Source organism: Clinocottus analis, unplaced genomic scaffold (assembly GCF_023055335.1).
Source record: "Clinocottus analis isolate CAN_PGR_092001 unplaced genomic scaffold, fCliAna1.0.p SCAF_12, whole genome shotgun sequence".
Lineage (NCBI taxonomy): Eukaryota > Metazoa > Chordata > Actinopteri > Perciformes > Cottidae > Clinocottus > Clinocottus analis.
Window position 1 is genome coordinate 11,872,454 of NW_027175843.1, and position 57,274 is coordinate 11,929,727.

At 39.4% G+C, this 57,274-nt stretch overlaps 4 protein-coding genes across 6 annotated transcripts; all 4 read right to left on the reverse strand.

Annotated features, from left to right (window-relative positions):
* Nucleotides 1–3,565: 3,565 nt before the first annotated feature.
* Nucleotides 3,566–4,855, reverse strand: LOC137783238 (golgin subfamily A member 6-like protein 7). The gene has a single exon (XM_068573038.1). The coding sequence runs from the start codon at nt 4,853–4,855 to the stop codon at nt 3,566–3,568; it is 1,290 nt and encodes a 429-aa protein (XP_068429139.1).
* A 2,673-nt stretch (nt 4,856–7,528) lies between these two features.
* Nucleotides 7,529–28,902, reverse strand: slc4a10b (solute carrier family 4 member 10b). Of its 2 annotated transcripts, XM_068572177.1 has the most exons (26): nt 28,544–28,902; nt 27,514–27,555; nt 23,028–23,109; nt 21,201–21,353; nt 20,917–21,055; nt 20,343–20,503; nt 19,968–20,153; nt 18,810–18,898; nt 17,076–17,233; nt 16,898–16,985; nt 15,830–15,976; nt 15,595–15,701; nt 14,294–14,468; nt 13,990–14,123; nt 13,455–13,700; nt 13,203–13,308; nt 12,658–12,819; nt 12,316–12,429; nt 12,051–12,212; nt 11,643–11,894; nt 11,360–11,428; nt 10,286–10,459; nt 9,622–9,741; nt 9,454–9,518; nt 9,204–9,316; nt 7,529–8,500 (listed from the first exon to the last, which is right to left on the reverse strand). In XM_068572177.1, the coding sequence occupies exons 1-25, from the start codon at nt 28,589–28,591 to the stop codon at nt 9,241–9,243; spliced, it is 3,255 nt and encodes a 1,084-aa protein (XP_068428278.1). In that variant the 5' UTR covers nt 28,592–28,902; the 3' UTR covers nt 7,529–8,500; nt 9,204–9,240. The 2 variants fall into 2 exon arrangements, with proteins under 2 accessions (XP_068428278.1, XP_068428279.1); XM_068572178.1 differs by lacking the exon at nt 27,514–27,555.
* A 1,754-nt stretch (nt 28,903–30,656) lies between these two features.
* Nucleotides 30,657–34,923, reverse strand: tbr1b (T-box brain transcription factor 1b). Its single transcript, XM_068572179.1, has 6 exons — nt 34,200–34,923; nt 33,826–33,980; nt 33,497–33,618; nt 33,054–33,212; nt 32,773–32,834; nt 30,657–32,134 (listed from the first exon to the last, which is right to left on the reverse strand). Exons 1-6 carry the CDS (start codon nt 34,889–34,891, stop codon nt 31,291–31,293), a joined length of 2,034 nt encoding a protein of 677 aa, XP_068428280.1. The 5' UTR covers nt 34,892–34,923; the 3' UTR covers nt 30,657–31,290.
* Nucleotides 34,924–50,287: 15,364 nt separating this feature from the next.
* On the reverse strand, nt 50,288–55,017 carry tank (TRAF family member-associated NFKB activator). Of its 2 annotated transcripts, none has more exons than XM_068572839.1 (8): nt 54,871–55,017; nt 53,886–54,027; nt 53,513–53,621; nt 53,269–53,339; nt 52,514–52,566; nt 52,299–52,417; nt 51,361–51,746; nt 50,288–50,706 (listed from the first exon to the last, which is right to left on the reverse strand). In XM_068572839.1, exons 2-8 carry the CDS (start codon nt 53,982–53,984, stop codon nt 50,530–50,532), a joined length of 1,014 nt encoding a protein of 337 aa, XP_068428940.1. In that variant the 5' UTR covers nt 53,985–54,027; nt 54,871–55,017; the 3' UTR covers nt 50,288–50,529. The 2 variants fall into 2 exon arrangements, with proteins under 2 accessions (XP_068428940.1, XP_068428941.1); XM_068572840.1 differs by lacking the exon at nt 54,871–55,017 and adding an exon at nt 54,504–54,635.
* Between the last annotated feature and the right edge of the window lie 2,257 nt (nt 55,018–57,274).

A 57,274-nucleotide genomic window follows, 5' to 3' on the forward strand; every position in this document is an offset into this window, starting at 1 on the left:
TGCATGTCACCTGTCAGCTGTTCACTGGAGGAGGATCACTCAGTGAAGCTCTGACAGCACACCAAGGAGGGCTAAATGCTGAACGAAAGAACATGAAATCACGTCAATCAGCTCAGACTCGTTGGGAACGATGACTGGGTCGACGCTCTTGAGTTCCTCCTGGCGCTGAGACAAAACAGGAAGTCACATGAGCCAGCAGCTTGACATGCTTTGGGATGTGCCACCTCTCTGAGCTGTCATCCACCGCACATCAAAACCAGCTGTTGATTGCAGGAACCTCTGCCCACTTCAGTCTATTTGTAGGCCAAATCTCTAAGGGTTGGACATTAATGCTTAGAAGCAATGATATGAGATGTTTCTATCAGTGTATCCCCTGCAGGAATTACGTCAACGCAGTGCGTGATCAAGCATGTGCTGCTACCTCATTATTTGACAGTCTGATCAGTGATTTAAGCAAATAAAAATTATTTCTGAGTCTAAAAGGAATTGTGGTTGCTTTTCAAGCAGTTTTAATATTTCTGAAACACTTCGTAAGAGAAAAAACATGCTTAACGTATGCCTAACTATTAAATAACTACAGATGATTTAATGTATCATGTTGTACCGTGAATTCCCATTGCTTAGCTTTAAGCGATGTTACTGTCACAATGAGTTTATGTATTACTATACTATTTTGTATAATGGATTATCATTTCCAGAATTTGATCTCTCACTTTGTCGAAGGATTTAATGCCAATTGTTACTTTCCCACTGCAGACAAAAGCCAGGTGTTAGTTGGGTTTTTTTGTCCAGTGGCATGAGCTTCAGTTACATCATGCATTAAGCTTTGTGCCACCAAATTAGCAAGATTCCAGTTAACATTTGATACCAATGCATGTGATCTGTATCTCTTAACCCTTGTGTAGTGTTCATATTATTATTGCATCATATTGTTATTCAGCAAGTGTTCGCGGGTCTGGTGGACCCGCTGCATTTTTGGGTTCTTAATTCAACACATCCGACAACTTAATGTCCAGATCTTTAGTCAATTTTTCTTGACTTGCTAGCTGCTGATGGGCTGGTCTTCATTTTGGAGCTAGCTGAGGTCAGAGCATAGTACATTGAGATCAGAGCACCTTGAGGTCACAGCATAGAACCCTAAGGCCTGAGCATACAACCCTGAGTTCAGAGCATAGAACCCTGAAGTCGGAGAGATTAGAAAATAGAAGCCTGAGATCAGAGCAGAAAACCCTGAGATCAGAGCATAGAACTCTGATGTCATAAGTTTATTTTGTGATTCTTTGTTGCTCGAATCTTGAATTTAATAACCGAGAAAAGCTCCTCAATGTGTTTGCCTGCCTAACACCACGATCTTAAGAGAATTTAAATGCAAGTAGAATATTGTTTTGAGGCATCATTGAAAAGATTAATAGGTAACACTATTACTGAACCAGTGTTTCTGCTTATTCTACTTTGTGTCACACACAGTGCAAGAGAAAGAGATGGAGAACACAACTGAGATTGTGTCTTTTGTACTGCCTGCATATGGTAATATTGGAAACTTAAAATATCTGTATTTTATCATAATGCTGTTATGGTACCTCTCTATTTGTGCGCCAAACACAATTCTTATTGTGGTCGTATATATTGACAGGAGATTGCATGAACTGATGTGCATATTATTATGTAATTTATTTGTGAATGAAATGGGTGGCAGCACATCACTGTATCCTCTTACGCTCTCACAGATGTTTTCAGATACACATGAGGTGACACTGCCATGGTGTTTTCTGCAGATGTCTTGTATCTATGCAGGCAGTTCTATTGAGTTTTGCAGTTTAGCAGCTATGGCCTATGACAGATATGTCTGTATCTGTTATCCGACCCGCAGGCGTCCCCGACGTGCCGGAAAGAGCGAGGACCCGCTCACAGCTGCTTGCACCTTTAATTTTTGTTTTATCATTCCATCACATCCTCAAATTGTGTCACAATCTTACAGGGAGAAGTAATGGTGAGAAAAAGTCAGGACATAACGTCCGTCAAAACACAAATCAGTTTAAAAGCTTACACATGTGCCCGTACCTTTTGGGCGTCAGTGAAATCATTTTTAAAACGTGGAATTAGAGTTGAAATTATAAATTGGTTTTATTTTGGACCTGCATATCTTTAAGTTTGGGGGAAAACCGGATTGCCCGGAATAAAAACCCTACAAACAGGTGGAGAACATGCAAACAGAAATTGTGTAAAAATGTTAGAGGGAGAATGTATTGGTGAGAAAAAAGTAAGGACATCACGTCCATCAAGACACAAATCAATGTAATGGCTTATACATGGGCCCTTAAGTACTTTTTAGTATGAGCTTCAGTGAAATAATTTTTAAATCATGGAAGTAAAGTTGAAATTATAAATTGGTTTATTTTGGAGCTGCATGTCTTTGAGTTTGGGGGAAAACCGGAGTGCCCGGAGTAAAAACCCTACAAACAGGTGGAGGACATGCAAACGGAATTTGTGTAAAAATTTAGTGGGAGAAGGCATTAGGGAGAAAAAACTCAGGACATAACGTCCGTCATTTTTGTTTGATCATTCCATCGCGTCCTCAAATTGTGTCACAATCTTAGAGGGAGAAGGTAATGGTGACAACAAAGTCAGGACATAATGTCCGTCCTTTTTGTTTCACCATTCCAACGCATCCTCAAATTGCGTCACAATCTTAGAGGGAGAAGGTAATGGTGACAACAAAGTCAGGACATAATGTCCGTCCTTTTTGTTTCACCATTCCAACGCATCCTCAAATTGTGTCACAATCTTAGAGGGAGAAGGTAATGGTGACAACAAAGTCAGGACATAATGTCCGTCCTTTTTGTTTCACCATTCCATCGCGTCCTCAAATTGTGTCACAATCTTAGAGGGAGAAGGTAATGGTGACAACAAAGTCAGGACATAATGTCCGTCCTTTTTGTTTCACCATTCCAACGCATCCTCAAATTGCGTCACAATCTTAGAGGGAGAAGGTAATGGTGACAACAAAGTCAGGACATAATGTCCGTCCTTTTTGTTTCACCATTCCAACGCATCCTCAAATTGCGTCACAATCTTAGAGGGAGAAGGTAATGGTGACAACAAAGTCAGGACATAATGTCCGTCCTTTTTGTTTCACCATTCCAACGCATCCTCAAATTGCGTCACAATCTTAGAGGGAGAAGGTAATGGTGACAACAAAGTCAGGACATAATGTCCGTCCTTTTTGTTTCACCATTCCAACGCATCCTCAAATTGCGTCACAATCTTAGAGGGAGAAGGTAATGGTGACAACAAAGTCAGGACATAATGTCCGTCCTTTTTGTTTCACCATTCCAACGCATCCTCAAATTGTGTCACAATATTAGAGGGAGAAGGTAATGATTTGAGTTTGGGAGGAAACCGAATTAGAAAAATAAACAGGTGGAGAGCATGCAAACAGAAATTGTGCCATAATGTGGATTTCTTGCTGATTGGAGGAGGAAGGAGTCTGGGGGTGGAGGATGAGGATGTTGGTTAGGAAGGATGATGGGGCAGGGCAGAGAGGGGAGAGGGAAGAGAAACACTATTAGTGTTTTCTCTTCTCATCCGCCGTACCCGTCTCACCTCTCTTCTCCCTCAACTTCCTTTCTTTTGCTTGTTTTTTCAGTTCCTTGATGTCGTTCTTCAACTTCTCAGCCCTCTCCTTCTTCTGTGCTTTCTGTAACTCCTTTTGTTTCTCTTCCTCCTCCTCCTTCTCCTTTTTAAGCTTCTGCTCTGCCTCCTTCTTTATCTTTGCCTTCTCTTTATCCGTTTTTTGGGAGAGCTCCTGGAGGTGCAGGTTGGCGACTTGGAGGTCAGCATGTTCTTGTATGAGGAGCTTGAACTTCTCTTCCAGTTGGCTGACTTGGTCATCTTTTGCAGAGAGCTGGCCAGTCATCTCTTCTTGCAGGTTGACAGTTTGTTGGGTGAGGAGCTTGATCTCTACCTCCTTTTCTTGGACTTTGTCATCCTTTGCAGAGAGCTGGTGTGTCATCTCTTCTTGCAGGTTGACAGTTTGTTGGGTGAGGAGCTTGATCTCTACCTCCTTTTCTTGGACTTTGTCATCCTTTGCAGAGAGCTGGCGTGTCATCTCTTCTTGCAGGTCGACAGTTTGTTGGGTGAGGAGCTTGATCTCTACCTCCTTTTCTTGGACTTTGTCATCCTTTGCAGAGAGCTGGCGTGTCATCTCTTCTTGCAGGTCGACAGTTTGTTGGGTGAGGAGCTTGATCTCGACCTCCATTTCTTGGACTTTGTCATCTTTTGCAGAGAGCTGACGTGTCATGTCTTCTTGCAGGTCGACAGTTCGTTGTGTGTGGAGCTTGATCTCTACCTCCATTTCTTGGACTTTGTCATCCTTCGCAGAGCTGACCTGCGCTGTCATCATTTTGAATAGGTCTAATTCATGTTTGAGAGCCTTGTAATCATCCACCAACTTCCTCTTCTCCACCTTTTCTTCCTTTCTGAATAGTCTCTCTTTCCGCAGAGCTCCAATTATTTTTCCTTTTTCCTCCTCCCATTTGAGCTCATTGGTGTTAATCAGATTCTTCAGGGCGGTATTATTTATGGCCAGCTCCACAATTTGTTTGATCAGATCCTGTTGTTCTGTGCTGGGTGTTGGAAGGTTTTCTTGCTTCTGCACCTCGTCAGTAGGGCTGGTATGTTGAATATTGTCGATCGATTTCAGCTCTATTTTCATGGCGTTAAATTTGGCCTCTACTTCTTTTCTATAAGCTCTCTCGGCCTTTAGAGCTTTGAGTATTTTCTCCTTCTCCTGCTGATGTTGGAGTTCCTTGTTGGCCATCTGCTCTTCAAGGGCAGCAATTCTCTGGTCCTGCATTTTTAGAGTTAAATTGCTGTTATTGTTGATTGAATACTGTATTGTTGGTTGAGTACGGTATTGCTGGTTGAGTACGGTATCGCTGGTTGAGTACGGTATCGCTGGTTGAGTACGGTATCGCTGGTTGAGTACGGTATCGCTGGTTGAGTACGGTATCGCTGGTTGAGTACGGTATTGCTGGTTGAGTACTGGTGCAAGTTGTGTCTTGATAGTAGAAGTTCGCTCAGTTTACATGAAATGTAAATGTAGCATGAAGAACTTTTTCCAGAGGACTCTTACATATAGAAACTTGATCAACGTGCCTTTGAAATCTTCAAAGGCTTGACTCCTCCCTCTTCTGGTTGAGTCACATGACTCAGATCACCTGATATGGATTGGTTGCTTAGTTACAGAAAATAGAATGTATTTTCTGTAACTAAGCAACCAATCAACATCCTGTTTACAAGGATAATAGTGTGATCTGAGTCATGTTCAATATTATTGTATTAATAATAGTCTTTATTATTAAAAGGTCTGGCTTGATAGTTAATAAATAACCCACAACTGCATAGATTTGAACGTTTGTCGGTCATGATCGTTTGTTCTCGTAAACGGTCGAATGAAACGTCACTTTAAATGTTGCCGCCGTAAGGGATTGTGGGTCGGCATTATCTCCTTTCCTTTCATAGAGAAATGTCCAGTGGTTCCTAAGCTGAAGGAGCTAAGTTAGGAGACATGAATCTCCTTTCCTTTGCATTTACAGAATTCGACCGGCACTTATCATGGCGGCCACTGAGGTACTTCCGGGTTTTCTGCATCATAATGTATGAGCCACATCAGTAATGTTGTTTTCCTCTATGACTAGAATCTATTTGTCAATGTTATAATGAGCAGTGTGGTGAACACACTGTGGTGCTGTTACACACAGAAATCAGAGTTGCTGTTAATATTGATCTCAGTTGATGGGGAAAATAACTTTGGAAAAAATTGAAACCGATAATGCATCTAACTTACTTCGGTTTCACTCGCGTATGAGCGTTAGGACTCTTCTCATGCGTTTCGGTTAATCCATCGGATTGTTAGCACGTTTCCATTGACACTGTCGTCAATAATCTCTTTTGCTTTTCCGCTGAGCGAAAATCAATGTCTTACACTTGCGCAAAAGGAACTGTGGATGGAAACTTGGGAGAAAGCCATTAACATGGCAACTCCATTGGGCGATGTCTGCCTTTACTGTGATTCATTTTAAGGTAAAAATAAAACACTGGCTACATGGGAACAGCGCTCAGCAAACAGTCACAGCTGGTCCTGAATGAGCGTTGGAAGCGGCTTCATCCAGACAGTCCTGGAGCCGGAGACAGCTGTGTGCAACTACAGATTGTAGGATGAACCCAGACACGGGGCGCTTGATGTTGCGATATTTGTGGTATTTCCAGAACTAGCATAACGCAGAAATAGTTGTTAATGTCTTATGACCGATAGCGGAAATGAAAACTGTTTTACAGGACCGTGACCGGGCTAAGTGCTGATGGTAACTAGGGGTAACAGGACTCAAGCCGCGCCGCCTTTCCACTGCAACTGGTTGAGTGAAAAAGCGAAAAGCGAGTTAACCACATAAAGTGTCAAGCGAGTGAAATCAGGCGAAAAAGCGTAGCGCTTTTGGTGTGAATATGGCTTAAGCCTGCAGACTTTTGTACGTCCTGAAACTTTCCTGTGTGTAGAAACTTGTCTCCAGTAAAACAAACTCCATTGCAGAATCCATTGCCTCCACTAGCAGCAGGCTAATTAAGTGGACCCCAAGATGGCGCGATTGAGATGCTGACGTCACGTGAATACGCTCTATAAATGATAAACAGAGATTAAAAAGGCTAAAACCACGCTGCAATGTACTTACAACAAGTATGTAAACCCCCCCCCCCCCACCAGGAACAGGAACATTTATTCGTTGCAAGGAAGGAGCAGAGTCAGAAGTACAACGTGATAGACACATTGCATATTCAAGACTGCTCAAAGAATGAGCGAAGCACGACATTCTTGAATAGCTTATAGTTATCAATACACTGAAGCCACCATGACGTCTTCATGGCTTCATTCCACCGTTACGTCTTTAGATTGGCCTCTGCATGGTATGATAACAATGGTATTGCACGTTCTTTCAGACAGAGACACACAGATTCCCCAGTCTCATGGCTATAGAACCCTGAGGTCAGAACATAGAACCCTGAGGTCAGAGCATAGAACCTTGAGGTCAGAGCAGAGAACCCTGAGATTGGAGCGTCCATATTTCTTCACTTGCTAGCTGCTGATGGGCTGTTCCTGGTGCTCGTCTTCATCTTGGAATTAGCTGATGCTCAATATCATCCTCTTCTTCAAAAACATTGTCAGACTCAGAATTTTTTTAATGTGATCCTCACATTCTGAAACCTTGTCCACATCTCTTTGTTCCCAAATAAATTGCAAGGCCCTTTTGAGCAAAAAATCTTTTGGTCACCTTGATCAGCTGTGATAAGAAAAAGCTATATTTATTGTGTCCTGTAACCAATCTGCAGCTGGGATGGAGTATGAGCAAATATAGATCGGTTCCTGCAAGGCAGAGGCTAAAAGGTGTGGGAATGTGAGAGTAGGCAGGATGTCACTGCTTGAATTTATCAGCAATGTTAAAAAAAATTGGAACAAAATTGCATTTGTGATGATGGCGCTTTTTAATTCATGATTCACTGAACTTCATACAAACATTCAAAAGAAATAATGAGATTATTTAAATTTTACATTTACAATATAAGCATTACACTGACACCTGGAGGAAAAATACTGAAAGTATCTGTAATACAAAGTATTCTCTGGCAAACATTTAATTCCACAAAATAAATATGGATAAATAATTTATCATGTAAATACAAAATGGACATTCTGGCAGAAAGTGCTATTGCGTTTGGTTCTTAAGAGTATATTGCCGTTTTATAATCACAGTAAAGCACTCATTCCTGTTAATCATAACCATTACTGGGGATTCTAAATGGCCCCATCCCATAAACAGACATCAGAAATGTATATTTTAATACATGTCTCTATGGCTTTTCAGAATGTTTTAATGGTTATGGCCAAGCATGACCTGAGAATTTAAAATATTTATTAGATCTCAATAATTTCCACATCATATCCAATGTCTCAAGAGAACATTAAGAATTGCAGGGACTCTGTATACAAATAGACAAAGGATGCAAGGATATGTCATGCTATATATTATGTTAATACATTGATTTCAAAATTTATAGAAAAAATGTATACAAATGTATCCAACAACAAAAACTTGAAAACAGTCTCTTATGCAAAAGCTTTACATTTCCGTAGTTAACAAATAGTGCTGCAAAACAGTTTCTGGATGTAAAAGAACAATCCGACAGCATGAGAAAATACAAGGTTTCATTGGACCATAAAGTGGCAGAATATTTGCGACATATCAGATAACACAGTTATTCACTGAACAAACACACAGCGATTCACAAGACGAGACGTGAAGGATTGACTAACTGCAGTATACAATACAGATTTGCTAATGAGCACACACATGGGAGAGTGACAAAGACTCACAACACTGTCCTCCATTTTCTTCATCTTACGTTTGTCACCATGCACACCAGTTTTGTGAAACACTTTTGTAGTGAACTAGAATCAAGAAAGAAAAGACAGATGTATAATAAGTAGATATTTATTAAGCATTTATTGGCATTACAGAAAGTACTCTATTGTTAGTACTTTTTCTTAAGTAAAGTGTAAAAATATTCCATTACAAGTAAAATTCCTGCATTTAAAAGTAGTACAAGTACAGTTGTAAAATCAGTAAAACATGCAGAATGGCCCCTTTCAGAGGTTTGTCATTGTATTAACATAATGAACATGCTCTACTAATTTATTTGATATTATGAATACAAACTTTGGATCTAAAAGGTTGTGTTACCTTCCGACGGAGTAATGCTAACTGTTCCCTCCGTTTGCAGTCTCTGTGCTAAGCTAATCAGCTGCTGGTCATAGCCTTATATTTCCAGTACAGTGGTATCAATCTTCTCGTCTCACTCTCAACAAGGAAGTGAACATGTGTTGTTCCCAAAATCCCTAAGTGTGACCTAAATATAAAATTCTAAAACATAAGAAAGTGGATGTGTCTGACTTTTGTAAATACTGAGCTCATTTAATGAGCTGATGGCAGACAAGATTGCAGATAAACACTACTGTGGAGCACCTTGTCCTTACAGACATTTTAATCTAAGCGTATTAGTGCTCCCACAGTGTAGAGCCAATTAGTATTGATCTGCAAACACCAAACAAACTGTAAGCTATGAGTGAGTATACTGTATGCAAAAAGTCTTACCATAATGTTTTGCAGTCTTGATTCTTTCTAAAGTGTCTTAGCTGTTGGCCGTCCAAGTATTTCCAAAAGAACCTTTTGACATTTCATCTGTGATATTGATGATGGGTATTCCCCTGTGAAAAGAGATGTTTATTTACGCTCTCACCTTTACTCAACAAGTCAATGCACTGTACATGAAATGAGATTTAAAATAAAACTATGGTGTAAATGTTACTTGTAAAACTCATACTGCAAGTAGAATATAACTCACTTGTGTTCTGCTAATTCCACTTGCACAACTCCTTCATCTTCTGCCAGTATACTCTGTTCCTCCTCCTGAGGGTCAAATAGGATAAATGCATGTAATTATTAATGAAATTAAATGAAATTGGCATGCCTGTCGTGAGACATGGTTTTTTGTTGATGATAGCAACAGCACCTCTTCTGCATCCTCAATCTTCTTCTTCTTGCTCTCTGGCATGAGGTCATCCAGCCAGCTCATCTCTCTCTTGGTGAAGAAACAGTCCATTAGCTTCCGGATAAACACCAGAGCCAACACCTGCAGAATTGACACAAGGAAAGCCTCTGATTCCACAAAAATGACACGTCCTAATGAAGCAGTATACGCTGTGCTGTGTAGTGTAGGCAGAAAGTATGGAGGGCAAATCAGTTGAAATGTAGGTAAGGTCATATATGTAGATAAATAAAGACTTTAAACAATGCACAGTAGCAAACCTCTCTACATTTTGATAACAAAAGATTTGATCGATAAAGTATGATATTATCCGTATGTTCCATGAGTTATTTTGGATAGTTAAAATGTGCAATGTGTAAGATGTAAGTGCCAAAAAAAAGACTTGTAATGTCAAGTTTTGTCCTTGGCTTAACAATACTGCATATCTTTAACATAAGACCAATACTATTAAAAAAAAATATTTTGCCTCCCTCCAATAACTCCTGCATTAATCAATGTGTAGGTGAGCGGTACCCAACTCACCCTGGTAGCACATCTGGACTCTCACACTGAGCCCTTATGTGAGGTGTGGTGAAAGGTATGCTGCTGTAATAGTCCTGAAGATGCAAAAATGTGATTGTTTACGCACCATCATGGGAAAGACAATAGCAGCCTTGGAGGTCTTGATGACCCAGAGCAGAACCAAACAGCTGAGCTGGATGACGGTAAAGAGGTGCACCTTCCTCAGAGGTACATGGCGTAGGTAGATGAAGTCTGGCTGGTGTTTAGCTGGCATGGCAAACAGTCTCAGACGATCAAAGAACTGGAGAGGATAAATGATAAAAACAAACATGTATCTTCATAATGCACCATTTCAGACAGATGACAACCTATATGCACATACTATATAACGTAATGTAAAAGGGTTCCTTAAATGAATGTGACAACCCCAAAGATACTTATATGATCCAGCTGTCTTTTTAAACAAAACACTTTTTAGAAGGGACAATATTTCATCTCCCCAGCAGCAAATCAAGCTAAACGTTTCTCCGTCTGCTGGATGTGTAACTACAACAAGCTGGATTCTCTTAGAAAGCATGGAAATATCATGTTTTCCCAAAAAGTGTTTGTCTTAATATAAATATAGTTTTTACAACCAATAATAGAGTTCTTCAAAGAGAAGAAAATAGGAATTAAAAAGGGCAATTAAATAACAACCAGGTGTTCTGTAATTGCTGGGAACACACAAGAGGCCAATTAACACTTTTTATCTGGGCAGCCAGACAATATGGAGGCGCTCCCTATCATGGCTCAGTGAGAATAGACTATCTTCAAAGATTATCCGGTAGAAGCGTCTACAAATTTAAATGTACCCACACTGACCAACTATCCGTCTAATTTCATCCATGTAGATTATTTTAAAAAAAGATAATCACACCAGAAATTCCAGGTGATGATGACATTGTAACTCTGGGAGTGCAGACTATTGATTCTGGCTTGGTGTGAGCATTAAGACTAAAAAGCAAAACAAAATCAGCTTGTTTAAAACTTTGCTGTTATGTCTGTGATGCATTTAGCTTTCAACATTGCTTATATTTAGTCTCGTCAGAGTAGGTCCTCAAATGTCTATGAGGCGAGGGTCGTATCGTGTTTCCTCATTTGTTGATACATTACGTGAGCAAAAAATGATGCATTAAATACATTGCGATTCAAATAATTTTACCTGAATGCCTCTGAGAGAAGATGCCCCCATGTAAAGGAATACTCCGTACAACACAGGCATAGGAATGAACTGAAGAACAACAAAAGCATCGCGTCAGTAACACAAAAACATAGGCCGGTAAACCTTCTGCAATCATTAAACAAAAAAAATATGAAATGTCTCGCGGATGATGCATTCAGAAATATGTAGAACAACCACAGAGAGATACTTAAAGTCACACTGAATAATACTGGAATAATATTTGCACAAACATGGATATACACAAATGATAAAAGACAGTGACCTTTAGCACAGAGGTCATGAAGACGGAGCAGCCCATGAGGGCGAAGATCATGAGGCCAGTAAAGCGTTGCTCTCTGATGCCGAGGAACTTGGGCTGCTCTCCAGGAGCCGAGCACTCTGATTCGAGCTTCAGGCTGTTGACGTGGCTGATGGAGAGGACGGTGGCCGCTACGAACCAGGGCAAGCCCATCAAAGAGCACACGCCGAGCATCACCCCCACCATGAACAGATCGAGGTGGTACCCACAGCCTTTCTGAACGGGGGAAAGCACCAGTAAATTAAGTTGAAGTTGAGAAGCACGTTCGGACATGTTGAATTCAAGCCCCCATGTTGGCAAGATGCTGGAGAGTAAAAGCAATCCTACCAACGTGGTCTACAACCAGGGTGCAAAGCCGGGACAGGAAAGTACCTTGAGTTTGTGTTCCTTCCTGTTGATGATGACAGCGGTGATCTGCTGGTCCATGAAGATGAGTATGGTGCACAGCAGAGCTGGGAACACTGTAATGATTGTGGTCCACCAGGGGTTGCGCCCCAGAGGGTTGATGAACCAACCTCGATCATCTCTGGTTGGCTGATGAAAAAAAAAGAGATTGTTATTGGTTTGATATCACCAATAGTTTGGTGATATTTCTTAACAATTTGCTGATGAACTCGTAATGTGTGGACTAGCCCACCTTAAACACACTGGGAACCTTTAGTTTTGGAGAGGGAATCCCTAAGGCATAGTCAACAAAGACCATGGTTAGGATGGTGAAGAAAACCGCAAAGTCACTGATGATGGATCTCACCTAATGGAGAGGAAAATCTGTTTAATTTAATGTACTCAATATATAGGAAAACAAAAGGGTTACATTAAATGAAACTCCTTAATTTCCAAATGTCCTATTTTGCAGTGTCTACATTCGACCACTAGAGTGCACCACTGCACCGTGTCGCTATGCAGCTGGAGCAGCTTCACCCTCATGCTTTGGCTCATATTGCACTTTAATGTAGTGATCATGTGTAAGAAATAGTACCTTTGTGGGAAAGTAATTGCTGAACTTGAACTCCTTGAGAAAAGCGGACATAAGGACGGTGGAAAAGAAGAGTAGGACACACCAGAAGAGGACATCAGGAACATAGGGTCCATTCGGGCCGCAGGCGCTGCCCACAAACTCCCCACGCTTTTCAATACAATCCTGCAACGACAGATAGGGGGTCAGAGATTTTCATACTCATCATTTGATTAACAACACAGAGGAATCAGCAGGCTCTGGGTTTCCACAAATGTGGTTTATCAGCAACCATGTCTACAAAAAACTTAAGTGAGTACAAAAATGTGCTTTTATAGTGATTTGCAATGAGTAATCCAATATAATCCAGACAACATGGCCTTAATCTCCTCTGTTCAGTTTCCTACATCTGGGCATGCCACTTTAAGGTAGACAACTTAAATAAACTGTATTATGTTCAGTTTGTCTTTGTGTTACAAAATATTTTCGTGTGCAAATAAAACCTATTTTATTTTAATTTTTCTCAACTTTTTTAAACCAAATTAGCATGGGCTGATGTACTCAAACACCTTGGTCTCCAGTGCTTCCCAATATATTTCTGAGGCAGTGACGTTGGTGAGCTCCCAATACTTCTGGGTGGCATTGGTGGGGTCAGAAGGCTCAACGCATGAACATCTGTGGAGGCAAATGAACATCTGGGTGACCGAATAATCCCTCATCTGTCAAGGATTTATAGTACCTCCAAGACATGTAGCTGGTAATTACTTTGTTCCACTACATTGCACAGAATACATAGTATGTGAGAATAAGTGTCCACATACGAGTACATGGTGAGTTTGTCCAGGTTGTTGTTCTTGTTGAAGGGATAGTGGTCTCCCAAGTGGACAAGCTTCTCCAAGGCCTCGTAGATGAAGATGATGCAGATGAGTGAGGCGAAGGCTTCCTCTGTAAAGCGTGTGATGTAACAAACGAGGGAACTGGCATCTGTAGCCACCAGGATGATACAGAGGGTCGCTGTCCAGAGACCAATGCAGGTTCTCAGAGACAGGTAGGACAAGTCAAACTCCCTGTAGAGAGTAAAGGGGGGGGGAAATCATTGTGGGACAGATTTGAGATCAAACCCCATCATATATTGATTGTTTACAGTCTGTAATGTGGTGGATTGAAGAAGTCGGTATCACAATCAATTAAATTTGAACATTTAATGCTCTATATGGAGGCAAAATGTGTGTGAAATGGTTTATTCATGACCACATAAATGACCCAACAGCAATGTAATGTAATCACAATGTACAGGTGAAATTAATAGTACAGTTTTTTGGAGATAATTTATGTATGCATGAAAATAAAACATACTTGCAGAATTTGAACAATATCTTTTCAAACACAAGCACCGGCCCAGTGCTGCCCAGAATGGTGAGGGGCTGCCCGGCAAACAGGGAATAGGCTATTCCAGTCAGTGAGGCGCCAAACAGGGACTCAATTGCACTCTGGGGAATGGGAAAGAACAGAGAAATTATTGGTGAACAGTTAACTCAAACATATTTATCATATTGAACTACAACTGTCGTCAAGTTAAATGTACTGCAAGGCTGGTGCAGTGCACAGCTCGTCTTGGCAGGACACTGTGAACATTTAGAGGGAAGGGTGTGTGGTTTACTATGCGTCCTTCTGTTGCCTCGCCCAGTAGTCCTCCAAAGGTGATGACAGGAGACATGCAGGCACAGTAGAGGAATAGGAAAGAGGCCACACACTGTAAACTAAAAGCATCAGTGTAGTCGGACAGGTAGCTGGGTGCCTTGCGCTTGATGTCTAGAAAAAGACCACCGAACCACCTGGAAATATAAAAAGGAAATCTATCACTTGAATTATATGTTTATGTGAAAACTTGCTTTGCAAAAGTATAACAGCTACACTATTTTATGAACAATGATCTAAATGAGTTTACATTACATTACAGGTTTATTCTTGAAAGATTTGTCCAAATTATTATTTTTTTCTTTTTCATTTACTTGCTTTCCCTTTTTTCCCTTCTTCCCGCTGATCCACAGTCTAGCTGTAAATATACAGGAGGATGTTTCCTTGGAAACCACATCATGACGACAACTAAGTTTACCCAGAAATAGATGATCAGCATTACAGTGTAGATTTCTCAGTTTACTGGGTTTATTTTGTAAAGGCCTGTGTACATTTTAGATAATGTATCATAAGGAGTTATTGTTGGCAAACCAATGCAAGAGCAATGTAGTGTCTCACATAATTGTTTTTTATTTTAATAAATGTATGGATCATTTTTCTAATGTCAGCGTCAGTACACTGTCTCTTTGATTTTACATACAAGCACTGAAAGCATTTGTGTTTTTGTAATAACCCAATTCAAGAAGCACACTTAAAAAAAATCCAACCAAGTACCAACAAGCACAAAGCATTTTTGTTTGAAAAAACACTTTAATACACAGCGCTGTGGCATCAGTGTACAATTTAACATGGAATATATACAATTCAGTTTAAGAACTTACACATATATTCTTAAATATTTATTAAATAACTATCTTAAAAAGGATTTTTTTTAAATTAAAATGCTAATTTTAAATATATATTATTAAAATCTCAAATATCCCCAGGGGTGCTACTACCCCCCATTTAAGAACCACTGCATATAATAAAATGTACATGATAACCAGCCATTTCAATGTATTATACCTTCACAACCCTATATGTTACAAAACAAAGCACAATAAAGGGAGATATGTGTGAAGCTCTTGAAGCTGAGTGGTTCAACTGCAAATAGATTCTCTGCAACAAAGTAGTGAGCGTTGTGAGTGGGCTGCATGCCGTAGTGCCACAGCACTGCATATCCACATTTTAGTATGAGGCACTTTGGGATTTCTAAACATGTATTTCTTCATGCTTTTCTACTAGTGATTAGAATTAACTTTTTTTTACTCAAACACTTCGTACCTTCCAGTACGCTGCAGTTCTGGACCCCCGTGGCCACCTTCCTCATCACCTTCCTCATCGCCCTCTATCAATCCGTTTGGTAAAATATTACTTTTCTTCCTCTTCTCCTGTTGAACAAATAACCAACAGCAAGTCAAGTCTTTTTTCTTTTTTTTTCAAGCACAACATCTTATGAGTCACAAACAATCTGAAAGAGAGCAAAGGAAGGCAAGCAGCTAACACAATCCTTGTTCACCTGGGAAGGTACATTCTTTGGTGGTTCTATCCGTATGGATGGGTCCCACTCTCCTGGAGGCAGGACTGTGACTTGATCGAGGAATTCATCAATGCCAGCGATCAGATCATTTCGGTCTTTAGCTTTATAAGCAACATCATGGAACACCTGGAGACAGACAAATAAGGAGGGTTGAGTAGGGCTGCATTCACACCTTGGCTGACGGCAGTGCAGTGCACAAGCCACTCCACTCCCCCTGAATTTGGCACCCCTCATGAGACATACTTCATAGACTTATGGATATACAAATGCAGCAATGTCTGTCAATCTTAACTGTAATGGAACAGACAGGCACATTCACAGCCACATCTGAACATGTGTAGAATAAACTGTACAAACAGAGTGACACAAGTTAGTGTTAATGACTATTATTGACTATACAGCCTCAGGGTACCCCGTTATCTCGCCTGGAAGAAAGGAGCACCCTAAGAACTGAGGCTGAGTCCTTAGCAGAGGCCCAATTCCCCTTTGCTGTCTATCTTCGTCTGTCCTGTCTAATAAAGGCACAAAAAGCCCCAAAATAATCATAAAAAAATAAAAAGATAGAAACTATATCTAGCCTCATCGGATCTACCCATTGTGATCAATGAATCTACCGATTATAATAAATGAATCTACACATTGTGATCAATGAATCTACACATTGTAAGAAATGAATCTACCCATTGTGATCAATAAATCTACCCATCGTAACAAAGTTTGGACTTTGTCAAAGCCCATCTTTTCCACATCAGTGACGATGGAGAGCAGCCTGAATCCCAAACAAAAAGAAGGACATGAGGGCTGACTAATCGGCAAAATCATGTCATAAAAGCTCTGAGCTGTGTTTCATGCTGAGAAATGTTCCATCACTTCAGGAATTTGTTGAGTTCTGCTGGACTGTGAATTTATGCATAGTGCCTGCAGAAAATCTGAGTATGACATCTGGTTGACATTCAAAACAAACCACACTCTTCAAAACATGAATAAATGAATAACCCTCTGCAGAATGCAAACATGATAATAAGGTGTTCATCAGTGAATTCTTACCTCATCTGTCATAAGTGTTGCAATGGATCTTCCGATCTCATGATACTGAGGTGATCTACCCAAGGGCCCTAAAAGAATAAACAGAAACCTAAAGGCAAAAACAGACTTGTTTTTAATACATTGTCAAATTAAATCTCTATCACAACTAACTAACAGGATGAAATCTGTCTGCAGTAACCTTGTGGCGATGGGGACTTCAGCCAGCCCAGTGAGCAGGACCGCCGGTGAAAGCCGGACGAATGCCACCACCGGCTTGTTCAGAGATTCCATCTCTCCCACCAACACGTTACACGCCTCGGCCCCTGCTGGGATCTTCTTCATGAAATGAAGGTCTATCTGAAAGAGGACACATTGTGCAGTGTTTACAATATCATATACAAAGCCTTGGCACCCTTTCTAATTAAGTTATCGTCTGTTTTGAGTCTGCGCATGCTAAGCATATACAAATAAAATTACAATATGAAATAGTCAATATTTGTGCTGCCCTCATTTAAAGTCCCAAACTAAGTGGTTTGACTGCAGCCTAAATACAGTCCAGCTGTCCAGACTGTGTGTGCCATAGGTCTAAGCTAATTCACATAAGTCACAGATTATAGAATATTATATATAGAATATGACAAAAGATTATTAGAACATGGATGCTATAGTTTGACTTGTTGCATAATAATACACACTAATTCATTTCATTTCCCAAGTACGATTCATAAAAGCATATAAAAGCTGACCCCGACTATGAAGCTGATCCTCTTATAGTATAAATCTGCTCTACACTCTTTAATGCAGTGAAACTGCATTGTACAGAAGATTCTGCAATATTAAAGGTGTTGATTTTTCAGCGATAATTATGAGGAGACAAGTGTTGACTGGAGTGTTGTTTGTTCCTTCAAAGAGTTCATGTGGCACTTGGGAAGCTGTCCAGAACCCTCCAACAGAATATCTGTGATGTATTGATGGGCCATGACTTCCAAAAACACTGTTATAGTGCTGACTACTAAAGTATGACAGTTAATTATGTTACTGTGTGCATTGAGTAAATAACAACATGTGAGATGATATGCAGCTGCTGCAAGGTGGGAAGGGAGAGGGGAGAGGGGACTTTGTGGGCTGCATGCTGCCTTGTTCATAAATATATATGGTGGATGATTAAATGAAAATGTTCTAAAAAAAACTCTCCATATAAGCAGAGCGCATAGCACTATTGTGTAATTGAACAGGAGAGAGGAAATGAAACAGTTGTTAATGTTATGTGGTATAATACTTAATATGGGTATAATCCTAATCCTGAACTAGATGGCCTTTCCATTAAAAATACCAACAATAACCTCCGTTGTTAGAGGCACACAATTAAATAACAGCCAGCGCATATTCGTTGAATATAATGTACTTTGAGTAAGAATTACATTTCAACTTAAAGTATCAAAAGTCCCTCATTTTGCAGAAAAAGGTCCATGTGACTTTTATATATATATATATATATATATATATATATATATATATATGTATATATATATATATATATATATATATATATATATATATATATATTATAATATTGTATTATTATTGCTGATGTATTACTGTAATGTGTAGGCAGTATGTTATTGTTGTAGTTGGTAAAGGTGGACATAATTCTTATTCATTTCACTGTTTGGTATTTTATCAACAACAATGTATTAATGTTTTGCATATAAAAGTCCTATTGAAGAAATTAAATAGTGTATATAGCTGACAAATGTGTGCTCTGACATGTGAAGTAGAAGTATGAAATGAAACTATGACTCTGACGTTATGCACACAACTTAGAGAAACACAGTATACCGCGATTCAAAGGGGATGCCAGCGTGAAATTATTGAAAAAAATGCCACAGCACTGTATGTATGACAGTGCATCTGCACAGTGTGTGGACAATACCTTGCTGAAGTCCACAGAACTGTTCTCTCTACTTATGTCCCCTTTCCCGTCTGGAGCCGCTAAATGAGACTGGGAGGCCATCATCTGACCTGGGTAATCCAGAAAGAAAAATTTAGAAAAAGGATGTTTAAAAATGTCTGAACATTTCGGCATTTGATGATTTCACCTAATATCATGAGACTGACCAAGTATACAGACATGTCCTAGCAATGGAACAGAAGTGAGGATCACAAGCAGATCACAGGAACACGTTTACCTGCCCTACGGAGGATAAAACCACAAAATATGTTTGGCTCATGATAACATGATTACTGTCGAGCCGCCTGACAGGTCTGGCCCAATGTTTGGATTCATGAAACAGCAGGGTAAAAAATGAACACTAATTATAGCGTTTAATGTGCTTACAAAGCATAGCGTGAAGCTTATCAGAGATTGTTGCTTTGAAACACGCTTGATGCCACAGCGGTGAAATTAAATTACTGTGTGCCACGAAGACATCAAGTAACAAATGACTTCACAAACATTTTGCTGTGTTCTGCTAATTTTGTCATGTGTAATTCAGGCAAACCTGAAGCTTATTAAACATATTGGGTAATGATATTAGAACTCTGTCCTGGACCAAATTTAGCCTAATGTGTTTTTGTGCTGCAAACTGCTTTTGCACATCAGTTTTTAATCTCCTTTTTAATTCAACCATTTCAACCAAACAAAAAACAACCTATTTTGAGTAGCCAGCATCAACACAAATCATGAGAATATGTTCTGTTTTTTGGTATGAGCTGGTAAAGGTGCAGGGGCATACTGCATATCCAGCCCCTGTTGACTTCAGTGGGGCTGTGGCAGGTGGGTGGGCAGATGGTGGGTGGTGGATAGAATCAAAATGAAGAGGAGACGGAGCATACGCAAGTTAAGAACATATGCGTAGAAGAGACATATACACACATTGCACATTTACAGAGTATCTAAACTTAAACACCGCTAACAACATTTATTACAGAACCCCGCGAAGCAGAGTGCCACCCTGTTTGACTCCTTAATGAACATTTAGGACTCCTTCTCACAGTTTGCATAGTATGTTGACGTGATATGACCAGTTCCTCTGAATATTTTATTGGATATATATGTATATGTAGCTGTATATAATTCTGTTTTTCCTACCATTCTTGTCCAGGTTGTGCTCCGAAGTCCGTCGACCGATATCTGCAATGGAGCGCACGATCGGCAGGCGATTGGCCAGCTTCTTGTGGTGCTGGTGGTGGTGTCGCTTCAGCAGTGTGTCACGCACTTTATTTCTGAGATCGTCTCCCAGTGGTGAGTATAACTCTTGGTGATCCAACACCATGTCTTAGGTAGACACAGACAAGCGGTTTAGTGTTTAGCTGAGAGCGACTTGATTTGTGTTAAAGTTGAAGATGCATCAACATCTTCCTCGAGTTCAAACGGTGCATAAAGAAAATATAAGGAGCACGACACAGCAATAGGAAATTGCCTATATTGTCACTTGCTCCAATTGTGTGTCATTACGTTAGTTACCTGCAATCTCTTCAATGGTATTAGCCCTCATGTCAAGCAGCACTGTGCTGTTGATAATGCAGCTCCGCAGCTCGAACAGGCTGTGTAGAGACAGAGTGGCTACGTAGGGTTTACTCCATCGCTCTCCTCCGTCCTCCACGTCCTCCTCAAACTTCAGCCACCTGTAACAGCAGTTTGAGTACCAGTAAGGAGAGGAAGCAGCAGAAGGCAAGCAGTCCGACCATCTGTTCTGGCTGCAATAACAACTACTCTTCGTTCGTATTGAATCTCATCAGGGTATCGCTATATAAAATATGCCTGATGACCTTTTTTAATATGAGAACATAATTCATATGATAAATAAATGCTGCATCTTGATTAACATTGACAATGATCAAAGAAAGAAAGGAACAATGAGTTAATTCCTCGAGCTGGTGCAATAATAAATTGTAATTTCTTAATGTGACGGAGACACAAACATTAGACACACAGCTGTATGTCTCATATAAGTGGGATCGTGTTCATTCAATCAGAGCTCTCAGTAATGACATTACAGGTGATGTGATACGGTAATGACACAACAGTCTAGCGGTACCTGGCACTTTCCCTCCACTCTGAATCTTCTCCATCCCGCACACAGATTTCATCCATCTCTGTGAAAAGGTCATGAGGAATATGCTCCTCATCATCATCCTCAGTGCCCAGCAGGAACTGCACTCTCTGGGAGGGAGTGTCTGGGAACACAAGTGATTGTCCTGAGTGGTTCACATTGAAACGGTCACACCAAGAATCTTAAGTTTGGAAAAAGATCCTGTGCAACGACATTGTTTTTTTTTTCTCTGCTATAATGCGTGCAAAGGCCATGATTGTCCACAGTACCATAAACAGGAGACTCTCGACCCTCCACCAAGGTGGCGGCCCGGTCCCTGCTCCTTTTCCTGTGTTTGCTTCCGTGGTGCTGAGACCTGCGATGGCTGCGGCGCCTGGTACTGCCCAAAGGGACGTGGACCCCAATGTAGAGCGTCCTGTGGCCTAGGGACACATGACACTGAGTTTAGAGGACTGAAACATATCTGTCTGTCTGTCTGTCTGTCTGTCTGTCTGTCTGTCTGTTCATGTTGATCAGAGTCCAGTGAGCTTTACATTTTGTATGTATCATGGGTTTCTGCCACATCCTGAGATGATGAAATGCATTGCTCAAACAGTTATGTAATAATATAATGCGTACTGAATGGACTATGGCTATAAGAAGAGTAATTGGAATTGTAAGATTTAGATAGATATACACTTTATTAATTCCCAAGGGGAAATTTGTTGTCAGTGTAGCACCCAACACTTTAGAGATACCAAATGGAATAAACTAAACACACAAAATACAAAAATATATAACAACAGGGATGCCAGATATATATGTATATGTATATATATATATATATATATATATATATATATATATATATATATATATATATATTATATATATATATATATATATATATATATATATATATATATATATATATATATATATATATATACAAATAACTGAACAGTGTGTATTAAGGAAATTCAATTATTAAAAATGTCTCATGTGTGATATGGTGAGGTTATATAATTAAAAATGTAGTATAGTATCTAGTATGTTTTTTGTGTGGGCAATACATGAGCATACTGCATGAAGTTAGTGCATATTGCTTAATATGGCTTTGACATGAAAAGTGTGCATTCAGTTCAGCTTCATGATGTGTAAAATGTAATGTTGTAAATTGGAATTAAACACATGAAAGATGTATGTTTGTCTACTACCTTTGTTTGTAAATTACTGAGCATATATATTTAAAGCTCGGAGCTGTGTAAATTTGTGTCCCCTGCTTCTTAATTCATACCTTCTCAATGCCTTGCATGGCTATGTGAGTGTGTCCATGTTTGTGTTTGTGCTGGTATGAGACAGCGAGAGTGAGAGAGAGGAACGTCTGTGTTTGCTCTTGTAAGTCAGCCCACTCAGTTCACTGCAGTATCATATGAAGATTCAGACAAGCACATACAGTAGGGAAAAAACAACAAATCATGCCATTATCTTTAAATGTTGTTTTGATAAACGTTGATTCAAAACACATTGTATTTGTTATTGTACCTTTTAAAAAAAAAAGTGAATTGAAAAGGTAAAGCTGCATTCTTTAGAGGAATGACATACACATGATCTTTTTTTCTCAAAACATCTGGTCAATTTTACTTTGATGGATTTTATGATAAAGTAAGATATTATCATTTGAGGTGTAACGTTCTGTTCAGTTATGTCATCTAACATCCAAAAGCAAGATGTTTCCAAACCTACTGCAAAGTGATGTGTTCATGTGTGCCTTTTAATTGAACAGAATAGAAAAAGAGGAAAGATTGTGTATTGTTATCTGTGTCTGCAGATACAGATGTGGAATACTGCTGGCCTTTAGTTGGCGGACGTTACTCAATCATACTGCTTGAATCCTGTTTGGATTGTCCATGTTTTTCAGTGATTATGAAATTGCTGAGGCAAACTCAGCTCACCCACAGTCCCTGCCTCCCACTCTGCTCTCATCTTGTAACTATGAAAACGCTGTCAAGAGGAGAGCAGTTGTTTTAAGGACAGAGTGGGTGAACTCAGCTACAGCAGCCTCTCACTGCTGGAAGCTGTTTGTATTTCAGATGCATTCAGTGTATTCCAGGTACCTTCAAGATCCTCCTGGCCAAAGTTGGTTCCCTGTTGGGACCGTGTTCCTCCTCGGTCCACCACCGCCTCATCATCATTCCTCTGTTGGACACATAGTGGCAAACACAGAACAAACACAATATAAACATGACTCAAGAGCATACATCTTATCTAAGATGGACCATGACCATGAAACAACATATATTCAAGTTTACTAATGTATCCTGAACAGAGCATGAAACTAAATGTTTGTTGACTTGAGGTCGCCTCACAGTCGAGGGCATTCTGAACAAACACATTATCCAACTCAATGCCATGGTAGCCACAGAAACTAATTGCATGTCTCACCTTGAAGAGGGAAGAGTGTCATCTTAGTCCAAACAAAAAGCTTTTTATAATGGGAAAAATATATGAACCACAATTAAAGCTGAAATGACGCTCTGGTTGTCGGTTCACCTTCGGCCTGTAGAATATTTATCATATATCCTGCCCTTCATTCCTCTTACGCACACTCGCCAATAATGTCCTTCTTGTCATTGGCTGGAGCATCAATCATGTGATCGGCTGTTTTCATCAGCTGATCACATCCATAGTAGCCCAGCATCACACCTACAATGTTAATCTATCATATTAGCACTGTCTCTTTTAAATTAAGATCCCCTCCATACACACACACACACACACACACACACACACACACACACACACACACACACACACACACACTGAATTTTCATCAACATAGATGTATCTTTTCAGCCTCATCAGCCTCCCAGTGTCAGCGGTATCACTAGCCTCCAGGGTGTGGACTGCATCGGGAGGTGTATGTTACTGCAGGGCACTCAACACCCTTTGACTATAAACCTCCTTTTAGAGTGTAAGAGCCAAGACTTTCTGTCAAGACTTCATTATCACCGGTCATGTTGTGGTACACAATTATCTCTTCTTCATTCACTCGTCTCTCCTGATTAAACTTGTTAAAGGTGCGTTCTTTGCAGTGACCTGTATTATGTTGTTATTATGACCCAAGCTTAAAAGATGAGTCACTACTTGACACTGTTTAAAACAACGACGTTAGTTAAAGTAAGTTTGGAATCTCCTCATTAGCTGTTTTTTTTCTTCTCTTTTTTAACCTTTTGAGCCCTGATGACCTAAATAACCGGAATCTGCAAAATCACAATAAAAGGCCTTAGCCCACTAGCAAGGATTTTAGCCAAAAAAACGGTGTTGTTCAATTAAAAAATGGAAAAGTTGTAAGCTTTATGCCTAAACCTGCTCGAATTGGGGCATGCTGGGTATTAGAATGTGCATACATTTCTCCTAAAGACATGTGATGCGTTCGAAAAAAAAAGAAAATCTTAACCCCCAATTGCAGACAGAAAAGTCAGAAAAGAAGCAGGAAAAGAAAAGAGCATACTTAGATTTTTAACTTTTTTCACAGTTTTTCTGGGTTGTACTAATATACAACCCAGAAAAATATATCATACCATATTAGATTCATACAAGCTGGGAGACTAAAACTCAGGCATACCAAAACCGGTTTGTGAGTATCAGTTTTGATATTACGTTACAAATTCTCACTGCAACAGGCGAGCAAGTTATGAGCATGGTCCACATGGAGGTTGTCCAAACAGTATTTTTCTTTACAGACAAAAGTGACAGAAAACATGCATTGTAATCCTTAATGAAGAGTTTTTGGCCGATTACAAGAGAGAATACTGAATGACATGCTGTTTGAGGAAAAGAGATTTCCATAAATCCTCCTGTTCTACAGAGCCATCAGGCTGATACGACCTCCAAAGTATTGGAGCCAGTCCCACGTGTAGCAAAAGTAATTAAGCAGTTTACCACAACCAGTTAAATTGTTTTTGAAAGCCGTAGCAGGAAATGGTTTAGAAGACATGGATCTACTCGATCTTTTATAAAAAATTTAAAAAAAGACACGATTATTCCAATTTGGAACGTTTCAAAATTAAACAAATAAATGAATCCTGAATCTTTACACCAACATCCTGGCTAGACTCTGTGTAAAAAGCAAAACCTTTATGACACTTCTAATCACAAGACGATGAATGATACAAAAAATAATATCCTTTTAAAGCATTTAATTTACCTCTCTTTAAATTGAACATGTTTATGAATGTGCAACTTTTACTTTTTCCTCTCTGTTGCCGGCTCTCGACCTCCTTGACTCATTTTTAATTTTTTAGGTTTGTTAATGGAATAAACTGACGGTTTAGTGTTCATTCAATGCAACAATAGCACAGGCCAAGCATTAACCGCAATAAGGCAGCTATCAAACATCGAACTCTCGCGTAGCAGAATACATTTGCATTAACACAAGTAGGCCAATGAGATTAGGCAACAACCCTGAATGGACATTGTTCATTCTACAACGTGAACAACGGCAGAAAAAATATACTTCATGCATGGACCGCTTATTTCCTGGAAATCCATGAAGCAACAGCTTGGATTGCAATTGCAAAACCAATGTCTCCTGGAAATTGTGAAGAGATTATGACAGTAGGTATTCTGAAAGCCTGCTTGATATCAGCTTTTCCCTGAACCATCTTGACCACCAGTTGACCATCAAGGCATTATGATAATGAATGGCACTGCTGTTCACAACTGCAATGACACATGGGCTGGACCGGCCACCAGGCTGATGCTGATAATCTGTCTCCAAATATACAGAGCATGGATCAACATCCCTGGTCAGATTAAAGCAACAGTATTTGTTACTAAAACCCCAGACACATTAGCCCATATTAAATGTGCACCACTGTTACATTTGTAAAGGCAGCATTACAGTGTTGTACAATGATTAATATGTATTTCTCATGACTGAGTTCACTTTTTTCAAAGTCTTCGCAGTCAGCATAACAGAAGTCAATGTGGACGATCGCGTGTCATTGCTTTGACACAAAATGCATTCAATGAGCACATTCTCAAACTTTTTTCTCATTCAAACTCAACCTACAAAAATGTATGTGTATTTACACTGCATTGTACACATTTACTTAATATTGCAAAAACTGTTCAATTTACTTTCAAGAAATGAATGCAAAACTGGAAAGAGCAAAGAAAGGCCTATTGATGCAGATTGCTGCATTTTTTATTATTGATGCAACATTTAGCCTGAAGGCAGCACAAATCAACACAATAAAGAGGGGAGCTTTTTATTGTAAGGGTATATGATATTGATTAATAATAAATAGATGAATGCAATATATTGATACATGTTGTAATGCTACCTGCTGAGAGATAAATGTTGTCAGGGTTGTTTCTGAGATGCAATATACAATAATAAGTGTTTTGGTTGCATTAGTGCATTTTGGATGTTATATTAACTGTTGCATTAAAACGGTTGATTGGTTACAGAGACGATGTTGACACATACTGACAGAGGGGCAACTATTTCAGACATGATGATCAGAACAAGATCAGATCAAAAATTCGGTTCTCATGAAATAAAACTAGGTTCTGAAGAAAAACAGGAATTCAAAGAAACATGCCTTTTACACTAATAATCATTCATTTACGAACATAATCATGTTTCAGTTAAGGGCTGACAAACCACACAGCTGAAGTGATATCACAGGATGTGGCACAGACTTGGATCTGATCCCTACAGATGGCTGTGGCAATGTTGGAACCATCAGTAGCAGCAATATCATTAACTGCAGGCTTTCATGTGGCACTAAAAAAAACACTGTAATCCTTAAATGTTTCTGCTATAGCCGTCAACATCCTGTAAGAGGACACATTAGTACTTTGTTTCTTTTGGCACAGATGCTATTTAAGGTGTTTTGAGCCCTCGTGTTTGTCAGACTTAGTGTCTGCATCCGTCTCCAAGCTGCAAAATGGATCAGGAGAAAGCTGTTTTCTACTGATGTATTTTGGCCACGATGCTAAACTCATTTTGGACACTTAGAGACAGGGGTCCCGTTCTTAAAAATGTCCCGAATGTCTGTTCTTTAAAACGCCTCTTGTATAACAATGTGAGTATTTCCTCAATCTAAAAGGTGGATGTCCTACCTGATATTTGAAGAGCCAAGGAGCCTCCATGTTTTTGAAATGCAGCTCCTGCTGTGTCCTCTGGTGTGGGACCGAGTGTCTAAAAGCTGAGCTCTGCAAACGCCTGCTGCCCTGCTTCGCACCAGGCCTGACAGACACCAGCGCCCTTCTGTTGTGTCAAACAACTGTAATTTTTGGGCATCTATCAACAGTCGCTCATTAGGAGATTATAGCGGTGACATCATCACTCTCATCAAAGACAAAGCTTGATTCCCGCCATACTCGCGTCCCTTTTTATTTGTGAGATTGTCATGTGACGTGAAATCAACGTGTTGACTCAGGGGTGTTTCTGCAGCTCTACTAGTGAGTGTGTCTTCTGGATATACTTGTAAGAGTTTGATCTAAAAAGAAATGCAATAAAAATATGCATTGTATATGCTAGTCCTTCATTTCATATTGGATCCTGGAGGCTGAGGGAATGTAACTCACCAAACTTCGACGCCCAACTGATGAGCAAAACCCAGCATTGACCTGGAAGACACAATCATCACTTTAGTTTATTCAGCAGCTCAACACATGTTTTACTCAGACATGTGTCGCTCCAAATCAGATAAAGATTAACTCTTAAAATGTTATTTTTAGATTTTGAAATGTTAAGAGACTTTCAAGGCCGGGTTACAACCTGACATTTTGAAATCTAATATTACCGGAGCAAAGAAGCTCAGGCAGCCTAAAACCTTCAGCGAAATGGAAAAATCTGTTTTTATTAAAACAGCATATGTATAATGACAACACATCTCCTCCAAAGTGATCAGCAAAGACCGATGGGGATGGGCCCACGCGTTAACGTCCCCTGAGAGACTTCTTTTATATCAATATCATTTTTCAATTTCCCGCCAAGATACTTCTTGGAAGAGTTTGTTGTAAACATGTGACCGATAGCTGCCTTATGCATTTGTGTACATCACAACAGCATCACGCCAAGATACATTGGTTGCATTTTACAAAAAACATATCATCACCTTCATTTAAGACCACACAAGGTCACTTCTTCCTATATTAATCACACATCTGTCCCAACAGAGATTTATAAAATGATATAGCACAAAGTAACACCACTCACTGTAATCATTTTTACGGCCTAAAGCTATACTGCAAAACAGCTTCACACTGACATAAAGCCTCCTGTTTCATTTCAGAAAGTAACTTTCACATCATGCCAAGGTTACAAAGTCCCATTATAGATTGAACAAAATACTTCATCAGATGCTCAATCCCACTCCTCTTCCTGTAAGTGTGTAGTTCTCTGCAGGTGAGACACACCTGTCCAAAGCTCCCCAGCTCAAGAAAAAGTGTCAGTCTCCTGAAGAAATAGTTGCATTTTTAATAACCGGTAAATGTTAGTCTTCAGTGCATAGCACATATAGATTAAACCTGTCGGTCTGGATAAAAGGCGTTCTGAAATATTAATATGCATGAGTAGGTCAAATATGTGTCCCAGGAGAGCGGGGCTCTTTACCGTCGGTAGCAGCGGCTCTATCTGAGCACCTTGGTCCGTGGTGTCCATCTTCCTCCCTCGGTATCCCCGCAGCAGTATCACAGAGACGGAGACCTCCGCAGTGTGTAATCCGGGCAGGTGGAGCAGTGTCTGAGCGGCCAAACGGCGGTCACATGTTCACATCATCGTCGGTCAGCGGCTCGCTGGTGATTTGCGCCTCTCGTGCCGTCCGCGTTCCTCGAAACATGCGCATATCTGCCAGCTGACGTGGACTCGTCACTCTTTGACGTTAAGCCTTTGTTTCGCCGCAGAGGTGAGCGGAGAGACCGCGTGTTTTCCGGCAAAGAATGCTCTTTGTTTTGTTCAGTCATGAAACAATGTCTCCGTGGACGACTCTGTGGGGATAAGCTTACTTATGAGCACTATTTTAGCAGAATATGCTGCAATCCAAATGTGCAGTGTTTTCCCTCCCACATTTTGTAACACAATATTTCACTCATGCTTCCATCCAAATTGAGTTCGAATTAGCTGTTGTGAATGTAATTAGTATTGTTGAACATACTGTCAGACAGTTTACAAAATTGCACATTATTTTCATGTTACAGTGTTCCTTGGACTTTGTTAGAAGATGTCTGTCCCATAAAATGTTGACTTATAGGAGACATTGTTTTTCTTAGTCTTCGAGGGCATCTCTAAATTAACTTAATATAAAAGTCTCAGCAGATATTTCTTATTGATCATCCCACGGTGGATAAACACATGCAAAGACTGCAATTGTTAGATAAGGCGTGATTATCATAAGTATTTTGGTTTCTACGATTCAATATCAATTCAATTATTTCTAAACAACTCCATGATGTGGAATTTTAAAACGTTTATATTAAGGTTACTGAACTTAAAATATAGGCCCCTACAGTCCAACTTTGTCCATCTGGCTGTAAAACTGCAACCAATACATACGAATATAGGTGATATTTTTGAATTGTGCCTTTATAGTTCTAACGTGTTTGTTTTCAGGGAGAGCTCTTCTCTGTTGGTTGCAGCTGAAACCATTTTTGGCTCTTCTGAGTCTTTTTAACAACAGGGATCCCTTTAGCTGCTATAATAAGAGTGGCATCGCCATCTGGCGTCACAGTCCCTGAGTGGTTGAATCCAGACGCAAGCTGCAGTATCGTCGGCAATAGAAGTGTATTTATTTTTCATAAAATAATGTGTAATTATCGTGGCTAACTCTGGATTTGACGGACCCTTAGAGAAGAGACACGTCATGAAAAGTTGTTTGATTACAGGACCTGCATGCAATTATCGCCATCTGCTGTTTATCTCTGGGAAAACCTCGCTGACTGTTAGAGAACAAATCTCTGCATCTTCCAGTTTTAATCAGATTGCTTAACTTCATTCATTTGATGGTAGTGTTTAACATATTTTTTATGGCGCCATTCAAAAGTAATGATAACGGCAGCTATTAAATAATGATTGAATCATTCAGTTAGTATTAAATAACCAATTGGTCTGCAGTCTAAAGTAAAAGTAAACAATAAAACCAACTTGTATACTTGATTTTATTCTTACCCCTGTTGTTCTGGTCCTTACACATTCTCACAGGCACAATGCTCCCTTTCAAAGTGTCACTTCCTTTGGCACATGAAGACTTGCCAACTTCACAACTTGTTTTGTTGTTTTCACCCACTGAGACAACATTTCAACCAAATGTTGTTGCAGAAATCTTGTCAAAGAAATATCAGGTGTTACTTTTCATAATCGTTAATAACCAACTGGTCAACTTTGAATTTTGGCGGATATGAAAATGACACTTATGACAGTGGCGCACATTCACGTTATTAGTGTCCCCCATACTTCTGGGCTCTTTTGAATTTAACTTGTTTTGGCTCTGCCCTTTTTGCCACGTGGAAGTCTCATTACCATGAAACGGACGTTTGAATCACATAAGAGAAAAACAAGTCATCATCTAATTAAGATTATTTCTTGTGAAATTAAAATATAACTGCAGTGTCCTGATACAACAGCTTTGATAAACTGTCCCTATACACATTATTTGTCTGTTAAAATGCAAATCAGTTTATTAAAAACAACAAACTGTATTACAACTGAATTACTTGTCCTGATGATAACTTCATTTATTATGTTTGAATCACATTACAGCAGATACAGAGATTTTCACAACATCATTTACAAGCCATGAAATATAACCAAGAGAAAGAAAAAAAGACTCTTAGTCTACTTTACCAACATTTAATCACGGATAAGAATGCAGTGATCGTCATACACTTTTGGTAGCCTATAGCATCGATAAAGTACAAAATACATTTTTTTTTTTACTGACAGGGATTAATATGTCAGCATATGCTACACAATAACATTTAATGTACAATATTATCGATTTAGTTTACTAGGCTAGTTTTTTTTTTTAAAACACTTAATCGGATCTATTCTGTGTACATTCAATCACTATCACCAAATGCTCAATATTATATACATTATTTTCACAATTACAGTGTTTTCTGGAAACAAGGCGCCCAAGCCATGTAATAATTTACACTTTGGCCATAAAACGTGGAGGTGTCAGTCCTTTCATATTTTGATTAACAGATAGATAGATAGATAGATAGATAGATAGATAGATAGATAGATAGATAGATAGATAGATAGATAGATAGATAGATAGATAGATAGATAGATAGATAGATAGATAGATAGATAGATAGATAGATAGATAGACAGATTGATTGATTCACTGTTCTGTTGTTTTAACTGTGAGGATAGAAACTGTAATAACCAATGTCCTTTATGCCGTTTTTCTCACACTCTCTCGGTGCCAGCAGCTCAGACTTTAACGGGGACACTGTCTCTGAAACCGGCGTGGCAGAAGGTGAGATTCTTCTCCGCTTGGCCTGTTCAAAGATACCAGAATCGCTCGAATCAATTGACTTAATGGAGGACGGCGTCTCTATCCAGCTCGACTCGGATGTCATGTCTTTGGGTTTGGTCTCGTCCGAGCCGCCGATCGGCGACCTCTCTGTCGTGATGGAGTCTCCTTCCTCGGCCAGGTAGTTGGTACCTGCTCGGCCACCGAGCGAGTTAGCGGGCCAGCAGGAAAAGACCGAGCTGGGTTTGCTGTTGACGCCACAGTACTGCGGCGGCGTGCGTCCTCCCCAGCCGGACGGGTCTGCGTAATAGCCAAGAGGCCGGTTGGAGCAGCCTGCAGTCGGCAGGGGAAGAGCCTTCACTCCGGCCGCTGCGTAGGACAGCAAGGTGGCCGCGTTACCGGCGAAATCAGCGGCGTCGTATGCCGAGGCAGCAAAGTCCAGTCGGTTGTTGGCAGGGGTGACAAACCATCGCTGCGGGGGGGTGGCAACAGTGGGATCGTCGGTTTGCTGCGGGGACAGCAAGCTGTTGCCGAGTGGGACGCTGCGCTCCGTGCCAGGACCAGTCCCCACGCCAGGGTGAAAGCGAGATTTGGCATAAGTGCTGACAAATTGGTCCTGCAGGAAAGAGCTAGGCATGGCATATCTCGCACCCGGCACGATCTGTGAACGCGGAGAGTCACCCGGTGATGGAGTTAGGCGGTCAATGTCGCAGCCTGTGTAGACACTGAAAAGATGGAGGGAAAAACAGAGAAACAATTCAGTGATTCAAGATGTGCGCTATAGCTGGTTCTCTATAAATCAAAGGCATGTGTAATACATATTGCATGATTTCAAAATATGTATCAAACCTAATCTTTACGCAAGTGGGGTGTTTTCCAAATGGCACGCTGCGTTATGTCGATGCAACATTGCATTGTCAAAAATATATCGCTTTGTTCAGGTATTTTAAAGGTCAGTATTCGTGTTATTTTTTTTTTTTAGCAAAACAAGCCTTAACATGAACGAGAAGTGGTGTCATCAATGACGAATCAAACAATTTAAAGGAATATTTTCTCAAGACTTTAAATTCAAATATTTCTGTTAAAATCTAAACTGCATCGCTTCAGCTGTTGTCAGTGAAAACATGTCTTCCTTTTTTTATTTCGTTTCTTTCGTATTTTTTTTTCTTTAATTTTTCTTTCAAATTTGGATACCAATTAAAAGCCATAATCAACAGGATTATAAAATGTTATCCAATATGTTATTGTGTATGATAATCCTAAACCGTATTTCAGCAACATGTCATAAAACAAAGAGGCCACACACTTAAAATTACAATCGAATTAAAGTAAAAAAAATCTTCAGGATAAAAGAAAAACTTACGTGTCGTAGTTGTCCCGAAATCCTTTAGCAAACGGATTGTGATCGATTTTCAGTTGCGTAATCTGTGAAAAAGTAATATATCGATTAGAAAAAAAAATGCATTTTCTTAATTATATTAAAATCCATGTCGTTCTAATTTGTTCCAAAAAAAGTGAAATAACTATCACTTGAAAATCTGAAGAATTAATTTGCCTTTTTCAATGATATGTAATCTGTAAAAAATGAAGAAATGCTTTTCGGGAGTCATTTGCAGTGTGGTGTGAATTACAAAGTGGTCGTACGTCGGTATTCTGGTAAGCTGTGACGGCGATGAATTGCGTTTCTGTGAAGGTGAAAGTCTGGACTCGTCCTGCTTGGCTGGTGTCCTCTGTCCCGTCCTCGTTTACTTCCACCACATGGAGTCTGGGCTGGTACTTGTGGAGAGACTGGAGAACCACCATCTGGAGATGCAAGACGCACATCAGAAACTCAGCTTCAAACTTTGGAAAGATGGTGAACGTAAAACAGTTTTAACTCGATTATATATTTCAATGAATATTGTAACAGCATTGCGCTGTAGTTGATACCAGTGTATAAGGCAGTAAGCCACTCTTGAGGAAATAATAATGCTGTGCGGAAAACAAAGAAAGGTGACTTGGAAAAATCATTGCATTTGTCCATCTGCTGTAACAAAAATGACACAAAATGCATTTATAATTGCAGCATTGGGTATATGATGCATTACCTGTCCTGTGTTGTTGGAGGCTCCTTTGTTGTTTGTAAGCTTTAGCTTTCCAAATGATATTTCTTGACGCATCCAGTGCGCTCCGGTATTTGGTGAGTCTGGGTGCATATAAACCCTATTTCCTAAAAAGAGAATACGATGAAATACAAAGAATTAAAACACAAAATGTGCTTCGATGTGAAACATGAATTCGTTTGCCCGGATTTTAAACTGTAAATGTGAAACGGTTACATTTTTACTGTGGTAAAAAAATATATACAAGCAAAAACAAAAAGTTATACTACGAAATTAATCATGTTCATTTAATTAAATCAAATTAGTTGTAGTACCTGTTACATTTGTGTCTGCTTTTCCACATGGCACCCACTTGCCTCCTTGAAATCGCCAGTGATTTGGATCGGCAAGTATTACATCCACAAATATATTGTAGTGAGCGGTTGGGTCAAGGCCAGAAATGTTGAAGCTTAAAAATGGAAACATTCGTCTGTGGAAAATAAAGAAAGACACGTTTATAAAAAAAAAAGAAAATAAAAAAATAAAAATGCACATAAATCAGGCGATATTTCCACCTTGTTTTGCCTTGATTCCGTTTGACTTGGTATGATAGCGATGATAGTAATTCGATGTTAATACACATCACTTTCAAACTAACAGCAGAAATGCTGCAGGTGTATAAGAGGCCAGCCTGTATCGGTGCACTTACCGTCCTTGCTTCGTGATGATCATCTCCGTTTGGTGCCTGTGGAACTTCAGCCACAGGGCCCTGTTGCACAGATACACCTGCGCTTTCCCCGGAACCAGTCCCGCTTGCGCCGTGGAGAACTGGTAAAAAGCCCCTCCTTGGTAAGTGTGTCCATACTGCTGCGCGTACGGGTAGCCCGTTGTCGGGTAGCCTTGAGGAGACGTGTTGGTCAGAAGGCTGTTGTAAGCTCCGTTAGTTATGACCGGGTGATGGGCCATATAACGGCTGGGACTTCCAATAGAAAAAGCCGGGTGCGCTGGTCCATGCTGGGTCGGGTAAGGGAACATGGCACTGGGAGCTGCTGAGACTGACTGTGGCTGGGAAGATGGAGAAAAGATGCACCTTTCTCCTGCAGATCCATCGAAATTATGACGGATGTCAGAGACTCCGTGAAGACCAGGAGAGAGTTTGCCCCTCTGGACGTCCCCCGATGCGTCCTTGGAGTCAGGGAAATTGTCTGCCTCTGACTGATTCGTCATCTCCCTAGAGTTTTTTTTCAGAGGTGAACTTCTCTCCAGGTTGTCACTTGCAGATATAATAGGATGGTCCTGCAACGAGAGCTCTGATCCACCGGAGCTGGAAAAGCCACTGCCCACATTCATAAATTTCTTGGAGAGATCACTCGCCGGCGAGATGCAATTCTCGACCTGCATAGCTCAATGAGAAGCAACTATTTGCTCAACCTATATCGCCAGCTTTTGCACGCGTCGTTCCTAATCTCACACTAAAACGCCTTGCTATGACTTGTGGCGAAGGCAGCAAATTAGCCAATTGACACCATCCTGCAATCAGGAAGGATTTTCTTGCATCACTCTCCCCGCTTTGCTAATGAAACGAGCGCTGCCATTGGTTAACTCAAGGCTATAATTTAATTAGACAGCTCTTAATTAGCACGAACTGAAGAGCGCTGTGAACAAATTGATTGTTTTTTTTAGTGTGACATGGGCCTATATTTGATTATATATATATATATATATATATATATATATATATATATATATATATATATATATATATATATATATATATATATATATATATATATATATATATATATGGGTATAAGTATAAGGGTTCTAAAGATTGTCAGCTGCGTTATTTACCTATTTATCCGCGTTATTTACCTATTTATGCGCTATGAGTGCCAAAGTATGTCTGCCTAAGAAACCAAGATGTATTATTAACACACCAAAAATGACAGTCCATGACAGGCAGTGCATCTGATGCCTTAAAATGTTTGTGGTATAGCGTGAAATCATGGCGTCCCACTGAAGATGTGTTTATGAGTCCCAGTGCTGATGAATATTTGATGCCTTAAAGTTATGAACCAGTGGACTGATAACAGGGCTGCTGTGGAAAATACATCTTTACCGAAAGTAAAAGAAAATATGTTAGAATAATTTTGATATTGCTCCATGAAATATTTTGAGACAAGTTGTACAGGTTTATTAACTCATATTAAGTTTGATTGGTTGAACCATTATGAACAGAAATCTGTGTTTCTCACAAAGGACATTCAAATTAACATCATATTTAATGTCAGCACTGGATGCAGATCTCTGAGATAACTGCCCATGTCTTTGGTTGAAGTATGTTTAACAGATAAAATCCAATAGAACATAGTATGTGAATCCACAAAAATAAATATGTTTCCCCATTTGAGCCAAACTACCTGAAGTCTTCACTGCATTGAAATGCAACTTTGTCAGGATGATAAAGGTTTTCATAAGATAAGATGAAATATTTGAATTGATTGTCGCCACCTTCCTAATGAACTTAAATCGCTTTTCAAGTGGAGTGCTTGAACGCACTATTTATTCTATAAAGATATACTTTTTTTAAATTGCACTTGATTCAATCATTTATGATTCACTGGATATGAACAATAATGACATGTATCCCTTATGAACTCTGTCAGGGAATGAATAAACACTGGTCTTTTTTATAGACATCTAGTCAATTGCATAATTTGTGTGTGTGTAAATAAGGGGTAGACAAAAAAAAATAGAAACTTCTGTTAATATAAAGCAGTAAACTTGACCATTTGCAATCATGAAATAACTTTTGGTTTATCTCTACTGCAGTGTCTTTAACCCACCAGAGAAGAGATGAGACCAATCAAAGCCTGTTTCACTGGTGCATCCACAAGGTTGTATATCTCTGAGGAACTGCCATGAATCTCTGAAGCTAACAAGAGGGGTCATTACAGTATAGAGCTATACGGTCCAGTTCTCTATTCCTGTGAAACATGCAAGCACAGGCTTGTTTGTGCCCACGCAAAAGAGGCCACTCTCTGCTCTCCTCATTACAGGATTATGGTTCACTTCCATCACTGATCTTTAATAAGCAAAATGGGCTTGCTTATTTTCCCCTGAACAAACCAATTGTTGAATCACCCGTGCAGAGCAACTCAGTTTGTTTCCCCAGGTGCTCTGGTGCCTGTTTATCAGACTAAATCCTTTCTTTCGATTGGCTCAGCCGGCTAGTGGACATAACCAGAGAGGAGGGGGGCTGATTTGTTTTGCCCGGCCAGCCTCGTCCCTCTGGGAGATAGCATGCTGCAGATTAGGATCTCTTCCTCTGCCGTGCTCAAACCCACCATTGACCAGATGGGGTAAATGCAATGGGTCCTTATGAAACATATTTATGCTCTTTCTACTTCATATTTGTCATTCTTCTAACTAATAATACATTTGCAATTTGTCAATGCAGGAATAGTATATACAAAATGAAGTCAATTGCAACAAACCAAGATCTACTTTTGAATAATCATTCAATAATCTGTGAAAATACCAAAATATATAATTATTTTAAAAAAATACCTTTTTCTATTACACCAGTTTGGGTTAACAATGTTCAGTTGAGCGTAAAACAACATGCTTTTTTTTTCAAGCTACTGTATCACCATTTTTTATTATTGTGGCAAAGGAATCTGTTTGCCACCTGGGTCTAATCTAATCAATGTGAATGACAAGGAGAGAAAAAGCCTGAAAGTGAGCACTGGCTTAGGGACTTTACCTAATGCCCAGCACTGTCACTTCAATGATATGATCACAGCACACAAAATGACAACAAAATTATAGCCAGCAAGGATATGGGGACATAGTGTGCTACTCCAGTCAGGTGAAATTGCTTTTTCCGACTATGAAATGGCGTGTCTCTTGTCGGATGGGTAAACATTTCCTTGTCAGGCCAGTAATAAGGGATGAGGCACACTGGGCTGAACTAAGAGGAGAGAGCCAAGGTTATTTGGGATTCATGACAGGTAGTGGCTTATATTACAGCGGCACTAAAAATTTCATGGGAATGCATTTAAGATGGCCTTTAAGTTATTTATATGTTGTTTGCCAGACGTCACATTGCAATTTCCATCAATAAATCAAAGTGAAGTATTTCTTCCTTTCTTCAAGGGTCTTTGATTTAAAAAATAATAATAATAAAAATAAAAAAAACAAGACAAACCTGTATTTACCTTAAGTCTTTAATTACATGACTAATCTGATGTAGTTTGGTGGTGCTTTGCACTTTGTTGACAAAACTATTCCCCCCTGTGGTTTCTTGCCATCAGTGATCTGCTCTGTCAGAGGGAATCAGGGTGCTCAGTGACAGGAAAGACAGCTGGAGGCCTGTTAAGGGGCGGAGTGGACAGTTGTGGCTTTTAAACCCTTATTAGCCGCGCTCCCTGGACACACCAAGACACGCGTCTCGGCAGAAGTGCACTCCTACACCTGCTCATTATTGATGTCCAGACCCAACCGCGATTCTTTACCACAAACCTCACAGCAAATTACCCTCAGGACAGGTGATTGTGATGTTCAGTGGAAATACAAGTGACACGGCGTGTGTGCCAATACCATACCTGAGCCGGCACTCTAGAGATTATTCACCCAAAACAAATATTTATACATGTGCTTTTTTTTTTATCTGGAGCAGAGAACAATGTAAGAAAACAGAGATTATAACTGTATATGTATTGTTATAATAATAATATATATTACTCTCTCTATTTCTGCACTATTTACTCTCCAAATGACTTTCTTATTAGGTGAACAAAGTCACACTGTTGGTTTGTGAGAAATATAAATGAGGGAATGAAAAAAAAAAAGGTCTGTTTATTCACAGTTATCATTTTACGATTTCACCACATACCCCTCACATTAAATTAATTGCATTGTTTTTGGATTATTATCTAATATTTGTTGAAAGGTCATGAACATAGTCCTGTGTTAAACATCATCAATATGCCATTTCATGTTCTCATGCCATATGAAAGGCAGAGGGTAAAGCAGATGTCATTTTTAGTAATTTTCTGTCTTTTTATTCCTGTCAGTTGTGGCAATTAACGCATGGATAGTATGCTTATGGGATAATGCATGAGCTATCCAGACTGCTAAATGGAGCCTCCCCCCTTTTGAAAATAACAGAATATAGTTGATACAGATGATGAAATGTAAAAATGAATGCATAATTATTAATGTGTGAATTTTGTCTCGTACCAATTCTTGAGCAAAGTAGCATGTGTGATATATTGCAATCCTCTGGGTACTACACACCTTCAGAGAGTAATGCCTACAACCGCTCTCTGATATGTCTTATGTGGCTAAACAAATGGGGAGGATATAATGTCAGGAATCGCAAAGTTAGTGGAAAGGCTAATGCCCCGACGAAAACTTCTTTTATCACCTGCGACTGACCCGTTATCAACTGTTTGGTTTGTTGCTAGTCTCTTTAAATTTTAAAGAGCCTGTGTGACCCAAGAAGTGCAGTTGGGGTTTGTGACCATTTTGTTATTTCTGCTGCCATGCACTGTCAGACGTCTGCAAGTGAAGAACATGGCCCCTGTCCCCGGTAAGCCCAAGGCATGAAAAATTCAGACTAACTCTACTTTTTAAGCCATTTCTGATGAAAAGCACACAGAAATGAAACTGACTTATGCCAAATGAATATCATTGAATCGCTGTGATTGTAAGGCTGATGTTTGTAACTTTGAAATTATTTATAAAACATCAGTTCCATTTTAAGAGTAGCCATGCCATGAAGTGTGCACTTACTCCTTTGAGGATCCTCTGAGGTATCCCTGAGCACTATCAGCCTAAAGCGGAACAATAGAAAACAGAAGATTTTAATCCAGTAACTGCAGCTTTGCTCTTTTTCATGCGAGCCCGCGATGCTTCGACAAAATGAAAATAAATAATAATCCAGTCAAAGATGTGTCTGCCAGCATACTGTTTAATCAATACCTAGGTTATCACCAGGTTGACATGAATGTGTGATCTAAAAACACCGACTCAAAAACCTGTTATCGTATTAATCAACATAAAAAATGTGGTATCTAAATATCTTTAATTATATTTGCGATTAACTGGTGATTAACCTTCAACAAAAACACGTTTTCAAAAAAACAAATGCTGCACATATTCCTCAAAAGAACACAAATTCTCAATTTGAAGAGAAAATATTTTGGGGGGAGAGTAGGAGCAAGCAGGCGACTGTCGTGTTACAAGAATAATCTTCATTAAAATCACAGGCAACAACACCAGGCCAACACACAGCTCATTGGGAATGCAGTGTGAAAAGAGAGGCCCACAGATTATCACTCTACGTAACTCATGTTTAATTTATCCAGGAGCAATATTGTCAAGAGCCCTACCATTCCAAAGAACTAGAGGCGCATAAAAGCTGCTATAAGACTTAGGGAAGTCCAAAAATAACGCAGACTACGAGTAAAATGTCGGTAAAAGGAGAGAACACACTTGAGAGTGAACGCATTAGAGAGATCTTAGATATGTTTAGCACAGCTTCACAGCACTGTAATATAGCTGCTTTAGGATTGTTAATATTTCAAAAGATGACTTATAAATGGACCTGACGATAAAGTGTTCACACAACAACCAGACATGATACACAGCACTTAACCTTTGCTCTGATTTGGAACTATTCCAACTGAAAACCTGTACCTTTTCAAGAGACTGTGAGTCATATAATCTTTAAATTCAAGCAATGCGAGCAAATACAACATAGCCCTACACTCGACTATAAGAAGTAACCTTAAACCAATTTCTATGGTGTGTTTTTTCCCTCCTCTTCCTCGTCCTCCTCTTCCTCTTCCTCCTCCTCCCCATGGCTGAGTGAAATGGAATTGCCTCTCACATTCAAAGACAGCTCTAGGAAGGTGATAATAGAGCTACTCCCTGCTGTCTGCAGGCAGGAAATAGGAAAGTGGCATATGGGGCCAGGAACCAAATAGAGAGGAAATGTGACCAGGCAAGGGAAAGAACTAAAGGAAAGGTTAATGATCAGTTCTGAATTCTGCAGGGAGAAGAACCATGTTCCAAGTTGAGAGGAAAAATAAATGTGACGTGATTCATGTCTCCACCGCTCACATCTCGCTGTCACAAACAAACAACGGGAAAACCTGTTTATCTTTTCATGACAAACTTTACCATTGGTAATACATGTTGTGATCCATTTTGCTTTTTTTCAGTTATATGAATGTTGAATCTCTACTGCTGCACAAGTGCCACACGACATCACATGTTTCAGGAATGGTATACAGGAAAGAATACATCACACAGTGCCACCATTTCACACTGATTAAAAAGATGAGAAATACAGACAGTACTGTGAAATCAAGAAATAATCCATCTCCGCAGTCGCGCTAGTATGCTCGAACAAGTGTAAACTACTTGCTGGTGTCCCACTGTTGCGCTTACAGCAGCCTGATCGTTCTCCAGCCACCAGGCAGCTTCTCCAAGAGCCTTAAAAAAAAGTGATTGACTTTTTAAATGACCAAACGAAGCCACTACACTGGGACTAAATGAGACATTGGACACTAGGTTGTGTATGAGAAAAGAAGAAGGAGAATAAAGGAAAAGATATGTCGTAGAACGACTAAAAATTTCCAGCGGGTGTGAGTGAAAACATGAAAATTAGTGCTGTGAGTGCACTGCAGTGGGTGTGTTATCATTAGGCGCTATGTGGGCTGCATTAACTGATAGAGAAATGGCTTTCAAATGTTCACCCTGTTACCACACCTTGGTTCAAAGACTTCGTGCCCTTTCACCACAAAGACTGGATTCAAAGCCTTTAACCATCCATTACATCTGCAGTAAAGACATTAAAAGCAATTTGCACTCGGTTTGAGGTGAGCTTCTGAATACATTCAATGTCATTTAAAAAATTTTAAAGGTGTGGCTGACATCAAGGAAATATGATGATGAAAACTAACTGAAGCTGAGGATCAACTTTAATGCATGATGTGGAAAATACCTGTCTAAAAATACACAATAATATGAACATTATCAACAGATAAAATCCAGATCAACAGCTATGCAACAGAGAAATACATCTTGACATGTGGAAAACACAGTCTGAACACTGGATTTAAATGCGTTGCTGGTACAGACTGTTGTGGTAACAGCTGGACATTAGAGACAAAGCAACATCACACAGGCCGGCTTTTTCCAGATCTGACAGCTAGATCATTTGAAGCTGACAAGATAACACTTAAATGCAAAGGTGACATGACAGTGTCTTCGGAGCCAGATGGATCAATACTCCGCTTGGCTCATCAGGATCTGAGCAGTGGTTCTGCAGCCATGTTTTTTTTTTTTACGCTGCTGTTCTGAGAATAGGCTAACACTGTCTGGCACAATGTCTGGTACGTTATCAATGAGCAGATTTCCTTTCTTCTGTTGCAACTGAAATATTGATACATTCAATTTAACAAAACAGCCCTGCAATCCAGAGAAGACTCGGTACCTTTTGATATGTTTTACAGAAATATCTTTCGCTTGCACACGGCTCTCAACATGGCGACAGTCGAGCCGGCGGCTCGCAGCTAATGTTGCGAACAGCGTTAACAGGGCAGACGGTAGTAACGTGCAAATAACAGGAACACTGCTGACAGACCTGGGATTGTTTACCCTGAGGTGGAACCTATGCTTCCATCATAAGACTGTCGGTCAGGATTGCATCATCAGGTGTAACCACCAATATGAACCAATGCAGTATGACACCAATAAAGTAGCCAGTGGGGTCCGTACACATGCACTAACATGCACTAAAAGACAAGCACAGCCATGACTATGTGAACAAAGCACAGGGAAGCTCAGATAACAACGCTCACAGGAAGAGAAAGTGTACTCAGGCTGTATGTACGAAGAGAAAGGGCCAAAGAAATTTAAAGCGCACCAGTTGCACATTGTGGGGCACCAACACACAGGAAGTAAAAGCACTGTAACAGGTTTCTCCACTGGAATTCATTTAAATAACATTTTTCAATTGATCTTTAAATTAAAAATAGTTATTTGCTGCTATCTTACTACTCTGAATATCATAGAGAAACATTAAGTGGCAGTTTGAGGTCTAGAAGTGTTCAGCATGGTGTAATGGGAGTAGCACCTGGCACAGCCATACACATATACCCATTCAAGACATTCAGGTGACTGGAAAGCTTGGCGCAAGAAGGTTTGATCAAATACTAAACTAACTGGTAGCAATAATTATGAGATTATGAGTCGTCGCAGTCAAAAGGCGCTCAAAGAAGCCCACTTTTCCAAAACGTCCCCCTTGTGAGACGGCCAAGAAGTCCCGTAGATCAGTTAGAAAAACTCGGCAAGTTGCCTTGGTGACCATCCAGGCTGCACCGACTGGCACTATCTCTATTCCCCCCCCCCTCTAGCATCTACATCTATACACTTAAATAAAAAATCAAATTGTATCTTTCAAATATTCAACAGTCCCTTTTCCCTAGGAGAGGTAAGGAGTATTGTTGAATAATGCAGCCAGACAGGGATCTCCCAGAGCTGGTCTCTACAGGCATCACTGAGTAGGTCTGATCCCACTTGAGTAGCATCTATCATGGTGACATCACCATTCACACAAGGAGATATGATAAGACAGTAGTACACTACTCTACTACTTGAGCCAACTCTAAAACAGGCAGTGGTGTTACTCATTTAAACCAATCTACTGGCCATCTGTTGATGCTAAAATCATAGTCTGACTGCCATTTCTAAATCAAACACCATCAGTATGCCTTTATTGCCTTCTTCAGAGCACCACCATGTTTTCGTGAAAAAAATAAGGTAGCCTGTGAGACACTCACATATTTTCTTGTACCTTGTGTGATTCTGGTGGGTGTGTAAATGTAAAAAAAAAAATGAAAATGAAAAAGGGACGAGCAGCTAAGGAAGAAGAAAACAACATCTTCATGCAGCAGCAGCAGCAGCAGCAGGTCTCTGCCTCGCAGATTAGGGCACTGGGAGCACTTTGCAGGTTGTTGTCACAGGTATGACAAGGGAGAATTGAGCTTGCTGTCCCCAGGTTACTAAAGGTGTGAACAAAATATGCATCCAATTTGTTTTGTGCAGAATTAGAAGGGATAAAAAAAACATCGCTGGAGCAGGAACATGCTTTGGTTTATCTTCCTGTCTTCCACTTGCTTTCCTGTTGACTATGCATATGCATCTCTTGTTTTAGTGCTTTAAATATCTTTGACTGATTATAATAAATGTGCTTGGAAGTATACGTGAACACACGTATGTTCTGGTTCAAATGGTTATTTTAGCTGGGTCGCGAGTGACATCAAATCAACAGCTAAACACCAGACACAGCATAAAAAAGAAAGCCATCCAATGCACAAAGCTCAATCGAATCACAAGGACAAAGAGAAAGTGTGAGCGTTGGCACAGGAATGACTGATCTTGGGGGAATTGGCAAGACCATCAGCAAGCAAGTGTATTACATATGGCGTGCCATTTTCACAGCTACCACAAAGAGAACACAAAAAGTGTTATATCTCACTATCTAAGACTAATAAACAACAACCCAGAGATGCTGAATCTGTTTAATAATGTAACAAAGACTTGCGGTAAATGGAGCTTGTGGACGACTTTCCAGCTCAAATTTGAGTTTAGAATGCAGCGAGATGATAAGCCGTGTACGGAGTTGAGCAAAGACGGTAAATGAAGCTGTCCTCCCACTAATTCTATGAGGTGTCAGTCAGGAAACTGGTCTGCCAGGATGACTTTCAGCTCTAATCAAGCCAGATGGTTTCTTAACACTGAATAAATGAATTGATTTGTATGTCGCATCTCTTACAAGGGCTCACATTTGTCTACTCATGACACAAAGGTGGTCAGCATGAGGACACGAGCGCTATGATCTGATAACCTTGAGGAGAGATATTGAGTTCTATTCATGTCAGTAGTCCTACTGACATGAATAGAACTCACGTCTTTGCAGTGTTTGTATCTGTTATGTTGACAAAGTGTTAGGACAAGGCCTCTGTCGTCACAACTATACACAGCTCACACCTCAAGTGTTAACTTCTTCTGTGAAATTCCCTACACTTTATTACTATCATTAGATGGATCACTGCACTTTCCCTATGGTGTGAACTGCTATCAATTATGCAACCATATTTCACTTATTGTATATTCTTAAAGTACCTGCTAATGAATTGTGAAACTACTGTGTTATGGTGTGATTGTACTGGGCAATATCCAGCTACTGTACACTGAAACACTTTTTTCAATTAGATCTGGGTGCTGGTTTTTCAGTCATTAAGTACATTTGGTGTAAGAAGGTCCACCTTACACTTAGCCAAAGGTGTTTCTGCAGTTGCTGTTAGCCAGCAGCATCTCAGCCCCAATGCAAAGCTGCATGTAAGAGGACTCCGAGGACAACACACGAGTACCCACTGTGATTTTCACTGGGGATTTTGATATTCACACCTGTACTAGGTGTTGTTTGTGAGTCTGATAAGCATGTGTGAAACCAGAGGGGGGACTAGAATGAGGAAGCTCATTTGAGGGGGATAGATCGTTGTAGATATATCTATTGAGGACAGCACTGTTGTTTTATTTTCATGTCTAACAATAAGAAGGGACAAAGCCAATTAAACACGGTGTATCTTAGATACCAGCCATGTGTCTAATTGAAGCTGCACATGGCCATATGGACATGTGCGAAAAATAGAATGTCCAATAACTACATAAGGATTCAAGCAGCACGTGGAAAATAAAATATTATCAGCAACCTCATTGCCAGTCAGTGACGGCACAGCTCGTGAAGGGAGGATTTATTGTAAAGCTATTGCAAGAATAAATGCAAAATTTGACTTTGAGTGAAATTTCACCAAGCAGTGTATCACGCAAAATATATTTTCAGCGTATAAAGAAATCACAGACCTTATCATTACAAGATCAGAGGCTGAAAGACAAAGTGCATGAGACTTGCTCCTCCTCTCTCCACATTGGTGATGTTCAGAGGCAGCCTGTTATTGGAGGTGTTAATTGGCAAATTCAGTACAAGTCAAGAGCATGTTCCCTGTCGTCCTCGCCCAGCAAGGCTAGGTCATTAAACCAAGATTGGATTCTTTCATGCTGCCTTAAACCCTGAATTGCAAGTTTCCATTCCGCAAACATCGTCAGGCTCCATCCCACCCCCATGTGTCATGTGGAAAAAACAACATACACTGATTTACCAGCGACAATAAGATAACAGGAGGATGACGTCTTGAGAGCTCGCCTTGTAGTCGTACAGTTATTTCAAGTTGGCAACCAAGTGTCATCAAAAAGTTCAGAAGTTTACAAATGTCTCGCACCCCCCATCCTCCACAAATAAACACTGCAAATACATCTTTACTGTGGCAGCTGAAACACTTGATTTTCAGGACAATGTCATCATCAGACTGCACCGATCAGTGCTTTTGTGTTTTGCGTATTGAAGAGCTTCCCGTCCGCCTGAAATGTGAGCCTCCTTTGGGGTTCTGGGTGCGATCTCACCACTGCCTTTGTCATCACTTGCTGTGACTGCCAAATCTCTGCTCCAGAAATCAGGGCTCTCAGACCAGCACTGAAACAATCACAGTGGAGAGGGGAGGCGGTTTTGAGACTTTGCACAGGCAGCGATGGCTTCAACACATTTAATGGAACACAAAGTCGGCTCCACCACTGCTGCACAGAGAGCACGAGGAGCCCAACGCATGGCAAGACAACTGTGAGGTGATACTCTCAGCTCGCAACACCATGAGAGTTGGCAGTTTCTCATGCCAACGGTGACCAGTGCACAGGCAGTTGAATATGCTTCTCTCCAAAGTTGTTAATTATTGTAATGACATTGATGTGAAGATGGCATTGTAGTCAGGTGACATTAACCCACTTGCTATCTCTCTGTTTTGTTTTCATGATTTGATTAAACTCTTTAACAATGTCATCCCCCCCCCCACCCCTCCCCACTCGTGTTTCATCTTTTGGCAATGGTACATCTGAAAACCATTGTTTAAATATTAAGATAACAATGACTTTGTGTACCTCATCAGTCTATTGTCTACTGCTCTTATAATATATATATATATATATATATATATATATATATATATATATATATATATATATATATATATATATATATATATACATATATATATATATATACATATAATTAAATACAGTATAAAATTGTCAATAGGTGTAACGAGCAAAACAGGAATAATCACTGGTGAAAGCTACGAGACAAACGCGCGATTTTAGCCATTTCAGTAGATTTATTGATAAAAATGAAGAACATTTTAAATAAACATTTTTTTATGTTTGCCTCAAATATAGGCCTGCTTTATGTACAACCATTATAGAAACAAAAATGTATCAGATGCATCCGAAATTAATAGAATTTGTTGTCCAGCATGTCAAAAGTCAAAAGGCCTGTCACGGGTAGTGATAACAGGTTCCAAAGTTTGATTTATAAGGCTTTTGCGCAAGTGGATTATGAATTGCGCTTTTAAAATAATAGGGTGTTCTGTTCATCAAGACTGAATATTGCAAACTTGTGTCACCATTTCACAGAATCAGTGTCATTTTTCAATGCTCAGAAGATACTCAGCTGCAGCATCATCCATCTTTAAACAGCCCTTTAACTCATTCTGAACCAAGCTGATTATAACTAACAATGCTGGTAACACCAGTAAAGATGTGCTGCATGTAAGAAAACTACTTTTGTTATATGCATATTTAAATTTCATGAAATAGTCTGATCTGATTTGGATTTGTTTAACCAATACTGTGTTTCAAGTCACATGTCTTTTCTTTTACTTTTAGTACATACTACAGCTGCCCTTGCGAAGAGAGTACAGTTGCATACAGTTACATTTGAGACATTCTACTTGGTCATAAAATTGTACCTTGATCTTTAAGCCTTTTGCTCATATATGCGATGCACATTAAGACTTACTAAATATTTTTCTGGCACACTAAATAGTATGGCAGTGTGGGTTGGAACACACAGTATGTCTTTTTACAGTATATATATATATATATATATATATATATATATATATATATATATATATATATATATATATATATATATATATATATATATATATATTAAGAAATAAAGCCAGAAGAAAGTGGGGTATTTTTTATCTGTTTATATAGACTGTTCATGTTTGTTTTATTGTGCATTCTACTTACCTTTCTCTGTAATTGGTCATTATTTTAGTTTGAAATGTATTTCTGAAGTCTCATAAATTACTACTACTCTTATTTTATTGATTTAAACTTGACCACTACTCCACTTAGAAATACTCCAGTACCTCGTCTTTAGTACAAGGTGGTAACGCAGGCCACAGAGATCAGTGCCTGCATAAAATAACTTACAAGCTCAAATAATTGCCAACAGCGATACTGTGCTGTTTCGTGCTTCTCTTCACTGCTTTAAATGGACTGTGGTCCCCTGAAGCCTGTGACATCCCAGTCTCCCCAAACTCTCTACAGCCTTGACTGGTGGTGCAGAAGCACTCCTGATTAGCATGCAGTAATGATGGTGAGTTGCGCTCCATTGTTCTAACACCTCCCCTCTCCTCCGCACCAATCTGTCACCATTCATTGGGCTAGAGCTGCCTCAAATGCTTCTCTCCACAAATGAGATGGATAATTAGTTGCCCCTCACGAATGCTGCACTCTTCTCACCCCTGATTGCTTTCACCTTCTTGCTCCTGGCAATTTTGACACCTTCTAATCAGCCTGCTACTTCTCCATCTCAATCCATATCCTTCTTCTTTTTTCTTTTTTTTTTATCCTCCTTCATTTTTTGTTACAGCTATTTCAATCCTACTGCCACTCATGAGGAGAAAAATGGCACAAATATATCCTATTCTACTGGAAATGGTGGTAATAATAATAATAATGCCTTAGAGCTTAAGTGGACTGTACTAAAGTGTGTAAATATACAGTGTACGGAAATACACACACACACACACACACACAAATTCTAGCTGTCAGTACGAGTTTCCTCTTCCAAATAACAACGAATGACAACATAATTATGAGCAAGCAGCTGTTCATGATCCCAGAGAGAAAAGCATGCAGGCTGCACAATGTTTGACTCTTTACAGATTAACCAGAGAGAATCATTAGGGATATGTATTTGCCAAAAAAAAATGAATAAATGTGTTGTGTTTTAGCAGTGCTTCTTTATCTTAGTCTAATTATTCACTAGTTTGGAATAGTTGGTAGCATTACTACATCACTGCATCATTTATGAAACAGTGAAATGGGCAGTGCAAAAGTATTTAAGGTTGATGTAACAAATCAATCCATCTATTAGCAGTATTTGATTTTGAAAAACCGTATAAAGTTAAAATACCAAACACTTGTAAAGAGAGAAAAAGGGTTGTTTGCAGTCTTCACACCAGCTCGTCTACCCAGCACAAGTGTTACCAGCCCATAGCTGAAGGGCTGCAAGGTCCTCTCTGCACAACGCCAATCCAACACACGAGGCCCCGTTTTTTTTTTCAAACATCGTCACTCCGAACGATGAAAATCACGTCAATTGTTTGCAAAGGTGTGAATAAATACTGCGGAAGTCAAAAGCTGATGTTGCTGTTTGGAAAAGACTCCGGTTTAGTCAAATGTTAGGTTGTGTTCATACTGTAAAACATGTCAGTGATTGAAACACCATCTGTTCCATTCCCAAATTACAATTACCTGCATTTCACTGTTTAGTCTCATTAACATTTTGTGAAATTGCCATATTTTTTCATTACTATTAATTAATTATTAATATTAGCCTATAATGACATTTGAAACTGGCATACCTGGAATGTCTTGATTAAATACGAGCATGATTGGAGAAAAGAACACATCAAATAATGTCCATTCAAATAAATGTGCCTATCAACACACAATGCATAATATTGTCTTCGGTAAAACCATGAGTATACCAATAGCAAAGAATTTAGTAATCTGATTTAATAATAAGATTGTGCCTATTAGGTTCTGCCATCTGGAAAGCCATTTTTAATGAATACATGGTATACTAGCTTTGAAAATGATTTCTAGGTTGGTTCTATTCCCAACTCTGCCCCAAGAATAACATACAGCTGTTTCAAATTATACTGGCTGACATACACAACATGGAAGAACCAATGGAATATAATGTGAGTGGAAATAGTGCTAATCAAAATGTAAATTGTAAACATTTGAGTGGTTTGATGAATATTGTTGACATTTATAATACGTGACATCCTGTTGTTTCGAGATATAAAATCTTGCTGTTAATCTAAAATGTTCTATTTAGTTTAAAAAGTTAGAGTTAAATAGAATTTATTTGAAATGTACGACGGCAAACATGTTTCTTTTAAATTAAAATTGTAACAATATTATTTCTTACAATTTCTTTTAAAATAAAGATGTATAAACATGTTGCGGAAGGAAAGTAAATAAATACACATCTTGTCCACCTTATATGTGTATGCATCGATACACTTTAGAGTATACCACAACCACATTAAAAACAAATCAAATTATAAAAAATGGAAAGAGTAAATGAATGCTTTATTTGCTCATATATATATATATATATATATATATATATATATATATATATATACACATACATACATACACACAAATATATATGTATGTATGTATATATATACATATATATATACACACATATACATATACATATATATATACATATACATATATATATATACATATATATATATATATATATATATATACATATACACACACGTTATGCATCATCGTCATTTATTTGTACTAGAGTTAAATCTGAGATCTGAGCATGATATTAGAAAAATATAATGGGCAAGAAAGTGTACCATTCAATTCTTCAATATTAAATAAATGGATTCAAGTCTTATTGCAGTGTCATTTCAAATCCTGTTCAGCGCATGTTCTGCATGGCAGGAAGGACGAGACCATGAATACAGTAAGTATCGGAGTAGTTGTGGCCCTGGGCCCATCAGTCGCTGCCTTCACTGTTGATTGTCGGCTTCGTTCTTAGGCGAGAAATGCGAGTAGAGGTGGCCGTTCATTCGGTCCTGAGGAACCACAGCGTGGCAGAAAGCACATTTATCAGGACTGCTGCTCTGAGGCGTCGCCAGCTCTGTCCCCACGTCGGATGCATCACACAGCTCTGGGCTCCAGAGAGGCTGCGGAGCAGGATGAACCAAAGAAAACCATATATTATTAATAGTTTTAACAATCCTTACACTCACTCTATTAAAGCATGCAGGACCGCTTGGACTTTCAGTTGAAGTATCTGTTGCTTTAAGACATACAAGAACATGGCAACACAATAGTGTCCGCAAATACTCCACAACAATAAAGGCAAATGCCTATTCTCAAGTGTTTAATTATCTTACTATTTATGTGTTCAACCACACCATCACACCAGACTCGCCTATTATAAATGCCTGTGTTGATGGCCGTTACACAGGGAAAGAATAATGCTCTGAAAAACTCTTGAACCCATTATCTTACTGCATGTCATTCACAATTTCTTTATTCTGCATTTATACACATACATCAGCAAATAAAAATCCCATTTAACCATCATACTTGTTCAGACACTGTAATGTGCTTCCATCTGGCTCACACTTTCTAGCAAGGATGCCAAATATAACCAGAGCATCCATGCTTAAGTAAAAAAAGAATCAGCACACATTACACAGTAATACGTTTCAAGTTAAGCCAAGGGGATTTTTTTATGGACTTCACACTGCTTCACTCATCCATTAGCGAAGACCAATGAGAGACTGATAATTTGCTACTAGTTTTCTCAGACTTTCTCCTGTGTTTCTCACCTGCTGGGGTCCCCGCACGCTCTCCTGGGAGAGCGAAGATGATGTTGAGTGGGTGGGGGATGGAGGGTAGACAAAAGCCATGGGCAGTTCCACGGGCTCATCTTCTGTCAATGTGGAGGGGACACTACTGAGAGGCCGTTTTGTGGGCATGGTCAGACCAGTGTGTCTCTCTGGAGCACTGTTCAGAAAGTCATATTCACTGTCCGCAGAGGGCGGGAATTTGACACTGAGTTTAGTAAGAGAGTCTTCTAAGTCCCTGTCCTCTGGGCTGACGCCACGAGACGCCAGAGACAAAGGCGGGAGTGGAATATTCACTCCTGAGGAAGAGGGTCTCTCTGCCTCCGCTGTACGGTCTGTGCACTGGATGGGCATGGAGAACCGCTGGTCTGTAAGGCGGCAAAAAAATATGAGATTTTATGTCCTGGTCGCTATGGTGACATACAACGGCTTTAATGACAAATAAGCATTTGACATTGACATTTGAAGTTGCACGTATTCACCGATAAATATGCAACTATTTATGCGACTGTATAAATACACAGAGAGAAAACAAATGTTTCATTACACTTTATATATATGATTGTATGAATAATTATACAGCAAGTATCCAGAGCCCACATTATGCATCTGTCAGTGGAATATTAACTATTTTTAGCTCACTTTTTAAACAGCAATGGCAAGCTATGGATCAAAAGAACAACAAGGCATTCGAGCACTGTCCTAGTAGAGGTGTTGCAATCTAATTATCTTAATAAGCAATTCAAAAGCAAGTGAACTCATAAGTTGAAATTGCATATACAAACCTGTTTCAATTAAGCACATTTTCTTTTAAGTAATTGAATTAAGAAAAAAAAGGGGATTTAGGTTCAGGCCTAAAAGGAACATCAGTATTATTACTTGTTGAATATTATTATATATATACACATTGTTATCATTACCGTTTGATGCATCGGTTCCTCCATGGAACCTTTTTAGGTGATCTTTTTGTCTCCTGGTAAGAGAGCGAATCTGCCGGAATTTCCCTTGAATTGCTTCAAACGCATGCAGCATGTCCTGACTGAAGAAGAAATAAATAAAGAGTAGGAATAAAATCCATTCTTCAACTGTAATGTTCATAATTTATATAAAAATATAAATAAACAAAAAGACATACTAGTCAACGCTGCTGTTGACTGGCGTACTAGAAGCAACAGTGCCCGTGTTCTCCTGTAAAAGGACACATTACATTTAGAATAATCATTACCAACAATTATCTAAGGGCATATTGTTAATGGATCTGCAATTTCATTTACACATCTCTAACTGACATTTAGTAGTGGAAAGTGTTTCCTGGCCCATCAAATAATGAACAATAAAGCTCATTCTGCTTAACTGTGCAAGCGATACTATCCTCTAGCACCATCTGGTGAAGTAAATGTGGATACACCTTGTGTGGAGTAAAATAAAGGGTGGATACTATCAGAGCAGCAATGTAACATTGGTTTCCTGGATTGATTAAACCTTTGGAAAACAAATGAATCAGGAGATAATTTCTCTTAATTGAGTTAAAGAACTTTGTAAACAACAGTTACAAACTCTTTTTAAAAAAAAGATTTATAAAATAAATAATGACTAATTTAAAGGGGGATGCTGAGAACTTATCGACACTTAAGCAGTGCTCAAAAGTTATTAGACAGTGTGAATCACATTTGTATCAACTGTATTCTGAGCAGTATAGTTACTGCTATGTTGATTTCCCATTGATATGTGTTCTCACAACATCTGTGTTGACGCCAGTTCAACAACATCCAGCAGAAGTACAATCAAGGTTTATGTGAGAGGAAGCTGTAGGTATGCTCGTGTGTTTTTTCAAATGCGAGAATAAATTTTAAAAAATGTTTTAGAAAGAGCTCACTGTAGCAAACATACCGGGTACTGTATTTTCTTATACATGCTGGCCCCATCAAGTAGATGGTTACAAGGCTCACATTTCATTTCGCCTAAGGAAACCAAAACAGTTCAAATTAACAGTTTGAACAGGAGGCAATGCAATGAAACAGATCCAGTCAAATGTATTACAATCCAATATGAATGCCCAGAAAGCAATGCAGTAGAAATGTAAATGAGGTTGTCAGCATAAAAACAGGTAGATCATCTGGCAGGTCGCACTAACCTGATGGTTGCCTTGTTGCTGATAACTTAGCTTCAAGTTTTGAAATCAACTGCTGCTGGTCCTCTATCTGCTTTTGAAGTTTTTGAGTGTATCGCTCATAATATTCACTCTGTAAAAATTAGGTTTGTGTTATTTTTAGCACCAATATCCGCAATCTGGTCTATGCCAATGTGTCTGTGTCACACTTTCATATACATGTATAAATAATAATCATATTTTTTTTCAAAACTGATTTCTTGCGATCAGACACAAAAATAACACAAGTAAACACACTTAGCAAGCTGCTCTGTGAGTTATCATTTTTTGCTAAATTTGTAAAGTTTGGCACATTTCACACAAAGTTTGAGTAAAGTCTTTCCCCTCATGTCGTTACCATTTGTTGCAGCTCCTTTTTAGCATTGTCCTTTTCAATGGAGACCTGGCGATAAGCTTCAAAAGCTTTATTGAGCTGGTCTCCGATGTTCCTTTCCATGCCGTGTGCTCCACGATCATCCCTGACACAGCAGACATGAGCCCTGGAAGAAAAATCACAATGTTACTACTTTAGAACATAACATTGCTTGTTATATAATGTTTCTACACACAGCCAACTTGTCTTCACGCTTTGAAAATTATAATAAAAATAACTCAAAAACTCCAAAAAGTAATATCAAATTATTCGGTTGATTCATGTAAAACACTAATGTGATGAGAAAACTGAGTAAACATATTTCTTACCTTCTTTACCAAAGAATATTGACAGTTCAGGTAGAATATAATGTTAAGTGCAAAAGCCAAATTGCAATCAACAACCATATGCCTTGTAAGAAATGATGGTGTTGATGAGCAACTGAGCCATTGGAAATGAAGTTACTTGCATTTGCAATTTCTTCCATAACTAGTTTAAGACCACTGTCCTAAATAAGCTGTACTTGTGTGTCTGTTCTTGTCCACTGTCAGCAGCAGCACAGACTTTCAAACAACTCTGCGACAATTGCAGCAGCATACTTACTATTGTAACAGTTAACATGGCTATGTTGAGATGATGCCAAACAAGAAAAGAGGCTGATGTCAGTCTCTCCCACAGCTGCTCATCAATTATTGATCAATATTCAACACACTGTAACGTTAACACTGCCCCACACACAAGTGTGTAGCCACAGTAGTTGCGCTGTATCAGCCCTGGCCTCTGAGATGCAGCAGGGAGGCTCTGTAAAGTGGCATTCAAAGCCTCAAATGCTAATACACACAGTTCCGTAATCCCTAAACTGTATCCGACCGGTTGGCCCTAGCTCATTCAGCCGGTGGCGGATGAGGGGACCGAACGACGACTCCTCGGATCGTGCCTCCCCGTCGCCAGTGAGTGCACCTCCTCTTACCTTCATTCGAGTAACTGTTAAAAGTCCAAGTTATGGTTTGACACCAACCGCAGCGTCTTCGCCTAATCTTCAAATGCAAAGCTACGAAGCGCCGGAGAGGATATGGCAATGTATGTTTTACATAGCCTAGTTGAGTTGGGAACTTCCCTCGGGGAATCCCCTTGCTCTGTAGACTTCCGCCTTTACTCGGCCCTGGCCAATCAGCGTCGAGCTCAGAGGAGCGCTGGGTGGTTAGCTGGTTGAGGGTTCTTCCAGCCTACGCGTCTGCAACCGATTGTTCTGCATGTGAAAACTGTCCCCGAACTAGAGTTAGACTGTGCTCGTTTTACTTTCCAACACCGTGTTTAACTTTATTGAATGTTATGCAAGTTCTGTCGAAAGTATTGAGCCTGCCTCGTTGTGAATAAAGCTGTGACAAGCAAGGCCAGATTAACCTGTTGGGGGGGCATGCGACACATTAACTGTAGGGCCACTGAACTTGTTTTATTGTGTTTAATAATATTGATGAGGGTTGCATTCCATTTGAGGAGAGGGGTGGGGGGGGGGGGGGTAATGGTATTGTGCATGCTGGTCTACACTGGCTTCACTGGAATAGCTTACCGGCACCTATTATAATCAAGCCATCGATGTTAAATGTACAATTAAATTATGTTTTCAATTTCACTTGTGTCAAAATGTCCGCCTTGAGAAAGGTCTGTTTTGATCTAATAACACTTACCTATATAGACATATGTAGCCTACCATGTGAGCACAAAATGAGCTAATAAAGCCAGCCTGGAATTGCATTTTTTTCATTGCTTCTGTAGTTTAAAATTCCTTAAAAAATTTGCAAATTAATTACCAAAAAGAATTCCCATGCAGGGAGTTTGAGGCTTTGGCAGTCTGTGATGTTGGTAACAGCAAATTATATGTGTGCTTTGCGCAGAACATAAGACATGAAGACAAAATATAAAAGAAATACACAAAACAACATAACCTGTATTACTAACAGGGCACGAGACCTGCAGAGGCCTCAGAAGGTCTCACTGCTGTGTGTCAGTTGATTTTTGGTAATTACATTTCTTTGGAAACCATTAAAGTAAAATATCAACTGTGTCCTGTGATGTTGTTGCCCCGTCTTGTGCTCACGTGGTCAAATGCCCTAAATATAATCAATGTTTCCTTACATTCAATTAAAAATATGACATTACCACAAACTAACTAACACATTGAAACAATGGGGCAGTTGATATTTTCTGGTCTCTGTGTAAAATAAAACAAAACATCCCTCTATATTGTACTGTCTATACACTACTTAATGGTAACTTGGAGGCAACAGGGGTCTAACATATCTGTTGTTTTTTTTAACTGTTTTTGAAACTTTGCAATAGTTGTTCTCTCATTTTCCTCTGGTTTGTCATATTCACCAAAACTGAGGCTTTTATCACAGACGACATGTCATTGTATGAAAAGACCAGGTTTTAATAATGAAATGAATGATGGCTGAATTAAAATGAAATAGATGGAGTCCTTAGTGACAAAGACGGTGTAAAAAAGACAATTTATTTGAAATATTAAAACAACTTCTAACCTTTTTCTTTCCTCAACTGATCTTTATCTTCTTATTTATTATCAATCACCCAAACAAAGTATGGTTTCTTTATTTTATCTTATTACTTTGACCTCTCACTCTCTTGCATAGTTTTAAACCGAAATACAAATTGTATCTTTTTTATTCTGTGTGCACATGTTACATATATTTATTGTAGCTGTAAATAAACTGGTTTCAGTATAAACATTGTTGAGGTAACCACAGCCAACAGTGGTTTTAGTGTACCCACTTCACTGCAGCAAGGTGAGAACTGTCACCACTAGAGGTCAGCAAAAACAAACCTTACTTTTTAATCAGTTGCAAATTAGACTAATTATGAATGAGGGGCTGTGCCTCACATTAATGCATATGCACAATGTATATTAATCTCTCCCACAGATTGTGTGTACATCAAGTCTTAACATTTTTCTCATACTGTGAAAGCACAACCCTTCAGGCAAGATGTAGTCATCTGTTCTAGAGGTGTACTGTGGTGAGCTGTGGTGCCCTCTGGTGATACTGGTAGAAGAAAAAGGTACATTGTGGCCACAGGTTATACCACACGCGATCAGATTCTTAGTAAGGTGTGTGTCCCTGGCCCAGATCCAGCTCAAAAAACCTGTCCATAGCCAAACTATGAAATCCCTAATGAGGACGAAATGATGATGACAGAATACTTAATTGAGAAAATTGGGCCACACCCACTGTGGACAATTAGATCACAATGTTGTGTATGGTTGTGTGTGCACTTCTTTTGCCGCACTTCATTTGGCACCGATACAGACGCCTAACCTTTGGTCTGTTTGAAAGTTCGCAAGACAATGGTTCTTATCC

Coding starts and splice junctions, on each gene's coding strand:
- LOC137783238 (XM_068573038.1), bottom strand. CDS start 4,855: ATGCAGGACCAGAGAATTGCTGCCCTTGAAGAGCAGATGGCCAACAAG.
- slc4a10b (XM_068572177.1), bottom strand. CDS start 28,591: ATGGACACCACGGACCAAGGTGCTCAGATAGAGCCGCTGCTACCGACG. Junction 23,110..27,513: donor CAGTTGGGCGTCGAAGTTTG/GTGAGTTACATT, acceptor TGTGTCCAACAG/AGGAATGATGATGAGGCGGT. Junction 12,430..12,657: donor GCAATTACTTTCCCACAAAG/GTACTATTTCTT, acceptor CCTCTCCATTAG/GTGAGATCCATCATCAGTGA.
- tbr1b (XM_068572179.1), bottom strand. CDS start 34,891: ATGCAGGTCGAGAATTGCATCTCGCCGGCGAGTGATCTCTCCAAGAAA. Junction 33,213..33,496: donor CCTCCAACAACACAGGACAG/GTAATGCATCAT, acceptor TTGCATCTCCAG/ATGGTGGTTCTCCAGTCTCT. Junction 32,135..32,772: donor TTTCGGGACAACTACGACAC/GTAAGTTTTTCT, acceptor CCATCTTTTCAG/TGTCTACACAGGCTGCGACA.
- tank (XM_068572839.1), bottom strand. CDS start 53,984: ATGGAAAGGAACATCGGAGACCAGCTCAATAAAGCTTTTGAAGCTTAT. Junction 53,622..53,885: donor AAAAGGAGCTGCAACAAATG/GTAACGACATGA, acceptor TAATTTTTACAG/AGTGAATATTATGAGCGATA. Junction 53,340..53,512: donor AGCAACAAGGCAACCATCAG/GTTAGTGCGACC, acceptor TGGTTTCCTTAG/GCGAAATGAAATGTGAGCCT.